Raw genomic sequence first — 72089 nt, 5'->3', positions numbered from 1 at the left:
GAAGGTTTTCTGCTGCATGATGATGAAACTTTTGTGTGCCGATTGAAGAAAGCACTGTATGGTTTAAAGAAGGCTCCAAGAGCATGGTATTCAAGGTTGGATAAGTATCTTAAGGAGCAATATTTTAGAAAGGGAAGTGCAGATAGTAATTTTTACATCAAAGCTAATGGAAATCGCTTGATTATTGTTGTTGTATACATGTGGATGATATAATATTTGGAGGCAACAATGATACCTTATGTAAAGAGTTTGCTAATCAGATGCAATCAAAGTTTGAGATGTCAATGCTTGGAGTGCTATCATATTTACATGGTTTGTAGATTTCATAGCAAGATAAAGGAATATTTATCTCTCAAATCAAGTATGTCAGAGATATGTTGAAGAAGTTTCAGATGGAAGACAACAAATCGGTAAGTACCCCCATGGTGACCAGGTGCAAGTTGAGCAAGTTGATGAGTCACCAGAAGTGGATCAGACCTTGTATAGATCCATGATTGGTAGTCTGTTATACCTTACTGCCTCAAGACCAGATATAGTGCAGGCAGTATGTATGGTGGCAAGATTTCAAGTTGCACCTAAAAAGTCACATGTGAATGGAGTTAGAAGGATCTTCAAGTACCTACAAGGAACACTTAATTATGGCTTATGGTATCTGAAGCAAGGAGATTTTACTCTATAGGCCTACATTGATGTCGATTGGGTAGGCTACAACGATGACTAGAAAAGCACAAGTGGTGGAGCATTATTTTTAGGCAACCGATTAGTTTCATGGCACAACAAGAAGCAGGATTCAGAATCCCTATCTACTACTGAGGTAGAGTATATTGTTGTTGCCACATGTTGTTCTCAGGTGTTATGGATGAAGCAAACCCCCAAGGACATTCAAGTAGAAATATTTGACCCTACTCCTATTTGATGTGATAACTCAAGTGCAATCAACATTTCAAAGAATTCGGTTATGAACTCAAGGGAAAAGCACATTGCCATAAAATATCATTTTCTCATGGAGAAGGTTGCAGAGAAAGAGGTAAAGGTAGAATATGTCCCTACAAGTGAACAAGTTGTTGATATCTTCACAAAACCTCTACTGGAAAACACATTTGAGTATCTAAGACACAAGTTAGGAGTAGTCCTACCAACTTTCTATACTTAAATATGTATGGAGGTCTATGGTTCCAGGGGAGTTCACAACCATACATTTTTTACTCTTGGACCATATGTTGAACATAGGGGGAGATCAGGTGTTTGTGTTACAGTTCTAGCAGGTTTGAGACTTTGGGAAGTTGTCTATTCAATTTTTCTATCTACAAAAGTCACAATTGGCCTACCTGGAGAAAGACTACAGTGGTCTGACCTACAGATGTCTAAGCTCTTTGTCATTGTTGTCAAAGGGAGAGAAAGAGCCCAAATTGTGAAGAAAATGTGTGTTGACATCAATGCCAAAGAGGGAGATTGTTGGCATTGTGTTGTCATTGATGTCAACCAGTATGGGATGGCAAGCGGTATGGGATGTCAACTAGTATGCAAGTTGACATTACCAGTATGCAGATTGTTGGCATGTTGATGTCAACTGGTAAGTATGTCAACCACTAAGCAAGAAAAGAGAAAATGTTGAAGACTACCACTGGTAAATGATGAAGACTGTGGTTCATGGTTTGGCAAGTGTGGTCCAGGATAGCATGTCCCAACCAGCAGAACAGAGAAGTGCACAATATGAATGCTAACCGGTTAGTGTATACCGATAGCATATTCGCTCAGTGACTTAGTTTGAACCGATGCAATCAAGTGAGTTGGATGCTGATAGAGATGTCACATGGACTCTAGGTGGCGAACATCTAGTGGTAGGTGAATGGTGTGTCAGCAAGGTAGTTGCTGACTAGGTCAGTATTAAATGAAGACTACAAAAATCATGGATTGATTACAAAGGATTACGGCTCAAAGAAGATCAAAAGGAATAGATTTTATTCTTTCATATTATGATTGAAGGAGGACATGTGATCGTCTTGTTGATCTAGAGAAGGAAACAACTAGATCATTTATTGTGATCGACAAAATCAAGACTGATAAACAGGGTCCAGTTTGCTAAATATAGTAAACATTTATAGGAAGAATACAAAAGGACATAGATTTTTGTTGAACTATTCCAGGTTGTCAATTCAAGAAGATGAGATCTTATTTGATATGGATTGTGGTTGCTGAAGAAAACCCTACGCGCATAAAGTTTGAGTTTTTGTTTTTGGCGAGAAAGCATGTGTATAAATATACAAATCAAAGACCTAATCTAAAATAGGATTTTGGATGAGTGATGAGAAAGTGTGATTCTGCTAGGTGAGAGTTGATCAGTCTGAGTGTTGATAGAAAAAATATTGAATTGACTGAGTGTTAGAAGAAGAACCTATAAGAAGGGTTTAACCAGAAAGGCTTAAGGTAATCAGTAAACTGTTACAGAACATAACAGTCTATGAAACCGATAGAGACTGAACTAGTAAAGTAGCAGCAGAGAATGAAGGAGAGTAGAGAAAGTATGAGAGGAGATCCAGCAAGGAAGAAACTAAGTTGTAGAAGATTCAGACAGAAAGAACAAAGGACTATTAGAGAAGAAGTAGTTTGATAGAAAAGAGTTCAACTGACAAAGAGAATTGTTTGCAGTGGTTAAAAACTCATTTGTAACAAGGTGTTTATCATTGTATTGATTAGTGCAAGGGTTGGTTCTCCTTAAGTTGGTGCTCAAAACAGATTGGGGGTTGGTGATCGTTTGGGTAGGTGCCCATAAATTGCTAGGGTTGGTGCCCTAAACATTGTAAAACTATTATTTCATTGTGAGGCTGGATTGGAGTAGTAGATCTCCAATAGCATTTCTCACCAAGGTTTTTTCCCACATTGGGTTTTCCTCGTATATCCTATGTTATGTGATGTTCTCTTGTGTGTGGTTGCTTGTTAGTATTTTCATTATCGAATCGGTTGCACACTTTGTTTTAAATTATTTATAATCATTGATTCACCCCCCCTCTTAGTGATATCTTGTGTTCTACAAGGTGATACCGGTAAGAATTTTTCTGAGTTTTGGTTTGGTCATGTTCCTACTGTGAAATATTTTAAAAACTTTGGTAGAAAATGCTATATCAAAAGAGATGAGTATATTGGGAAATTTGATGCTAGAAGTGATGAAGGTATCTTCTTGGGATATTCTACAAATAGAAAATCCTACTGGTGTTATAACAAGAGACTGAGAAATATAGTAGAGAGTGCAAGTGTGAAGGTAGATGAAAACCTTGGCAAAGAGATCAAGGCTTATGATGAAGGTCAAAATGTTGTTGTAGCTCCTATTTAGCCTAAAGAGCCTAAGCAGAATGATCTGGTAGAGATAGAGACTATTGTTGCTGCCGATGAGGATGTTCATGAGCTTGAGTCTAAAAATTAGAGCAATCAGAAGACTCCGAGGTATGTAAGATTGAATCATTGTGAGAATTAGATTATTGGTGATAAGAATAAAGGAGTAATGAATAGAAGAAGGTTAGTTGTAGAAGAGATATGTTTGATTTCTAAAGTTTAACCTAAAGATGTTGTTGAAGCTGGTAAAGATAATAATTGAATTAGAGCCATGGAAGAAGAGTTAGATCAGATTGAAAAGAACAATACTTGGAAACTTCTGCCTAGACCTAAGGATAAAAATGTTATTGGTACTAAATGGGTTTTTAGGAACAAATTGAATGAAGTAGGTGAAGTAGTCAAAAATAAAGCCAGATTGGTCTGCAAACGATATTCACAACAAGAAGGGATTGATTATGAAGAAAAATTTTCTCCAGTTGCCAGAATTGAAGTTGTTTGACTGTTACTAGCTTATGTTGCTTATAAAGATTTCAAAGTATACTAAATGGATGTCAAATATGGATTTTTAAATGGTGATCTAGAAGAAGAAGTCTACATTCAACAACCTAATGGATTTTCACTGTCAGATGATGCAGACATGGTGGTGCAGGTGCACCAAGGCAAACAAATTCAATATTGAAGACCTTTGAGACCAAGGAGGAGTGTCCAAAAACAAATTCAATAAAATCAATTATGATATCCTAAAGCCAATAATGGCTTTTGAAACTAAAAAAATGCAAAAAGTTGTCAAATTGTCTTGAAAGTTGTAAAATGTTGTCAAATGTTGGATATTGGGTCAAAACACCCAAAAATGGATTTAGGAGGGTTTAGTTTCATTTGAAATGCAATAAGGGATGAAAATCCTTTTGTTTTTAATGTTTTTGTCAAAGTTGTAATGCATTTTCCAAAGTGCAAATTCAAAATTTCAAAAAGGCAACGGCTAGGAAGAATTAGGTGGGAAACTAGTTTTAAGTGTTTTTGTGTTAAATAAACAATGTAACCAACCATAAGTTGGTTGAACAGTCATATAGGAAGGTTTATAAAGTCATTTTAATGCATTTTATGAAATGGTGAAGGCCTGGTGTACGGACAACATCTGGAAGAGTAATAAAACTAAGATTTTGAAGCCATTTCCTGATTTTTTATGAACTTGTGAGGGTTTTATTTGGTATAATTCATATGATACATTTGTAGTACATTTATTTCAACATTGAATACCTCTATGAATGCTTTGAAGTCACTAGTAGATTATAAAATTGGTTTATTGCTGACTGTCCCAGAATTTTGTCACTTTTTCCTTAACAGTTTTGACAAATTTTAATATTATGGTCATTCCATGAATGATATGACTCTGATTCTCATGGAGTGGCTATAAAATGACATGTAAAATATTTCCTAACAAATAAATGTGAGATAACAGGGTTTAAGAGAGGTGATCACCATTGTTTGCTTGGAAAGCCTAGTGAAGAGGCTAGGTAGGGTGAGGGTTGGAGAGATCTACCCATTGGAGGGGCATATTTTATGATTTGTATAGTTTTATGTTGGCTATGTAAAGGTGAAACAACAGCCAATCGATTCCAGAAGTGTGTGGAAGGGTGAGATTAGAGAAACCCTTGATTTTAGGGCTTTTTGATGAAAATTTGGGGCTTTGGGCGTTAGAGGTCTCACAAACTGAAATTGATTGTGGATTACTTCATTATTTATCATTTACTAGGACTGTTTTGAGGTTATAAGTACCCAGTAGTAATATTTATTGTAGTTGCTTTGTTAATCCACCATTCTAGTTGCTTGAAAACGAAGGACAATCTAAAAACAACATATACGTTCCAAAACAACTTGCTAAATTCTTTGAGTATGTTATAGAAAAGCCAAAAGGGTATCCAAATATCCATTTTATTTGTCTCTTGTTTTGGAAGTGTTTGGAGTTATCATTAAATTTCTCTCGCTGTTGCACTAGTTGGGACTCTAGGCCTAGAAGGAGCAATTTTGGAGTTTGAGTATTTGGGTATTGAATAGAAGGCTAAAACTAGTTGAATCCTTTTATATTAGACCTAATAACATGTTATAAGTCATAATTTTCCTTAGGTAAAGTCTTGATCCATATTTGGTCCATTTGAGCCATTTAGGGTGTTTGTAGGCTTAAGGGGATCTATCATTTCCTACCTTGTATTTCCCTTTTATTTTACAAAGTCATATATACCTGTTTGGGCATTTTCTTATATCACCATACCTCTTCCAAGTCTACATCACATGGTATGTAAGTTGAAGAAAGCACTTTATGGTTTGAAACAAGCCCCTAGAGATTGGTATGCTAGATTAGATAAATACTTGCTAAAATTGGGATTTGTCAAAGGTGATGTTGATAGTAATTTATACTTTAAAATTGAAAATAACAACATTTTCATTGTTGAAGTCTTTTTTGATGAGATTATTTTTGGTGGTGATGATGATATGAGTATGAAATCTGTCGGTGACATGTAAAAAGAATTTGAGATGTCTATGATTGGTGAGATGAAATTTTTCTTAGGTTTGCAAATTGCATAGACAGGAAAAGGTATCTTTATATCTCAAACTAAGTATGTGAAGGAATCACTGAAGAAGTCTGGATTAGATAATTCCAAACCAGTTGGAACTCCTATGGTGACTAGTTGTAAATTGTCTAAAATGATGAATCTCCTAAAGCTAATCAGAGTTTATATAGATCTATGGTTGGTGGACTATTATATCTTACTCAAACTAGGCCCGACATTATGCATGCTATGTGTATGGTAGCTAGATATTAAGATAATTCAAAAGAGAGTCATGTTATTGTTGTTAAAAGAATATTCAAATATCTAAAAGGAACTGAAGATTATGGTTTATGGTATCCAAAGAATGATGATTTCATGTTATGTGCTTACACTGATGCAAATTGGGCAGGTGATGTTGATGACCAGAAGAGTACTACCAATGGATAATTCTTTTTATGTAAGAATTTGGTTTCATGGGCCAACAAGAAACAAGATTCAATATCTTTATCTATTGTCGAAGCTGAGTACATTGTTGCTGCTAGTAATTGAACTCAAATAGTTTGGATGAAGCAAATGTTGAAAGATATCAAAGTTATTTATGATGAGCCTATTGTTATATACTGTGATAATTCCAGTGCTATAAATATGTCCAAAAATCTAGTGCAACATTCAAATACTAATCATATATCAATCAAGTACAATTACTTGAGAGAGCAAGTCGATGAACAAAAGGTGAAGCTAAAATATGTATCTACAAAGGAATAAATTACTGATATTTTTACTATGCCTTTGCCTACAGATACATTTGTCTATCTAAGAGAGAAATTAGGGGTCTCCACTCCTCTTGATGAGAACTAGATGCATTAAGTTGCGTCGATCCTGTGGAATTCAGAGCCTTACTCTTTTATTCGAATTGATGAGTTGGTGTTGCTCCTCTGCTGGAGTAGTCTGTTGATTTATTTCTATGTTTTGGGGAGAGAGATTTGTGTTTAATTTTCTATTTTATGTAATCTTTGGCATTGTTGTCAAAGGGGGAGAAAGGTCATGTAAAAAACTACTTTATCTATCTTGATCTTAGGGGGAGTTTGCTCGTGATATCTTCTTTCTTTGCATTGACTATTTTTCACATTCATATTGTGCCATCAATGCCAAAGGGGGAGATTGTTGGATTTGGTTGTTCATTTCTACTGCTAGGATATGTTGTTGTGATTGATGTCAACATATTCCTGTGAATTATTCCGGTGAGTTTGGGAAGATTTTCTGATCCGTTTTGCAAGTATTTGTTTACTGGTTTTTGCCGGTATTCCCTCCGGTATATTCCAGTGTGATCAAATCCTGTGCTGATATTTTTTATTATTGTTTGGGATGATATTGTGTATCTTCCTTTCAGATGGTTCATGATTTGGTGCTCCGCAAGTTATCTTTCTTTGTGATAGTTTTTGATTGGTTGTGTTCTTGAATTTTGAGACGTTGACCGATGAAGATTTGAAAAGAGATAATGGTGCAACTATTTTGGATGATTCTAACGTGCTTGATGGTGTTTCCTAGTCATGTCATATTTGTTTTGGTGATCTGCATTGATCATTGAGTGAGTTTCTGGTGATTTCTTTGAACCGGTGATAATTTGTGTGTTATGTAGTATTTCCAGTGGTGTAGCGTATTGTGGTTAATCTTGGCAGGATTTTCGGTGGATGTAATTGTTTGGAAATTTGAATTAGGTCCATGCTATGTAATTTAAATCATAATAATAGTTCGGTGGTCGATCTTTGTATCATGTAATGTATCTTTTGTAATTATGAGTTGAGGGTTGAGGATTTAGCCGACCTTGATATCAAGGTTGATGATTTGTATATATAGGTGATATACTTATGTAATTTTGGTGTCACTATTGTATCTGCATTATCAGAGAGAGATAAATGTGCGAACAAGGATATATCACTCACCGATGTGTTGTGATGAGTTTGGTGTTGCAGGGCAGACAACTGTGCTTAACCGAAAATATCATCAGACATTTGTAGATGCTATTATTGCAGTTCATTCCTTCTAGATTGTAGTCTGAATCATTTTGTAAGTTAGTGATACTTCCCTAAGGTTTGTAGCCTTCCAGGAATATATATTTTGAGTAATGAGCTCTAGGCAGTGTGCCTGAATGCATGTGCATTCCCCATTGTAATATTTTTATAGACTACTGCATAGTATTATCTTATTGTGGGTAGGTTCCCACCGTGTTTTTTCCATTAACAGGGTTTTCCATGTCAAAATCTTGGTGTTGTGTGTTGTGCTTATTATTTTTCTTATCTATTATTGTTGTGGTTTATCGGTTTATGTTTTGGAAGTTTAATTTGTTGTGCATCCAGTGAAGTTTAATTCACCCCCCTCCCTCTCAGTCTTCCCTCTTGATTGCTTCTAATAGGAGTTTTCTTCCTTAACAGGTTAGTATCATGGTACAACAAGAAGCAATAATCCATTTCATTATCAATAGCTAAAGTAGAGTATATTGCAGCTACCACATGTTGCTCCCAAGTATTATGGATGAAGCAGACACTTAAAGATATTCAGGTAGAATATTAAGACCCTATTCCTATTATGTGTGGAAACTCAAGTGCCATAAATATCTCAAAAAATCCGATTATGCATTCAAGGACAAAGTAGATAGCCATAAAGTATAATTTTCTGAGGGAAAAGGTAGCTTAAAAAAGAGGTTAGAATTGAATATGTGTGTACAAGAGAGCGGGATACAAATATATTTACTAAGCCATCGCCCAAAGATACATTTGAATATGTCACACTTAAATTGGGCATTGTCCCACCTTCCTTCAACACTTAAGAATCTTATTAGGATTGTGGTTTAGGGGGAGCACATAGTTTTATTATTTTCATCCTTGAACCTCATGCTTCTTCATAGGGGGAGATTTGAATTTTTTTGAAGCAGTATTGGCACTTTGTTTTGTATTGTAATAATGGTCCTTCCTACTCAGCTCTATAGTATCACAAGTGGAGAATGTTGGTATTATGGATTATTTCGTCATGTGTTGCATTGGTTTTGTCATTGATTTCAACACTTGTCTTCTTGGAGGTTTACATTATCTTCACTGGTATGGTTAGTGGCTTATGCACAGTCACCGATATGTGTTCACCAGCAGGTTATATGGCTCACCGACAACGATGATAACTTGAAGATCATTTGGTTATGTCAAAGAAATGGATTGAAAGTTTGGTTTTGGTATTTTTATTATTGTTCTAATCGGTTTGATAGATTTGCCTTTACCAACAGATAGGTCTAGGTTATGGACCCGTACTCCAAATCAGCATGGCACGTTATGGAGATTGTGGTAAATGTATTGAGCCGACATGTTGTATCACATCAAGACTTATTTGTAATTGATTTAAATGTAATATCTATAGTGATCCGACCTATTCATTTAGTCTTAGGTTTTGTATAAATGATTGTAAGATCTTGTTGAAGATTGGGGTATGGCTATGGTATGAGTGTGTTCGAATATTGAATAGAGAAAATAAGAAAATCCTTGTGTGAATCACGTAGACATTATTTGAAGGTTGAAGAAAGGTTATGAAGGTGTTTTGACACTCATGTTCAAATCTTAAGCGGTACTGAATCCAACATTGGAGATGCTATTTTGAGCAGTACATTATCATTAGATTTAACCATCCAATTGTGTAGTTAGTGTGACTCATAATTTGTGATTGAGAAGTGAACTCTAGGCAGTTGGCCTTTTTGCATGTACAAACACCATTTTTATACACACACTATCTATAGTAGTATCATAGTGTTTCTCTTTATGTTTTATCATAGGTTTTCACGTCAAAATCTTCATGTTATGTGTTGTGGATATTGTTTCTCTTTATGTTTTATGCATTAAGTTAAACTGATACTGCTATAACTGTTAATCTGTTTTACTGGCACTTAAGTTTGGTTTACCGACATTTAAGTTTAAATTGGAATAACTTGCATTTGGATTATAATTTATTGACAACTGGTTCACAACTGATTCACCCCCCCCCCCTCTCTTAGTTGTCCTTCTCAGGACCTAACAGAGAATGCACATTTCCAGTAGAATATCAGTCTATTTTCTTCTTTGATGGAGTGAAATCAATATATTATCATAGGGGGGGAGAGAAATCAAGCCCTTTTCCATTGTTGTCAAAGTGGGAGAAATGGTCTAAGTGTGTTGAGATCAATGCCAAAGGAGGAGATTGTTGGGAAATAATGATATTAATGTCAATTGTCTCTTGTAGGTTGTAGATGAATGAGTTACAAAGGTCATTATATGTGAAATACATGTGATAAAGGGTTGGATGGATTCTCTAAATATGTTTCATTGATTGTTTGTTCCATTGGGTCAAGTTCATGCAGTTTGCAGATTGAGAAAATGTGAAAATCCTTTTGTTGGTAAGTTTTCATTAAGACAAGTTTTTGTCTCATTAACATATGCTTTTGTTAATGAGACCTGGTCTTTTGTGAAGACCCCTTCTGTCTCATATCGGGCTTTGATTTTATACCGATATTCCATTTTTTGGTATGACTGAGTTTTGATCTCAACAACATGAAATTCTTTTGGTGAGACTATGTTGTCCGATAAGACTATTTTCAGCCCATGAAGATCCTATGTGTCTTGGCGACATTCTTTTTTGGCATGAAATTTGGCCATCTTGTCGACAAATTATCTATCATTTAAATGCATGTGCTTTGGTTGACTTGTCAGGTCCACTTCATGTTTTCCACATTGTAGAAATTCATTGTCTTGTTTGGGTTGAGTTGGTTGCATGTGGGTTCGTTTATTCTATATGCTCAAAATGTATACACCATTTCATGATAAAAAGTTTGTTTCACTTTTGAACCTCTACAAAATAGAAAAAAGGGTTATGTCTGTGGGACTTTTCACCATTTTGCCAAGATATAAATGTTGAAAAATCAAGTGTTGGCGAAACTGTGAAAGTGTAATGGTTTTCGCCATTTTGTGAGGTGCTATGACATAGAAGGTTAACCACTCGCGAAACTGCAAAAAGAGAAATGTGACCATAGAGTAAACAAAAGATGTTGCGGTGAGGGTTAAATGTCAATTTTTGCCATTTTTTGATGGTGACCACCAAAGATAGTAAATCACCTATGAGAAATAAAGATGAATTCTATGTGTTTTTGCTAGGTCACGAGTCAAACCTTCCAATTGACCTGACCCATTGTGAAACTATGAAAGGCTTAAGGCTTTCACCAATTCATGGAGATGACGGCCAGAATGATTTTGTCGCTAGAGATTCAGCGAAGGGTTTTAGGTCAGTATGACCCTTAAATCTCTTAGGAATAAAACCCTACTTGTAGGTTTTGACTATTTGAGGTGATTTTGATGCCACGTTTGCATGTTGATAGACACAGAGGTCCATGTGGTTGTTGACCAAGTTTGACTAGGTGATTTGGATGTTGAATATGAAGACATGTGGCTACTAGGTGGTCTAAAAGAAATTTGATATGGAGAAGTGGGTGGTTGCAAAGAAGTTGGTGGATCTTAAATGTGGTTGTTGTTGATCAAATCATTGCAGGTCTAGACAGAATGAAGAGAGTAGTTGGTGGCTCTTAAATGTTGTTGTTATTGATCAAATCATTGCAGGTCTAGATAGAATGAAGAGAGTATTAATGATGACCATGTTACAAACTTGTGAGTGGTTCAAGATGATCTACAAAAAGGATATAAGATCATATGAGAAAATCAAGATTACTAAAATCAGTAATCCAAAAATAGGAAATTATCAAAAGATAGGAAGGATGCATTTAATGAGTGTGGCCAATATAAAATAGAGAATCAAATCTTCTACTATTGTGATCCCTTAGAAGTTACAAGAATTATTTTTGAATTCTTTTTTGGAGGAAAAATCTTATGCATATAGAGATGACCAAATGAAGGGGTGGTTCATGAGATTTGACAGTGTTAGATGAGGTAGCTAAGTTGGTAGAGGCAAACAAGTGGATGGTGATAAAAAAATAGAGGGCATTCAGATGAAAGTAGTTGTAAAATGATAGAGATAGGAGAGTGTGCAAATTTAGATAGTGAGATAGAGAGCAATGAAAAGAGACATGGTAATCAACTAAGTGAAGAAGAGAGGAGACAAGTGTCATCAACATTTATTGAAGAAAATAAGAGGAAGAATACTTGAAGGTAGATTATATACTTCAGAAGGGTAGCTTCTTAGAAGTGCAATAAGTTCATAAGGGTTACAAAACTCATTTGTAACAAGGAATTAGATTGTATTGTAAAAACAATTAACTCATTGTATTTCTTTGATTGGGTTCTCAGAGAAGGGGTAGGTGCTCCTTGAGTAGGTGCTCTAAATACATGGCTTGGTGCTCCTTTATGTTGGTGCCCATAAAACTATTATAATCAGTGATTTCATTATGAGACTGGATTGGAGTAGCAGACTCCAACAACTATTCTCACTGATATTTTTTTCCCACTTTGGGTTTTCCTCATAAATCCATGTGTTATGTGGTTTTTTCTTTTGTGTGTGTCTTCTCTTAATTTATTTGTATTATCATTTGTGTTTACATACTTTTTTTTGAAAGTTTAGAATATCATGGATTCACCCACCCTCTCAATGGTCACTTGTGTTCTTCAAATTCTTTTCTTTTGTCATCTTAACATTCTCTAACAATAATGCTCTCAACAATTCACACAAGTCAAATGATTTGTTTTCCATCACAAGCATATTTTCTATATATAATACAATTGCCAAGGTGGCACCTTCCATATTCCTGAAATAGATTTTGTAAGAAATGTCATAGACTACATACCGCACCACAAGGTTGATGATAGTGTTAATGATTAATGTTCATTGATCACCCTTCATGTTACATAGGGCTTCCACTTCTCTATTCAAGATTGACTTCTTTACAAAAACTTCTCCACTGTCGCACAAAAAAGTTATCATAGAGATAACCTCCTTCAAGATGGGGTAGGGTTTTGTTGGAATCCAAGAATACTGAGAGGGAGGGTGAATCAGTGTTCTACCGGTTAAGTAAAATTTAATTACTTTAGATACTTTACCAATTAACAATCGGTGTGCATATAAACAAAATATAACAAAGAATAAAGCAACCACAAATATCAACACCATAACACCATATATTTATACATGGAAAACCTCAAAGAGGAAAAACCATTGTGGGATTTGTGACCCACAACATCTATCCACTAGCCAGTTGAATAAATATTACATGAGATGGGGGTCTACACATGCAAGAAGGCATACTTCCTAGAGCACACTGCTCATTGTTGGCTTGATGATGATTGTAATGATTTCATCATATGTTGTCATTGATGAAACACATACACACACATATGCTTATATTATCTATTGGTATAACTTCAAGTTGTTTATACTACAACCAGTATGCTAGAGATTATACTAAGAGGTTTATCTCTAACTGGTACTTTGTGACAACCGATATATGTTTAGAAGAAAACAAGTGGATACACATTAATCAACATCAACATGAAGATCAAGTGGAGATTATATTAGGAGATTCAAGGATAATGGTTGATATATTTAACTCTAATCAGTATTGATTGTTCTGACCGGTATTCATTGATTATGTGATGAGTTATCACAAATCATGATGAGTTATGATCACTTGACTAGATACACTGAACCTTGGAAATTGTGTTATGATTTCTTTGGGCTGATATGAAATCTAAATGTCTATATATTGACATCATAATGAATTATTTCATATGAGTGAAAGTGATATGTTGTGTGTGAAAGACAAAAGAGTTATGTTGCAGAGCATGCAGAAGAGAAGTGTTGAAAATGTTTAGAAGGATCCGATCAAGCAAGTATTGTGCTACTCAGATAGATCAAACTAATCTTGTTGATTTCTAACAATCACAGTAGAATTAAAAACCCCTAACCGGGTAAGCTCTAACAAGATTCTTTGTACAAATCCTCTAAAAGGGTGATCCATTAGTTTTATATTCAGAAATCCTCCACCAAGGTTACTCCTAACTGGGTACTACCTTTCATAGTGTAGAAGATTCTAATCAAGCTTTGGGATCTCTAACAATATTCACTCCTAACAGAGAACTTTGTAGACCCTAACTGATCAGTTATTTATTACTGTAGATAGTTAACTTGTGAGTTCCACCATCTCACCGTTGTTTTTACCTATTTGGGTTTTCCACATACAAACACTTGTGTTATGGTGGATGTTTTACTTATTGTGGATGTTCTTATATCATTTTGGATTACATGCATTGTGTTTAAAAGTTTTGTTAAGTTCATCTATCGATTAGAGTTTGAAGTACTTTTATTTTTGGTGTCATTGATTCACTCCCCCCCCCTCTCAGTGCTTTTCAAGTCCATCAATTGGTATTAGAGCCTAACTTATTTGAAGCCTAATCTCTTAGAAGGGATCCTTGAAACCAACATGGGGGACATGAGCTACTTTGAGATGGCTAGAGAGTTAGAAGCTAGCAGAAATGAGCTTGAAACCCTTAGGGTCAAACTGAAAGTTTCACAAGTCAAAAGGAGAGAGATAACTGAACAACTATTAGAGATATCTGATAATAGTTCTTCAGATGAGGCCAATATTGATGCTTTAGCCAAGGAAGTTGAAAAGTTAAATGCTGAAAAGCTAAATCTGAGGAGAGAGCTAGAAGGTCTTACTATTCGCATGAGTTAGGAACCGCAGGCCAGAAGAGTTGTTGAAGATCTTATCAAGGAAAGAGATAATGAGATTGTCAAGATCAAGCGAGAAAATTCTACCTTGCATGAACATTTGAATGCTGAAAGAGAAGAAAAGGAGAACTTATAGCTAGATCTTGAACTAGCATCATCTCTGAGAGACAACCTGTCAAAGCATAATGAAAATATCACCAAACAACTTATCGAAGCTAATGAGAAACTAGAAAAGTTCAACAAGAGTTCTACCTTGCTTGAAGAACAAATTCAATCACAAAGAATGAAAGGTGATACCTCTGGACTTGGTTTTCACACATTTGAGAAAGGTGAATCCTCTGGTACCAAGAGAAACACTCTTAAGAACACATCTACTCCCAAGATCAAGAAGCCTACCAGTAAGAAGGTCTTTAAACCTGTTTGTTTTGTTTTCCATAAACCTGGTCACACTGCAAATGTTTGTAAAGACAAACCTAATAGAAATGCAAGCTACAATACTAATGTTAGGTATGTGTCCAAGAAATTTGAAGGTCATTGCTTCACATGCAGAATGTATGGATATAGATATGTTAAGTGCACATAAAGAGAAAATAATTATGTACCACATATACATCCAAGACCGAATGGCAACTGGATGAGGAATTTTGACAACCGGGTCAACATGAACTAGCAAAGACCCTACGGCAATCGGTTTAGTCCATTTGAGATGGAAAAGGTAACAAATGTCATTTGCACCATCTATAATAAATTTGGTCATGTGCCTATGAACTACATAAGAAGAACTAGGAGAGGAAATGCAGGACCTTGGAAATCATCTGGTATGGCTTTCTATCACTGTAACAAACTGGGGCATTTAGCAAAATTATTTAAATCTAGAAATATAAAACCGGTCAATTCTTCTAAGGATCAAAAAGGAAAGTAGAAAGTTAATGTTGAAGAAACTTGAGAGGAAATGAATCGGATTTAGATGAAGAAAAGTGATGACTCACTTGGAGAAGAAACTATTCCTTCACCCACCGAAGAGAACCCTGCATCGGTGAATTAAGCCTTTTAATATGGCTAAGGGGAGCTTAATGGTAAATCCACCTCCGGACCCCTTGAGATGAATGAGTGGTAAGAGAATTTTGAAGCATGAAATTTTGATAACTTTTTGTCAATATGTTATCAACCGGTTTTCTCCTTGAGTGGTGAAATTAGGGTTTGTAACCCTAACAAGTGAGCATTTAATGCAGTAGGTAAAAAGGATAAAAGAGAGTTTTTTACTTTGTTATTTTTACCCTAACGTATTAGAGAAATAAATTTGGAGCGCCTGCTGAGCTAAGAAAGATTTTTGGCTGATAATTTTCAAAGTTGCATTGTGATTTGTAATCAAGCTGATTTGAAGGTTGTAGAAGATCGAACTGGTATGCACTTGGGCATCCAACCGGTAAATGAGGTATTTCTTTGAAAATCCTACTTTGGATCTTGTTCATCTAAAATGGCATCATCTTCAAAGTCTGTAGAAAGGTTAATGATTACATCTGAGCCAATGGAAGTTGTAGAGGCATAACAAATTGTGTTTTATAATGCATTATCACAAGTTCCTAGTGGATTTTTAGTTAAAGGAGATTTGTTGAGCTATATTGATTGTAAGATTGAGGATATAGGATCACTGTATATTTACACTCAGCTAAAATCCCTCTATTATGAGAATGGAAAGATTCAAACACAGTATGCTAGGGTTTTCGACAAAGGTTTTCACAACACCGCTTATTTTCTAGAAGATTTTGAGGGAGAGCATATTAGAATCATTTTGAGTCAGGTTCATGGTGAGAACATATACTTAGAGAGAACTCACACAATTACCAAGGAAGCCATTCAAGCTGTAACTGGTTATTTCTCAACCAGTGAAGTACCTAAACTGAGATGAATTTCAAAAGAGATGGTATACTCTCTAACTGGTTCAACATCTGACAAACGTTCTTTTTCTATTAACAATATCAGTGACCCAGTAGTGAAACTAGTAGCTATGGTTATAGGCTACCAGGTATTGTACTCCAGAAGACATAATAGTGTTCCATCAACAACAATACACACAACTTACAGGATGATAGCTGAAAATGCATATTATGATCTTTGTGAGGCTATTAGGAGACAATTGTTTCTAAATATGCAATCTATCAAGAAGGAAAAAAGTCTAAAGTTTAAGTATGGATAGGTATTGGTTGGGTTATTCTTTTATTTTCAAAATTTTCTACCAGGAATAGGTGATATTAAATGGTCAAAGGACCTACCGGTATCCGCACAAATCAAGAACAACATCAAGGTTGTAAAGAATAATTTTCCCATTGCTATGAATAAGTATTTCAATGAGTTTTAGAAGAAGATGAGCATGAGAATGAGATTGCCTGAAGATGTGGCAAGACATTTTGCAAAAGACATTGTTTTCACAGTTATGACTGATTTTTGTTTGATGCAAGCAATTGAGTCGAGAAAAGAAGAAATGGAAGATATGAGTTATGAGATGAACCATGACTTATTGGTTGGTTATGCTAATAACCTATTAGCATCTCCTAAAGATAAAAAGAAAGTAAAAATGGATATTGTGGTAGTCTAGGATGATCAAGACAAAACCAGTATTGCTCCTACACAAGTGGGAAAGGAAAGCAAAAGAAAATTGATGAAGCACCTCCAATGATGAAGAATACAAGGGTAACTCAGAGTATCCAAACCAAAAAGAATCAACACCTAAAGTCTATAGAAAGAAGGATAATGTATCAAAAAAGAGAGGTCAAAAACTTATTCTCCAAAAAGAATCTGAGGGTACTGATACTGAAGAAGAACCTAAGAAGATGAAAGCTATTGGTAGACTAGCAAAGTCAGTAAAGGAAGTGCCAAAGACAACTTTGCCTATTGATATATCAACTTTCAAGCCCAATACCCATTTTGAAAGAACAATGAAGACATTAGGGAGGAATAAATTTGACAATGTCAAAGAACATTTTTATTCCTTCACTGAAGATGAGAAGAAGCAAATCATTGAACAGGTAATCACTCATTTGTGTCATTACAGTAGATATCCACATGATCTTGAAAAGGATATCTCAAATTCTTTGTACACTATTTTGTTAAATAAATGGGAGGAAGCTATAAAATTGGAAAAAGAAATTATTGATGAGATATTTGTACAATATTTTCCAAATTTGTCTAAGGATGAAATAAGTGCTTTAGTTGATCAGTACAAAATTCAATTTGCTTTCAAAGAAAGGAGATTGAAGCTAATTAGTGGAAAGAGGGAAATTATTGAGACTGAGACGCATCAAATAGCCTATGAAATCAAACAAATGGAAGAGCTCATGCAATCCTCTAATAATGAGGAAGATGTTGTTAATCAACCAGAAATGAATGAAGAAGAGATTGTACAAGCTGATGAGGTCTATCCTGTCAAGAAGAAGGATGACACCATTATTCATGTTGTTGATGATGTTTAGGATACAGTTGATCTATCTAGAGACAACACTGCACCAGATATGGAACCTCCTGAAATCATTGATATACAGGTTAGTTTAGTTGAGCAACCAACAACTCAACCGAAAGTGGACAATCCACCAGAAATAGAACAATCAGAGAAACCCCAATCCTCACCAGTCTTACAAGATACTCAGAAGGATTCTATGGAAAATGTTGTCACACAGACTTCTTAACAGGAAGCAGAGAAAAATCTAGAGAAAGCAATCATTAAGGTTACATCCACTGAACCAGAAAATCCATTAGTCACTCCACAGACTGATGAAGATGATGATGATTCATTAGGCATTTCAGGGCCTATCAATGTTGACAACATGAGCACATCTTAAATGATGAAGATTACAAGTGTTATGCAATCTAGAGTGTATAAGAAGAGACTTAAAGAGCAAAGGGTTGAAGTTGAAACAATTCAGAACGCAGTAGATATTATATCTATTCTACTACTGGAAACTTCTATAGCACATCTGACATCTCCTATTAGTAAACTTGGTGAGTTGGTTACTGATGCATTTGATCAAATCAAGTCACTTGAAGAAGCAACACAAACCTATCCTGAGAAAAGTCACAAGAAAAAGTATGGGGAGAAACTTGCAAAGGACATTGATACTGGCAAAATGGCTCTGTCACATAATAAAGTTTTATTGGGAAAAGATATTGAAACAAGAGGAAATTATCTTGCTTCTACCTCTAATGTTTCATTATGTTATTCTGATATCATAAAAAGACAAACTGAAATAGAGCAAGAGCTAGAAAGGATATGCAATGCACATGTCCAACTTCAGGACTCTATATTTTCTTTTAGCAATTTTATAAATGATTTACACAATAGGTTAGATACTTATGATCATGAGAAGGAAAAGAGACTCTGATCTCTAAAGGAACTCAAGAGTCTACTCACATCACAAGTGGACATACTACAAATAGGCTAGTCAAATGCAAAAGCTATCTTAGCAACTCCAGAAACCTGTACACTAGATTCGATGCAAGAATTACATACACAGCTTATGTCTACACTAGAGTACACTAAGAATGTGCTAGCAACATGGACAAATTCCATATCACAATTGAAGAAAAACTTAAATGTTATTTTCATGAGACTGGTGAATGCATGAACTTTGATTTCATTTTTCAAGTTATTGTTGTATATGTTGAACACTTTGATACAAATTTTCTATATATATATATATATATATATATATATATATATATATATATTTCTTTTTCAATTTGGCATTGTTGTCAAACGGGGAGTATAAATATGTATGTGTGTTTTTGAAAATTTTGTATAATGTATGTATTAAGGGGGAGCATGTGTATATGTGTAAATTTTTTTTTGCATGCACACTTAGCGGTATTACTATAAAATTTTCTAAGTGTTGTCATCAATGCCAAAGGGGGAGATTGTTGGCTTGATGATGATTGTAATGAATTCATCATATGTTGTCATTGATGAAACACATACACACACATATGTTTACATTGTCTACCGGTATAACTTCAAGTTGTTTATACTACAACTGGTATGCTAGAGGTTAAGAGGTTTATACCTAACCAGTACTTTGTGACAACCGATATATGTTTAGAAGACAACTAGTGGATACACATTAATCAACATCAACATGAAGATCAAGCAGAGATTATATCAGGAGATTCAAGGATAATAGTTCATATATTTAACTCTAATCGGTATTGATTGTTCCAACTGATATTCATTGATTGTGTGATGAGTTATCCCACTGACAAATTTTGGTAGTATTTTTGTGGTGGGTTGTGATCACTTGACCAGTTACACTGCACCTAAGAAATTATGTTATGATTTATTTGGGCTGACATGAAATCTAAATGTCTATATATTGACATCACAATGAATTATTTCATATGAGTGAAAGTGATATGTTGTGTATGAAAGAAAAAAGAGTTAAGTTGCAGAGTATGCAGAAGAGAAGTGTTGAATATGTTTAGAAGGATCTGATCAAGCAAGTATTGTGCTACTCAGATAGATCAAACCAATCCTATTGTTTTCTAACAATCACAATAGAATTCAAATCCCCTAACCGGGTAATCTCTAACAAGCTTCTTTGTACAAATCCTCTAATAGGGTGATCCATTAGTTTGGATTCAGAAATCCTCCACCGAGGTTACTCATAATAGGGTACTACCTTTCAAAGGGTATAAGCTTCTAATCAAGCTTCGGGATCTCTAACAAGATTCACTCCTAGCAGACCACTTTGTAGACCCTAACCGGTCAGTTATCTATTATTGCAGATAGTTAACTTGTGAGTTCCATCTTACCATGGTTTTTACCTATTTGGGTTTTCCACATACAAACACTTGTGTTATGGTGGATGTTTTACTTATTGTGGATGTTCTTATATCATTTTGGATTACATGCATTGTGTTTAAAAGTTTTGTTAAGTTCATTTACCAATTAGTGTTTGAAGTAGTTTTATTTTTGGTGTCACTGATTCACCCCCACCCTCTCAGTGCTTTTCAAGTGCATCACTCATCACAAAGGAGCCTCACTGACTACAGATGTAAAGTACTTAATTACAAACAAAATTATGATCTCTAAGTGTACATCAAATATGCTGGATGAATTTTGGTTTAAGTACAAACTGTATCGATTAACATTGTCTCCTTCCTTACCGGTAACCATGTTTTCTTCCCAATCCTTTCCATAAATAACCAAGGTTGACAACAGATCATTACATTCACATTTGGCCTATCAAGATCTTTCTTGCATAATATCACATAACCTATTGCATCTATATCACAAGATGACGTAGCTGGACTGACTTATATACCCTTTACATACATAAACATGAATGCCTTATGTTGGCTTACAATCATATTACAAAAGATAAATACATGTCAACCTAGACAAAAATATAAACATTAATCTTCATGACCAATGCCACTAAAACCTTTGCCACATCAATCTTCTATGTCGGCTTCCAAATACCGGTTCCTAGTTTGCCGGTTTCCCTTGCTTGTTGGTTGCCTTGAATGCTGAATGTTAAAACTTGAATACTGGAGGATGCTAGATAAGTATCCAACCCAAAATGATGTGTGTTTCCATCAATGACAACACCACAAGCCCAGATTATTGTCAATTACCAACAATCTCCCCCTTTGGCATTGATGGCAACACTCATGTGAAAAAAGGATCAATGAAGTGTTGTTTCGGTTCTTGTCCACAAGCTTCCCAAAACTGATCTGAGAAAGTTGCTCCCCCTGAGCTATACATTACTTCTTATATCCCTTAACATCTTTTCACATCCAACCTCTCCCCCTTTGACAACAATACCAAATCTAGGGCAAATAAATGAAAGAATCAAAATTGTGTTTACTAGATCTAAATGTACTTGAATATATCTGAGTAAGCACCCTTCAAATATGCAAAATAAGTGTCCCAACCAAATTTCAAAGTTCCCAATATTGATACAAACCTATTCAAAATGTAAGCATGCAATTCTTCTTTTGTTAATGTTGTTGGTGTGGGCATATTCATTTGTTCTATACTTTCCCACTTATGAAGTAACAAAGTATTAAGTCAGGGACTTACTAAGCCTCTCAATTCTCTGGCCCACCGGATTAACTTGTCCTTGTCCTTCTCCAAGGCTGAAATTTCTAACTCTAAAAGCAAAATTTGACCATCAACAGTGCTAGTCGATGACTCAGTACCATAAAAGCTGACTACAAGTTATTCTATCTTGTCCTTATCCTCAACTTTACTATCCATGTTTGTTGTTAGTTTTTCTATGTTAGTGCAAGACTGGTATATATGACTACATTGGTGAAGTGCTTCATCAATCCTTGTTATTTCTTCTAACAGCTTAGCTTTGTCTGATGTGATCATATTATCACAAGTGACCTTCCTAGATGCATTTACCTCTCCACCAACTACCAGTTTGACACTTGTTGAAGAGTTTTGTACTCTTTTGCAATGTGCTCAGTCAAACCTTTAAGCTTATCAGAGGTACTAGCTGCCTGATTAACCTTGTGTTCTGGTGCAAGCTGTTGTAGGACTAGAATGGCTTTCTCAATCACCTACTTGTACTCAGATCCTTCCTTCATTAACTTTTGAGCTGCAACAAACATTAACTAAAAACTACTTAAATTCTATATGTTCTTCTCTCCAAAATTCTTAAAATCTACTTGACTGGATGTATCAAGTGCCAACAATGAGGGACCAACAAGCGGTGAGGGTGTCGGTACCTTGACTTCAATCTATTCTTGTCCTTTTTGCTTCTCATCTACCTTTTGATCCTCTTTATCTTGTACCTTCTCCTTAGCACCGGTGGCTTTGCCACTTGGTGCAAGTACTTCTTCTACCATTACATCAATAACCAGAGGAGAATTGTCCTCAATATCTACTGGTTTATTTTCCTCTATATCCAGTACATCTATGACTGCCGAAGGAATATCCTCAGTTTTTTTCCTATCTAAAACTAGTGGATATTCACCTAATATTCCTTTTCCTCTAGCATCAACTAGGATGTCTGGAATATCAAACTTAGGAAGGACTTCTGGTGATGTAAAGAATCCTGGATTATCAACAAAGAATTTTACCCATGCCTCATGAGTCTCTTTAACTATTTCATTCACTCTTCCTACCATTAAGCTGATATGACCGTGCTTACTCCATAAAATTGTTTTATTTGCAAATTCAAGACATTGTTGTATCTCTTCTTCATTTATAGCACCACAAATAGTTAACAGTTCCTGAATCTTTATATGCTTATCTTCCTCAAGTGCAGATAGTCTCCTAGCATCTAATTTATTATACAACTCTGCTAGAATTTTCTTTTCTATCTCAAGTAAGGCCTTGTTATATATATCTAAGTATAAAAAAAATTCTTCCTCAATTTCCTTTTTCTCAACATCATCCATATTTTTATAGTAATATTGTATGTTACTCAAAATTCCATCCTTAGTAATTTGTTCAACCAGATCATCTATAGATAAAGGATGGATAACTTTAACACTTTTACTATATTGAAGAGACATATCCAATTCATATTTCTTCTTCTTACCCAGAGTGGGGGTTGTCTCTTTTACTGGTTTCCTCTTCTTTGTAGGCTTCCTCTCCTTCAACGATTGTTGGAGAGCTACTAGAGGAGTGAACTTGATTTTATGTTTCTTTTGTTCCTCAAGCTTCTTCCTCTTAATTCTCATGTACATTTTGGGTATCTTAAGAGGTTCATCTTTAGTCTCAGATCTAGAAGTAATAGGAGCAATAATGGATTCTTGTTTCTTCCTTTTCATCACACCTTTACCGGTTGCTGCTACTGGTGAGGCTTGAACTATTGTTGGAGAGGATGACTTTGCTAGTCCAATAATTTATTTGATCTTAGTAGACATCTTCTCAACAACTTGTCTTTGTATTGAATGCTTCGGGTACTATGCCTAATCCTATTGTCCAAAATCTCTTCAATCTGATCTAGTTCCTACTAGGGTAATTGTCTCTCAAGGCCTGCAACACTTTTCTCACTGAATTCTGGGTCATGGTACTCATGAAGATCTGTAATGTTTAATATAGGTGAAATACTTAGATTATCCGGTAGCTCTATTTCATATGCATTTCTAGAATTGAACTTCCTCAAGATCTTACAGGGTCTAAACTTCTTCATCTACAACTTATTATAAGTTCCAACCAGAAATCTTTCTTTTCTCAAATATACCATCACTTCATTGCCAACTTCAAATTCCTTATGTCTCCTCTTCTCATCTGCCTTCTCCTTATATTTTCTATTCATGTCTTCCAAATGTTGTCTAACCTGAATATGCAATGCTGCCATGTGATCTGCAAATTCTTCTGCTTCTGAACTATTCTGGTCTTCACTGCTAATGTCTCTCAATTTTTCTATTCCTCTAGGATGCACTCCGATAACAATATCAAAAGGTGTTTTTCCAGTACTTCTATTCATTGAATTGTTATAGGCAAACACTTCTTGTGCAAGGATCAAATCCTAACTTCCGGTTTTATCTCCCACTCAACATCTCAACAAGTTTCCCAAAACTTTGGTTAACTACTTATGTTTGTCCATCAGTCTATGGATGAAAAGTAGAACTGAACTTCAAATCTGACTTCATCTTCTTCTAAAGTGTTTTCCAAAAATAGCCAACAAACTTAGTGTCTTTGTCTGAAACTATGCTCTTAGGTAATCCATGCAATATTACCACTTCCTTGAAAAATAAGTCTTCTACATGAAATACATCTGATGTCTTCTTACAAGGTATGAAATGAACCATCTTTGAAAATCTATCCACTACCACAAATATAGAATCATTCCCTCTTGGTGTCTTAGGTAATCCAAGTACAAAATCTGTGCTTATACTCCCAAGGTCTTACCAATACTGTCAAAGGTTTATACAATCCCACATTTTGACTACTACCTTTGGCAACTTGACAAACTCTACAACTCTTCAGATATCTCTTAACATCCTTATGGATCTGGGGCCAAAAGTACTACTCACTCACCAATGCAATTGTTTTATCAATGCCAAAATGTCCAGCTAAACCTCCACTATGCTTCTATTTTATCGGGTTCTCTCTCATGGAACTCTTAGGTATGCATAAATGAACTCCCTTGAATAACATCCCATCCAGAATGGAATAATCCAACCATTTTCTCCTATCAACCATAATCGATTCTCTACATGCTTTCCAAGGTTCTACAAAATCCAGGTGTTCATCATACAAGGTCTTCAAATCTTTAAAACCTAATACTACCACTCTCATCTCTGTCAGTAAATTCCTTCTCCTACTCAATGCATCAACAACTTTGTTAGATTTCCTACTTCTATGCTTCAACACAAAGGTGTAACTATGCAAGAACTCTACCCATCTCATATGTCTCTAATTCAACTTACTCTAGCTGTTCAAATACTACAAAGCTTGATGATCTATATACAACACAAACTCCTTAGGAAACAAGTAATGTCTCCATTTCTTTAAGGCTTGAACTATGGCATAAAATTCTTGATCATACACTGAGTATCTCTTCCAGGCATCATTTAATTTCTGATTGAAATATGCTATTGCTCTCCCTTCTTGACTCAAAACTGCTCCTATTGATGTTCCATTTGTATCACAATCTGCTTGAAATACCTTATTGAAATCTAGTAAAGCCAATAGGGGTTGTTCAGTCACTTTTTGTTTCAACAATTCAAAACTTTTGTTTTCTCTGAGGGTCCACTTGAATTCCTTCCGATCTCCCCTCATGGTCTTAGTCATAGGGTTACAATATGAACTAAAATTTCTAATAAACTTCCTGTAAAAACTAGCTAATCCATGAAATGATCTTTCCTCTCCAATTCTTCCTGGTGTAGGCCTCTCAACAATGGCTTTCACTTTCTCAGGGTCCATCTTCAAACCATCCTTAGATATCACAAATCCTAAATAGACTAACTCATCCTTCATGAAAGTGCACTTCTTGATATTGATCAACAACTTCTCTTCTCTCAACCTCTGTAAAACTTGTTTTAACTGCAACAAATTCTCCTCTTTTATCTTACTGAAAAATCAGAATGTCATCCAAATACACAATAACAAACTTATGCAAGAATTTCTTCAATACCTCATTCATCAGCCTCATGAAAGTACTCGATGCATTAGTCAATCCAAAAGGCATCACCAACCATTCATATAATCCTTCATTTGTCTTAAATGTTGCCTTCCACTCATCATCATCTCTGATCTTGATATGATGATATCCACTCTTCCAATCTATATTTGTAAAGTATTTTTCTCCACTCAAGCAGTCCATTATGTCATCCATCCTAGGAAAAGGAAACCGGTATTTCACTGTGATCTTGTTTACTGTTATTGAATCGGTACACATCCTCTATTCTTCTTAGGTGCTAATACTGCTAGTACTGCACAAGGGCTCAAACTTTCCCTGATCAAAACTTTCTCTAATAGCTCTTGCACTTATCTATTCAGTTCTTTATTGTCTATCGGTGTCAACCAATGTGCAACTTTGTTAGGCAAACTAGCTTTGAGAACTAGGTCCATGCAATGACTAATACTTCTAATAGGTGGCTATCCATCAAGTACATTATTTGAAATAATGTCCTCATACTCTGTCAGCAAATATCTTATCTCTTTTGGGTATTCTCCTTCTGGTTCCGGTCTCTTAGTCCATCCATGAACTTCCTTCAATCTACTAGACAGATTCTGGTATATGTACAGACTTCATTCTTCAAAGGTTCCTCCAAAGGCAACAAGGTTTGCTTCATCCCATCAGCCATAATAGTGTATGTATTCTTCCTCCCATCATGTATTGCCTGTCTATCAAACTACCAAGGTCTTCCCAACAAAATATGACAAATATCCATAGGCATAATATCACACAAAACTTCGTCATGATAATTCCCAATTTTCAATTTTACTAAACACCATTCACTTACTAACAACTTATGTTCATCCTAAATCCATGCTATCTGATAAGGCTTAGGGTGTTTCAATCTATCCAATTTCAAATTATTCACCATCTCTTTTGAAACAAGATTATCTGAATTACCACTATCAATAACAACTTTACAACACTTACCGGATACCTTATATTTGGTCTTGAACAGGTTCTTCCTCTGCAAGGGTTCTTCATCTCCTCCGGTATAACACAAAGCTCTCCTCATCATCAATAGTTCTCCATCTTCCTATTTATTTTTTGATCTGGTGGGGTTCTCTTCCACCACTGGTGCTCTTCTAGTAGCCTCTGTCTTCTTACATTCAAATGCATGGTGTCCTTCTCCTCCACATTTAAAGAAGGTTCCTCTAAATGTCCTTTTGTCTTGTCTTCCAAAGTTTCCATTCCAGTAACCATTTGGATCTCTCCTCCAGTAGAAATTTCTATCATCCTTTCGATATTAATTACCTTCCTTGCTCACTTCCTTGTCCTTGTTATGATCTATAATGGTTCATCTTCCTCTAGTAAACCTTCCACCTCTACCTCTTTGTCTCTGCTCATGCCTTTTGTTCAATTTCTCTTTAGCCTTTATTGCATATTGGTAAGCCTCTTCAACACTCTCCAATTTTATTATATTAAGTTCATCTTTTATAGACATCCACAATCTGTTCAAATATCTTGCAATTTGTTCAATTCATCATCAACATGTCCGGATCTGATGTTCAAATTGTAAAATCCTTCAGCGTACTCCTTCATACTAGATTCCTTCTATCTCAGATTCTGCAACTTTTGGAACAAATCTACTTGATAATTCGTCAAGACAAACTTTGATTTTTACTTAGCAATCATCCTATCCTATGTCTTAATCTTTTCCTTACCTCTTCTTTGCCTATCAACTTGCAAATGCTCCCACCAAAGAGATGCATGACCTTTCAACCGGGTATAGGCATATTTCTCCTTCCTCTCTTCTGCAATATTTTCAAAATCAAAATACTTCTCCATCTCCAAGACCCAATCCATCAATTCATCTGAATCTAACTTCCCATCATATTTTGGTGGGGTAAAATGAGGTTTAGTGTTCACCCTACTCACAACCCTTAAAAACCTTTCCTCCGTCGGTAGGTTCACTTGTTCTGCCAAGGCTTCTTCTCCTTCCTCTTTTCTCACATCCTCAATATGTTGGCCTCTTCTCTGGACTATCTCCATGGCTTCTAACCGGACTGCTATTCCTCACAACATCTCCATTACAACATGGTATGCATTCCCACACACTCCACCATTCCTAGTTCCTCTTCGCACCACTAATCGATGCTAGTCCTCCACAATTGTAGGTTGGATCCATAATCCACCACCCTACAACAAAATTCAGGACATTCAACCTCTAGAATGAAACTTCCCTTTGATACCACTTTAAGAAGTCACCGACGAGGAGGGACCTCAAGGAGATCAGTCCCAACCAGTCAGCAAGAGTAAACACAATAGAAACACATAGCTATGATGGAGGCAATGCAGAACATATAGTTTTATTGCATGAAATTTGATTACATCCAACTGGTAACAACTAGATTACAACATAACGACACCCAGGCCTAGTAGAATAGGTCACACTAGGACCTTGAATCGAAATATCTATCTTCTAGGCATAGTCTAGCTATTTAATACTTCTTAATTTTCTTGTTGATTACATTCTAAAATATCATTAAAAATATATATATTGATCTAAAGGGTCAAGTTAGCCTAAAAAAGGATCAAAACCTGAAGAACAAGACCTAACTTGCAAAATTAACAAGGTCGGCCTCCGTCAAGAGATTCCTTCAAAAAATCCAAATTGTGAAACGTATAAGGTCAACCACATGCCAAGAAACATCAAGATCAATGTCCAAGGCTATGCAAGCTTCAGAATGGGTTCCAGTAGATCACCAGATAGGTCTCAAGTAACTGGTAACAAGAAACTATCAAGGAAACTAGTAGCGATATCTTGCCGAAAAGTGATCCAAATGAGATGTGGTTTGAAAGAAAGAAAGATGGTAAAGTCTTCAAGTAGAATCCAACTCCATAGGATCCGGTGATCCAAAATTGGGACACATAGAAAGGAAAACTGAAACTACAAACAGAAAAGAAAATAGAAAAAAAAAAAAATTTGTTTTGTTGATGCAAGATTGTTGTGAATCGGTGATGCTCTTGCATTACCAACTCTCTGCAACACCGAAGCACAAGAAAATAGGAATATGTTGAAATCAATGACACCAACACATTCCAACAACTCTAATATCCAACAATCTCTCCCTTTGGAATTGATGGCAACATATGAATGTGAAAAACAATCAATGCAAAGAAAGAAATCAACTCCAACAATCTCCCCCTGAGATCATGCACACATAGCTCTCTACCTTAGATAGATAAGACATTTTATCACATGCTTCTCTCCCCCTTTGACATCAATGCAAAAGGCTCTCAAAACTGAATAACTCTACCTCACACAATCACAAACTAAACCACATACTTATTACTCCCTCTAAGTAGCAACACCCACTCATCAATCCAGATATCAAGATAAGACTATGAAGTCCATCGAATTGATGCATCTCAATGCATCTAGTTCACATTAGGAGGGGCAATCACCCCTAACTTATCTCTTAGATATATAAATGTATCTATAGGCAAAGGCTTCTTAAAGATATCTACAATCCGGTCCTTTGTAGATACATACTCCAATCTAACTTCTTTCTCATTCACCTTCTCTCTCAAGAAATGAAACTTGATTGATATGTGTTTTGTCTTGAAATGCAACACTGAATTCTTAGAAATATTGATATCACTTGAATTGTCAATATATAATAGTAGGCTCATTGTAAACAACTCTAATATCCTTGAGCATTTCTCCATCCAAATTACCTAAGTATAATTGCTAGTAGCAACAATGTATTGATCTTTTGCAGTAGATAAAGAAATAGAATTCTTCTTCTTACTTGCCCAAGAAACCAACTTCTTTCCCAAAAAGAATTTACCACCTGTAGTGCTCTTCCAGTCATCCACATCACCTACCCAATCAACATGTGTATAAGAAAATAAAATAAAATCATCATTCTTCGGATACCACAAACCTTATAAACTCTTCCCTTCAAAGATCTAAATATCCTTTTCACAACAGTAAGATGACTTTCTTTAGGATTATCCTAGAATCTTGCAACAAGACATACAACATTCATAATGTCTGGTCTAGTCTGAGTCAAATATAGTAGTCCACCAATCATAGATCTGTACAAAGTCTGATTAGCCTTTGGATATTCATCATCCATTGTCATCTTGCATTTGGTTACCATAGCAGTTCCAACAAGTTTGAAATCACCTAATGCAAACTTCTTCAGCAATTCCTTCACATACTTTGATTGAGATATGAAATGCCTTTATCATTTTGTGTAATTCGCAATCCCAAAAATAATTTCATCTCACCTATTATAGATATCTCAAACTCTTTTTTCATATCATCAACAAACTTCTTACTCAAATCATCTTCTCCTCAAAAAATGATGTCATCAACAAAAACTTTAATAATCAAAATGTTATCATTAGCAATCTTGAAGTATAAATTACTATCAACAATGCCTTTATAGAATCTCAACTTCATCAAATACATGTCCAATCAAGCATACCAAGCTCTAGGGGCTTGTTTAAGTCCATACAATGTTTTCTTCAATTTGCATACCAGGTCTCCATTTGTCAATGAAAATCCATCTGATTGTTCAATGTAGACTTTGTTACAAACTAGGGTTGTCATTGCACCAAAAAATCAACCTTTCAATGCCCGATACAACCACTAGACTTATAGAATCAATAGGAGGCTATTAAACCATGTCGTGAATCCCCGTGAGGGATGCTAGCCCACTGCCAACAATCCTCCTCCTAGCGTCACTCATCGTGGCATGCATGATATGAAATTGTGACCAAGCTCTGATACCACTTGTTAGAAGCTAGGGTTATCGTTGCACCAAAAGATCAACCTTTCAATTCCTAATACAACCACTAGACTTATAGAATCCACAGGAGGTTGTTAAACCATGTCATGAATCCCCACGAGGAACGTTGGCCCACTGCCAACAAACTTCTTCCAATTCACCATTCAAAAAGGTTGACTTCACATCCATCTAATATACCTTGAGATTCTTATAAGCAGCTATTGTATGCTTAAAATCATCATTTCTTAACTAGAAATAATAAGGAAATCACGAATCCCTATTCTAGCTAAATAATTCAAACAACATCAATATAATAACACAATCAAAGAAATAAGGATGTAAAATATCAATTAAGACTCCCTATCCCATGACTGCATATGGCTTCCATTATTCTTCTCTTCTTCATGGTATGATGGTTCTCAGATATTACGCTGGCAACCTGCAATTGACACCAAGATTCGAAGTTCGTGATTCTCGTGAAGTTTGAAAATGGAGAATTGAATGCTGAATTTATAGATTTTTGGGTGAGATTGATTGAGAGGTGGAACAAAATGATTAAGAGATGGAACTTAGGTGAGCTCACATGTTGATTGATAGTTGAACTGCTGATTTGGAGATGGAACTCAATAGATTGAATAGATAAATGAGTTAAGTGGTTGAGAAAAAAACTGATTGAAATATTAAAAAGAATGATTGGAAGATAATTAAAGACTGATGCAATTAATCAATTAAAATAGATTTAATAGTTAACTGATTGAAAGCTTTTTGGAAGAAAGCAAAGTGGAAGATAGAAATAGGAATTGAAAGGATAATGATTTAATTAATTAATTTAACATGTGCTTGCACTTTGACTTTGATTTTCAATTTAGTCTTTGCATGAGATTTAATTCAAATATTGAAATTATTTTAAATTCAATTTGTTATTTGAATATATTTAGAACTTGACTTTGATTTTCAATTTGATTTTTTAAATCATGCACATGTATTTGAAATTAGATGAAATTAGAAGACTATGAATTTGAATTTGAATTTGAGAATTAATGAAATCAAATGAAATTAGAAGAATTAATGAAATTAAATGAAATTAGACGAAATTAGAATTTAAGAGTTTGGAATTGGAATTAGAAAAATAAATTAGTTAATTAAATAATTTAAAGAAACTATTTAATTATTTAGAAATTTAATTTAATTAAATAATAAAGATTATTTAAATTAAAGGATTAAAATCACAATTGATATTTAATTAATATTAAGAAAGGGGTTAAATTTTTAATTGATTATAGAAATAGAAATTGAAATAATTAGTAAGATGATGATGAAATATGAATTTAGAAGAATAAGATTAATTAGATTGATTAAATAATTAAAGAATTATTTAATCAATTAGAGGAATAATTAGTATATGATCAATGAGACATTTTTTAGGTGTCTACATTTGTCCCTCTTTGAAAGAATGTTGGAACAACTTTTTTTCAAAGAAAATAAAAAAATTATGCCCTAGTATGCCCTAGCGACGCTTAGGGTGTAAATATGCCCCCTCGAAAATAGTGGTCGAAAAATTATGGAACTGAGACCATTTTTTCAATATCATGGTACTGAGCAATTGTGTGAAGTTTCGTGCAATTCTGTGTCCATTTGACTGGCCTACAAGTGTTTTGAAATTCAGGGGAACCACAACCATCGGAGTGAGAAAACCCTAATTTTGAGCTATAAATAGTGATTTTGACCTTTTATTTGCTCATTTGCCTTATTTTGAGTTCTTGAAGTTCATTGTGAGTTTAGTGCTTTATTGCGAGTGTTTAATCATCATGGTTGGCATTAGGGCACAACAACACTTGTCCGAGTGAGTACGTTTGTATCAGAGACCACCTGGGACAGGCGACATGGTATGTATCCAATTTTTATTTTTATTTTTGCCTGCTTTTATCAATTTTTCCATTTTTTTTGAGAATCCTGATCTTTTTAGCTTTACGCATACGTATGTTGATTTTTATGCAATCTTGTTAAGTGTAACACATTAGTCATAAATGTTATGCAATAGTGTAAGTGTACCACAAGCATATTAAGTGTTATGTAAAAGATTGTTGTTTTATGCATTGTTTCATGTCTTCACACATTCCTTGTAATTGTTATGCAATCACTATAAATGTAAAACATTAGTACTAAATGTAACGCATGCACTATAAATGTCACACATTCATTATAAGGTGGTGTTTTCTTGTCATGCATATAATGAATTTTTATCACGTCGTATGGTATCTGACATTTTCATCATTTTTATTGTGTATGAGAATATTGGAGTTCTATATTGCCGATAGAGTAGACCTAGTGGTCTCGATCTTCGAGATCAGCTACTTGATGAGGAGGTTTCTCACATCCGACATCTGGGTTTGTATCATGTATTACATTTGCCAGAGATTATGGGTAGGTGGTGTACTTATCCCTCATAGGAGAGGTCATGGATTCCTAGTTGGATGGGGTAGAGTCCTTCATGATATGATTGTTCATTGTCATGTGTATGCTTGGGGTCCTTGTCTTTTAGCGATGATTTATTACCAGATGCACAACATTGTTTACTTGAGATACAAATCTATCAGTTGTGGTGTTACATTGCTGCAGACATGGGCTTGAGAGAACATTTCTATCTCGACGCCAGTTATTCATGTTGACTTGCAGCCTGAGGAGCCAAATGCTTATAGATATACACCCAAGATTAGACATAGGGGCTTGGGTAACACATTGTATTGACAACATCATCTTGACATCTCGCAGCATTTCATTTGGAGACCTTACTTGGATTGCCCCGATTGGGCAGATGATGCTCAACATTTACCATTCTGTAGACAACAAAGATATCTCATTGGGAGGACTGTGGAGACACAAAGGATCATTGAAATGTTGTTGGAATCAAAGAACACTGAGAGGGGGGGTGAATCAATGTTCTCTCGGAAAGATTAATTTTAACCTTATTATCACAACAACTTAGCAACCAGTATACATAAAAGTAAATAATAAGAAGTAATAATGCAACCACAAAGATGAACACCATAATACCACATATATATACATGGAAAAACTTAAAAAGTAAAAAACATGGTGGGATTGGAGACCCACAATATCTATCCACTAATCAGATGAATAAATATTACATATGAGGGGCCTACACATGCAGGAAGGCCAATAGCCTAGAGCGCACTCCTCATCACAAAAGGAGTCTCACTGACTGCAAGAAATCTTCGGACTATAATCTAGAAATAAGAATGAACTGCAAGAATAACATCTCCTATGCCTGAGTGTAGTTCTAGTTAAGCTCAATACCAGAGGTCTTAAACCTCTTACTCAAACCCAATTCGATCACCTATGATCGACCAAAACCTCTACATATGATTACAACTTTATTCACACACAGATAATCCCATAGCCCATGACCAATGATCTACAAAGAGATCTTACATCATATTTATACCAACTTGGGACCTAAACAATTAGGTCGGCCACCTAAAAGATAATACAATAAATCCATTACATAAACCCACAAACCAATGATAATCCAAGTCGGCCTAAGACCGAAACAACATTAACCAAACAATAAATCCAACCGGTAACACATCGGGAACATCCACCAACACATTATATAAACCAATCCATAACCTAACAAAATAACACCGGACCTAAAATAGGTCACCATAAGCCAAATGCAACACCACCAATCAACTAGAATGCGAACATGATAACCATCATCATCTTGAGAACTATCTCGAAGCCGCACCAACACCACTTATCAAATCTATCAAAAGATCTTCAATAAAGCTCTACTAGTAAAACCCTTTTCGATAACCAAAAGGCTTACTAGAACATAAGATAGCTTCCGGATCACCAAATCCCAAACCAACTGAATTTGACATGCATTTGAATGACATGAATGACTGAACCAAACCAATTCCACCAAACAGAACGTATCAGAGAATATCGGAGATAGTCTCCAGATCAACATCACAATCCAACCACTCTACCGGAACTCAGTAGACTGCCAAACAAGCTAGTGCTAATGTCAATGACAAACATTAATGCAACACATAATCAATTCCTCCAAATTGCCAATAGATGTACCTACTAGGATGGGTACTTAGGCAGTTTGGAGAGGTATAGGGAGTACCTACTATCACATCTTATTTTGCTTGTGTTTCTTGTTGGCATTTTGTTGTCATTGATGTCAAGCATGTTACTAGTAAGCAAGAAAGGTTGAGCTAATAGAGAAAGTGTAGGCAACCGGTATGTATTTAGATGTCATATAGAAGGATTCTTATCAGATGAAGATGTTGTCACCAGATGAAGAGAAGATTGGAAGATAGTAAGGTAGACAAAAGGGATGTCTACTGGGTTATGAGTTTTGATTGAAGATGTATCTACTCAAACAAGGAAGTCCACATTGGTGCAACACTAGAAGCAAAATGAGTAGGTGACAAGCATCCACTCCCATTGGGTGTTGTCAGGTTAAGTGCTTCAGTAAATCTACTCCCATACGTAAGTGATAATACTTAGCTTATCTCCCAACATGCATGGAATGCATTATAACTCTCTAGGATAGGTTAGTCAAGAAATATAAGGCATGATGAGATACCAGGACAAAAGAGGAAGAATAAGAAGTGATGACTTTGCCTCTTTGGAAAATAGGTTGAGATGATGTCCAGGAAAATGAAGGAGAAGGAAGGTTTGGCATTTGTAGAGATGGACTCACTCCGAGATGCTGGTGTCAACCAAAATGTAGATGCAAATTGATGCAATGACAGTTGAAGACTGCTGGCATGATGTTACCATTATGAAGGTAGGAGTAGTGTCAACCAGTAAACAGAGCTACTGATGTGCAAGGAAGTGCAGAAGTGAAAAGCTCCCATCAGATGAAGATGAGCATGATGTGGATTGGCAAGTTTATGACCAAGGTGATGTGATCCCACCAACAAAATAGGTGACTGCATGGTTTGAGGATTAAACGGTTAGTGCATCACTGATAAGGTAAGATGGATTGGTAGTATAAAGGGAATATAGGTTATGTGTTGTGGTCAGTGGCTAAGCCTAAACCGACATAGTGGCCTAAGCTGAGGTGGATGCCAATGATGATGACACGTAGGACACATGTGGCGTATGTGCACTGGAGGATAAATGGTGCGTTAGTGAGATAGTTGGTGAGTAGGTCAACATTAATGTCGACTACATAAATCACAAGTCGAGTGCAGGAGTTTGCGGCTTGAGGTAGACTGAAAGGTAGAGGTTTGTGTTGTGATGATCGATGCAGGTTGTGTAGATATAGATCTGACTTGGAGTATCAAATAGTGAGATAATTTAATTTGATTCACAAATGTAGGTCGATGATCAATTTGTTGTGTTTGCTAAATATAGAAAATATGTATTGGAAGAAGCAAGATTGGTAGTGATCTATTGTAGGTTGACAATCTTAGAGAAGAGATTCGATGTAATCTGATACAGATTGAGTCGGTGAAGCAAACCGTTGCACGCCAAGATTTGGTTCTTTGTTTTGGTGGGAAAGCATGGCTATAAATATGTAGACCAAAGATCATAGATGATTGGTGCTACCAGATGGTGTGGTTCCAGATATTGAAGAATAGAGTGTGAGTGTGAGTGTGAGTGTGCAAGAGAGAGTTAATCAGTCGGAGAATTCAACAAAGATCATTGAAGTGATTGAGTGCTTGATAGAATTGGTAAGAGGATTTAACCAGTGAGGTGTCATAGAAACTAATAGATCATTCAACTAATTGTGTCCAACTAGTAAGAAGGCATAAGTGAGTGAAGTAGTGAAGAGTGAGTGTCAAATAAAATCTGACAAGGAAAAATTTGAGCAGAGGTAGAGTGACAGAAAGAGATTCAACCGATAAGGGTTGAAGTAACTAGTTAAGTAGTTGCAAAGTTTGTTATTTCTCCTAACCGGAAGTGTCTGAACTAGTAGGAATGAAGCAAAGAAGCAGTGAAGAGTTAAAACTAGTAGAGAGAGGATTCTATCGGTAAGTCTGAGGGAGAGTGAAGGGAGATCCGACAGAGCTGATGCAAAGAACATAGAGCATTAGACAGAGATAAGTGTGAGAATTACAAATCTCATTTGTATCAAGGTTATTACTATTTTATTGATTTATTTCATTGTAATCACTGAGTTGGAGCTCAGTGCAAGGGTTGGTGCCCTAAATCAAGGGTCGGTGCTCCTTGGGTTGGTGTCCTAAACTTTGTAATGCAGTGTTTATTGTGAGGCTAGATTAGAGCAGTAGACTCCAACAATGTTTCTCACCAAGGCTTTTCCCACATTGGGTTTTCCTCATACATCCAGTGTTATGTGATGTGTATTTGTGTTTGCTTGCATCTTGATGTATTATCCTACCTCACCGGTATATTTAGTTTGTATTTGAACTGCTAACTAGTACACACTTTTAGGATTAAAAGGTTAAGGTTTTTGATAACCACTGATTCACCCCCCCCTCTCAGTGGCATCTTGTGTTCTACAATTGGTATCTGAGCTTAGGTTCTTGGTTTGATAAGCTTTCTCTAGCTTGGGTAGAGTCTGGTCTGAGAATACAATGGTCAGTTTTGAGTCAATCCCCACATTGGTGTTTAATGTGTCAAACTATTTTATTTGGAGTTGTAGAATGGAAGTCTTCCTGTCCTCTTTAGGCTATGACATATGGATGTCAGTTGTTAATGGTCTCTCTAGTCCGATTAGTCCTCCCACCAATCCTAGTGTAAAAAGAAGATATGAATGCAATGATGAAGCAATGAAGGCTATACTATGTGCGCTTTCTGATGATGTATCTTCAAAGGTGGACAGATGCAAATCTGCAAAGAGTTTGTGGGACAAATTGAAGAATCTGTATGGAAATGAGCCTACCCCTATAGAGCCATATTGTGGAAGCAAGAAGAACAATAGAGAAAACCCATATGTAGATGATGAAAATAGATCAGCCAGCTGCCACAAAAATGATGAAGAAGAAACCCATCTCTTCATGGCACAAGAGACACAAAGTGAGATTCACACAACAAAAGGTGATAATGCAAATAAACTCCATCGGCAATATGTGTTTGGCAGTGATGGTGAAGAGGAAGAAGAAGTTGAGGCTGAAGTTGATTTTGAAGGGGAGCTGGTAAGTGCCCTAGATGAGCTAAAAAATGTTAGGAATGAATATAAGAATTACAAAATTTCAATTCATGAAGAATGCAGTCAGTTGAGAACATGCCTTGAAGAGTCAAATATAAATATCTGCATATTGACAACTCAACTTGAAGAGGCCAAAGGTATGACTGGTGAATTGAAATCATTATTTGATGCTAAGGAGAGTAAATGTGAGGAGTTGGATCTAGAAGTGGAGACAAAGGATAAAGAATATCATAGGATAAAAGGAGAAATGGAGAATTTTCAAAAAGACCTTGAGAATGTAGGAAATTTGGAGGAATTGATTATGTGTTGCATTTATGTTTGTCATTTATGTCAACACTAGTTCTTTTGTTGTCTACCGACTTCTGGTAGAGCAGTTGGTCTTTGATGTTGATTTGGAGATTTGTCTTTGGTTTTGGTCTGGTTATTGGAATTGGTTTGGATTGGTTATTCATGTGTTCCTGATGTGTATGATATTCAGTTGGTTCAAGATTTGGTGATCCGGATGCTATCATATGTTCTAGTGATTACCGGTAAGGGTTTTACCGACAGTGCTTTGATGAAGATCTTTTGAATGAATCCAATAAGTGGTGTTGGTGTGGCTTCTAGAATGTTATCAGGATGCTGATGGTTATCATGTTTGTGTCCCAATTTTTCGTGGTGTTTCATTTGGCTTATGGTGACCTATTTTGGGTTCGGTGGTTATTCTATTAGGTTATGGACCGGTTTATGGAACATGTTGGTTGATGCTCCCGATGCATCACCGATTGGATTTATTGTTTGGTTTATGTTGTTTCGGTCTTAGGCCAACATGGTTTATCATTGGTTTATAGGATTATGTAATGGATCTATTGTATTATCTTTTAGGTGGTTGACCTAATTGTCTAGGTCCCGAGTTGGTATAAGTATAATGTAAGATCTCTTTTCTAGATCATATATATGTGGTAGGAAAAGGTTATGGGATTATCTGTGTGCAAATAAATTTGTAATCATGTGCAGAGGATTTGGTCGATCATAGGTGATCGAATTGGATTTGTAAAAGAGGTTTAAGACCTCAAGTATTGAGCTTAACTGAAACTGTACTTAGATATAGGAGATTTTATTCTTCCAGTTCATTCATCTTTCTGGATTGTAGTCTTGATTTATTTTGTAGTCAGTGAGGCTCCTTTTGTGACAATTAGTGCACTCTAGGTTGTTGTCCTTCTTGCATGTGCAGACCCCTCTTATTGTATTCACATACTTGCTGCAAAAGTATTATCTAACTATGGGTAGGCTTCCCACTGTGGTTTTTCCCTTTACTGGGTTTTCCACATACAAATCATGGTGTTATATGTTATGGATGGTTGGTAATTTTTCTATGATTTATGTTTATGCTTAATTGTTATATCTGTTATTTTGGTAAAATATTTGTGTGCTTACAGTTGTATAATCTATTGACAACTGATTCACCCCCCCCCCCCCCCCTCTCATTTTTCCATTGGTTATCCTAATAGATAAGTGCCAAGATGAGCTCAAGGTGAGGATACGGTTTGGTGGTAGCACTGATGCCTTGGACAAAATGTTGAATAAACAAAATCACTCCAAGGATACCTATGAGTGATCCACAAGCAAGGCTTCCTACAATAAATACTTTTAGTTTGTCTCCAAAACTAGAAATGACAAAAGTCAGACCTTCATAGTCAAGAATGATCCAAGGAAGAAGGTTGACCTAACTACAACTGGTGAGGACATGAAGCTAAAGATGACTACTACAGGGAGGAATAATTTTGATTCAAAAGGAAAAGGATGTATGCATTCTGGTGCATTTTATATGACCAGTGAATGATATGGTTGTCATTGTTGGCAACATCGTCTTCCAAGTCTTCTCAGTCTATCGGCAGTAAGTAGACTGATATATAGAAGTTAACCGGTTAAGAAATGTGTAGACAGGGCAAGTAGTGAGTTGACTGGCACATGGGAGGTCAACTGACAAGTAGTGACTAGATTGACACATAGGAGGTCAATTGACAATCAGTGAGTGGACCGACACACAAGAGGTCAACCATTTAAGTAGTGAACAGATTGGCATACAATAGGTGATCATCTAAGTAGATTTTGATCGGTACACCGACAAAGTCTATAACCAATAGAATTGGTAATGTTCAATTAACATCCAGTTAAATCAATAGTATTCTCTAGTCAACCAATGGACTTATCGGCATGGAAGATTGTCATGACAAAGATTCTTGGAAAGATTTCTAGAGAGTGATTTTGATGGGGAGGGGTACTCAAAGAGAGTCAATCCTTTCTCAATAGGAATTTGAGTGGTGTATTAGTGGTCTCCCTTCACTCTATACTATTCTTTCAATGAATCAAGACATTTAAACTCTCTAGGAGTTCTCCCAATCAAATTTTTCTCCATGACTGCTCAGGCAAGGTTGATATTCACAAGAGTAAATCCAACCTCAATCTAGTAATCTTCTAACAAATTCTTTTAGGGGTTGTTGCAGGTGTCCTTAAGGTTTTTAAGTCCAATCAATTGGTTTTGTACTTGGGTTTCATCCATTTCTCCATCGCTCCCTCTTTCTCCTATTTTCTAGGCCTAGTAGCCCTAGAGCCCTAATTAGCCCTACCTAACCGGTTTTTATGGAATTTCTCAAAATTGCCTCAAAGAACCAGGAAAACTATTTTATGATACGAGTACCCTTTTGGATGAAATTTTAGATTCATTAGGTGAGAAAGCCAGGTCTATCGACACATGTAAGGAACCCAAAAATGACATATTTGAAGGGTTTTTGGGTCTTTTTGGTCTTCTTCTAGGGGTTTAATGTCTTCCCTGGTCTACCGCACCTCAAAAATTCCACAAAGGCTCTGCCACACCCCACTTACTCATGAAAAACACTAGGCATCTTCAAACCTGATCATCCTTGCAAGCACTTGCAAAATTTCAATCATTTCCTAACCAGACTATGACTGAGCTCGCTTAGGAAATGATGTCCAATGGCCTTTCAATGACCTCCAAACCAAAAAAAATCTTATATACACTATAAAAATGTTCCATGGCTCAATTCCCAAGGGTTACTGAACAAAACTCAAAAGACTTCAAGATGGAACCATGTTTGGGCCTCTAAAACCCTTGCTCAGGCTGAGAGCACTATAAAATCAAATACTTAATTCAAAACTTCACTAAAAAAAAACTCAAATGCCTCCTGAGCACTAAAAATACATGTATAAATCAATCATGAAGTAATAGTAAAGAAATCAATCCATGAAGTACAGACTGTTGCTCACAATTTGAGAAAAATGCAAGTTAAAACTGGAAAAAGGTCTTCAAAATGTATTACAATTTTCTCAAGGTGTTCACCAACTTGATTACATTAATTCTTAGAAAATTTATATACCAAGTAGATTCTAACCAACTCTCCATCAGTTTCCTAACCACCGATATGCTCAAACTTTCAAAAAGTTGCTCAAAAGTTGTAAAATGTTGTCGAGCAACATTGACAACTTTTCCCAAAAAGTGCATTTTTACATTTTATGCTTTGTCACTCATCCTAAACCACCTAGAATGACTTAAAACCACTAACATGACATGTCTCAATGCCAAATGAGGCTTTCCAATATGTTTGACACCAAAATGGATGTTTATGCCATTTTAGGCTTACAAGGGCTCATAAGCCAAAATTGGGTAAATACATGATCCCATTGACATTCATCCTCCAAATGCATATCAAGAACACATGTGGACCTATGAGTAGTCCATTATTCACAATCCAAAACCAAACTAAAGACTAACACACCAAAATGTAGAAAATGCACTCGAAACTAGGTGCTCCTGCACCATACTCCTCCAATGAGAAAGAAGTCAAGTGACTCCTTTAAGCAACAAAGAAAGGAGAAATACAAGCTTAGAAAGTCTGCCTTAGGTACCCAAGTAGCCTCAAATTATGGAAGGTGGTGCCATTTGATCAATTGCTCCATATAGATGGTATGCCTTGTTTGTTTGAGAACTTTGGAGTCTAACACCTTCTCAACTTGTGGAATGGGCGTAGGTGGTAAGGGAAAGTTTGAAAGTGCTTGAGAGACCTCTGAGACTCTACTACCTTATTTTTGAAGTGTGCCCTTATACTATACCAAATCTACAACATTAAAAATGGGAGATAAAGCCATATCATCGGGTAGGTCTAACTTGTAAGCATTGTTGCCATACTTGGACAAGATTTTGCAAGGACCAATCCTCCCCATCTGAAGCTTACTAGGGACACCTTTCTGAAGCCTTTATGTGTTCAAGTGAACCATGACCATGTTCCCAACTGCAAATTGTACATCTTTTCTTTTCTCATTTGCTTTTTATTTGATTCTTTGGGAGGTGTCTAGTAGGGTTGTCCTAACCTGCTCATGAACCTCTTGCATCGATTTAGCCATGTCCAAAGCATGTCCACTCTGTTGTCCCATCTTTCCAACATCTCTAAGCTCCAAAATACCTCCAGGATGAAGGCCATACACAATCTCAAAAGGGCTTTTACCGGTGGACCTATTCATAGTCTCATTATAGGCAAACTCAACTTGATGGATGATCTGATCCCAAGCTTGTCCATACTCCTTTGTTAAGAATCTAAGAAGGTTTCCAAGTGTTGTATTGACCACCTCTATTTGGCCATCTATTTGGGGATGATAGGCTAAACTAAAAGACAAGTTAGTACCCAATCTCTACCACAGTCTTCCAAAAATGACCAATAAACTTTGCATCTCTACCTAATACAATGCTGATAGGTAAACCATGATTCCTAATAACCTCCTTGAAAAAAAAATGAGCAATGTGACTAGCATCATGAGTGACCTTACATAGAATAAAATAGGACATCTTGCTAAACCTATCTACCACAACATAGATGCTATCAAAACTTGATTTGGTTTTAGGCAAACCAACAACAAATTCCATACTTACACACTCCCATGGCCAGTTTGGGATAGGTAAAGGCTGATAAAGACCAGCATTGGAAGAGGTACACTTAGATCTTTGGAAAACCACACATTGTTCCACATATTTCCTGATATCTCTTTTCATCTTAGGCCAATAGTAGAATCTTTGGACAAGTTCCAAAGTCTTGTTAAACCAAAATGTCCACTTAGGAATGCATTGTGCTTCTCTTGCATCAAATTTTCTCTCATAGATCCTTTAGGTACACATAGTTGTCCTCCCTTAAACAAAAGTCACTCTTGTAAGGTGTAATCTTCATATCCACTATGAGTTTCCAAACTATTGGCAAACCTTGTAGGCAGCAACAAAGTCTTTATCATCTTCATACAAATCCTTGAAACTATCCACTCCAACACCTTTGATCTGCACTTCTTGCACTATTAGAAACCTTCTACTTAATGCATCAACTACTTTATTACATTTTCCTTTCTTGTGTTTAATGGTAAAGGTATATGACTACAAATACTCTACCCATTTAATATGCCTATGGTTCAACTTTTCTTGAGAATTGAGAAAGATAAGAGCCTGATTATCAGTATAAACCACAAATTCTTTAGGAAGAAAATAATGCCTCCATTTCCTAAGTGATTGAACAAGTGCAGACAACTCCAAATCATAAGAGGAATACCTTTTCTTTGCATCAATTATATTCTCACTAAAAAATGCAACCAGTTTATTGTCTTGGCTTAAAACTACTCCAACCACTATGTTGCTTGAATCACATTCAATGGTCAAGAGCTTGTCAGAGCTTAGAAGAATGAGTATTGGTTGAGTAGCAACCTTTGTCTTCAAGAGATAAAATCCTCTTTGTGCTTCCTTTGTCCATTGAAACTTGGTTTTGATACCTCCCTTGATTGTCTCAAGCATGGGTGCACATATCTCACTAAATCCTCTGATGAACTTTTTATAGAATTGAGCCAAGCCATGAAAACTTCTTACTTCACTTGTTGTCTTAGCTGTAGGACAACTAGTTATAGCTTCCACCGTAGAGGTATCCATCTTCAAATCACCTCTTTAGATTACAAACCCAAGATATACCAACTCATGTTTAATAAACTCACATTTCTCAGAATTGATGGTTAGTTGCTCATCACATAGTTTCCTCAATACAATCTCTAGATGCTTAAGACGTTCATCTTTAAACTTGCTAGAAATTAAGACGTCATCTAAGTAAACAACAACAAATTTACCAATATAGTCCTTGAGTACTTCATTCATGAGTCTCATGAATGTGCTAGGAGCATTTGTGAGTCCAAATGGCATAACAAGCCATTCATAAAGTCCTTCTATGGTCTTGAAGGCTATCTTCCATTCATCACCCTCCTTGATTCTAATTTGGTGGTAACCACTCTTGAGGTCTATCTTGGTGAAGTATTCAGCACCTCCTAAACAATTCATCAAGTATTCAATTCTTGGAATGGGAAATCTATACCTGATGGTAATCTGATTTATGGCTCTAGAATCAGTGCAAAGTCTCCAAGTACCTCCCTTCTTTGGGGACAAAATGGTGGGTACTGCACATGGGCCGATGCTCTTTCTTATTAGTCCATTGTCTAAGAGTTCTTGTATTTGCTTGGATATCTCCTTGTTTTTATAAGCTTCCTTATTGGGCAATGAAGCTTTGGGTATGAAATCAATTTGGTGACTTATGGCACATTGAGGAGGCAATGTTGCTGGTGTTCCATCATTGATAATGTCCTTAAACCGATTTAGGACCTGCTGCACTTCTTTAGGAATGCATACTTTCTTCTCTTTGTTGTCTTATTTTGGTTTTACAACAATGGAAAACCCCACTCCTTTTCCTTCCTTGAGTGTGTTAATGAACTCCTTCTCACCAACTAGTAGCACATTAGAACCTTTTGATCTTCCCTCTACTTGGTCTCCTATGGACTGAATTTTATAGGTGATTCCATCCTTTTGAAAACTATAGGCATTCTTCTCTCCATGGTGTATTGCTTTTTTGTCAAACTGCCATGGCCTACCTAGGAGTAGGTGGCAAGCATCCATGGGCAAGATGTCACACAAGATTCTGTCCTTGTAGACTCCTATAGTGAACTCCACCCAAGTTTGTTCATTCACAAGAACATGTTGCCCCTTGTTGAGCCAAGTAACCCTATAAGGATCACTATGTGGCATTCTTGGTAAATTGAGCTTACTCACTGCTTCCTCTGACACTATGTTATCTGTGGATCCTAAATCCACCACCACTCTACATACCTTTCCTATAATCTTGCATTGTATCCTAAACAAGGATCTCCTTTGGTTAGGTTCCTCAACCAGTTCTTTAATCAAGACTATTCTTATCATAATATTATCTCCAACCTCTGAATCTAAACTTACTTCAGATGCCTTCATGTTTTCTCTATCTTCTTGAGCATAATTTACTCTCCTCTCACCTCCTTGGGATGAAGAAGACTTCTCAGGGGATCTATAGGTTGGGTGTCCAAGTTGATGTCAATTATAACGCTTCATTGTGGTGAAATAGGACCCTCTTCTTGATCCACTAGACCTTCCTCTACTAGAGTTTCTAGATCCCCTTCCTCTATAGCTACTCTTGCTATTGGAATCCCCACTTTGCTCCACCAACTTGGATTCCCTTGGGGATCTCTAGTCTACACTTCTTCCGCCAAAGCTACCTCTCTAACCTCTGCAATCTCTCCCCCTACCTCTGCCTCTATTGCTTTGCTCTTGTTTCTTTTTTTCTCTTTTCTTCCACCTTGAGTTCCAATTGATAACACTTATGAATGGTAATAGGACATAACAAACTCAATTCTTCCTGAATATTCCATCTTAAGCCATTCAAGTATCTGGCTACCTTGATGCTTTCATCTTCTACCATCTTGGATCTCAGACACAATTTCTGAAATTCCTTATTGTAGCTGCTCACATCTAAGTCTCTTTGTCTCAATTTTTGTCTCCTCTTGTGCAATTGGATCTCATAATCTCTAGGGATATATGCTTCTTTCACCTTGGCTAGCATTCCTTTCCAAGTGGCTATTGGGTTCTTACCCTCATTTTTCCTCTCTTCCTGGATGAATTTCCACCAAGTCAAGGCTTCTCCTCTCAATCTAGATTTGGCTACCTTCACCTTTTGTGCCTCAATAATCCCATGACATTCAAAGTGATTCTCCAATCCTTTAATCCATTACATGACTACTTCTAGTTCCATTTTTCCACCAAAAAGTGGCACTCCTTCCAAGGATTTTCCTCCTAAGGCTTTGATGGCTCTAAGGAAAGGTTCTTTAGGTAGAATAGGATTTGGTTCAGGTGTGCTATCCTCTTCTACAACTTCTTTACCCTTCCCTTCATTGACCTTGATTGTCACTTTCTCATTCTTGTCTTCAACTGTGTCTAGTTTTCTCTCCAATTGTAGTAATTTTTCCCTCAGGAGTCTATTCTCTTCCTCTTGATCTTCTACCTTCTTGGCTCACTCTTCATTGGTCACCATTCTTAGACTATTTTCTCCTACTGATTCAGTGTCTGTCATGTATTGGCTTCTTCCCAAATCCTGGTTGCTCTGATACCACTATGATGGGGAGGGGTACTCAAAGAGAGTCAATCCTTTCTCAATAGGAAGTTGAGTGATGTGTTAGTGGGATCCCTTCACTCTATACTAGTCTTTCAACAAATCAAATATTTAAACTCTCTAGGAGTGCTCCCAATCAAATTTTCCTCCATGACTACTTAGACAAGGTTGATATTCACAAGAGTTAATCCAACCTCAATCTAGTAATTTTCTAACAAATGCTTGCAAGGCTTGTAGCAGGTGTCCTTAAAGTTTTTCAAGGCCAATGAACTGGTTTTGTACCTAGGTTTCATCCATTTCTCCATCGTTCCCTCTTTCTCCTATTTTCTAGGCCTAGTAGCCCTAGAGCCCCAATTAGCCCTAGAGCCCCAATTAGCCCTACCTAATCAGTTTTTATGGAATTTCTCAAAATCGCCTCAAAGAACCAGGCAAACTCTTTTATGATCTGAGTACCCTTTTGGATAAATTTTTAGATTCATTAGGTGAGGAAACCAGGTCTATCTGTACAGGTACAAAACCTGAAAATGGCATATTTGAAGGGTTTTTGGGTCTTTTTGGTCAAACACTAGGCATCTTCAAACCTGATCATCCCTGCAAGCACTTGCAAAATTTCAATCATTTCCTAACTAGGATATGACTAAGCTTGCCTAGGAAATGATTTCCAATGGCCTTTCAATGACCTCCAAACCAAAAAAAATCTTATATACACTATACAAAGGTTTCATGGCTCGAGTCCCAAGGGTTATTGAACAAAACTCAAAAGACTTGAAGCTGGAACCATGTTTGGGCCTCTAAAACCCTTGCTCAAGCTGAGAGCACTATAAAATCAAATACTTAATTCAAACCTGCACTAAAAACAAACTCAAATGCTTCCTGAGAACTATAAAGACATGTATAAATCAATCATGAAGTATGGACTATTGCTCACATTGAGAAAAATGCAAGTTAAAACTGGAAAAAGGTCTTCAAAATGTATTACAATTTTATCAAGGCGTTCACCAACCTGATTACATTCATTCTCAAAGAATTTATATGCCAAGATTCTAAGAAACTCTCCATCAGTTTCGTAACCACCGATATGCTCAAACTTTCAAAAAGTTGCTCAAAAGTTGTAAAATGTTGTCAAGCAACATTGACAACTTTTGCCAAAAAGTGTATTTTTGCATTTTATGCTTTGTCACTCATCCTAAACCACCTAGAATGAATTAAACCACTAACATGACATGCATCAATTCCAAATTAGGATTTTTGAGATGTTTGACACCAAAATGCACATTTATGCCATTTTAGGCTTACAAGGGCTCATAAGCCAAAATTGAGTAAATACATGATCCCATTGACAATCCTCCAAATGCATATCAAGAACACATGTGGACCTATGAGTAGTCCATTATTCACAATCCAAAACCAAACTAAAGACTAACACACTAAAATGCAGAAAATGCACTCAAAACTAGGTGCTCCTGCACAAAATTTATGGCACGGTCACATAATTTTGAATAGAATGTTTTTGGAGGGAAAGTTGGTGAAAGATCCTAAGGGTAATAAATTCACATAATTAGTTTTGATGAGGTTGTTATTCATGTGAAAAGAGATATGTGAAATTGAACACATGCGAAACATAATAGAGTGCAGAGTTGAGGGTCAGAGGACTGGCAGAGTGAAGAGCCAAGGATCAGTAAATGAACAGAGTACAGGGCCGAAAATATATTCAAAAAACTGGTGTTGTGTAGAGTAGACACAATCGGTGTGGATAGAGTATGATTTTTAGTGTGATCTGATCAAGCTATCAGTGGCTACTCTAGCAGATCATCCTTTTGTTGCTTTCTAACCATTGCAACTAAAATCCCTTAATAGGGTGGACTTTAACAGGTCCCATTGTAAAAATCCCTTAATCGAGTGTCATCTTAATTGATGATCCTAAGAATTTTAACAAGGATACCTTTGATAGGGTAAAGGCACTGATAGGCCTTAATCAAAATCCCTTAACCAGGTAGCACTTAATAGTGTCTTTGTAATCTCCTAATAGGGACGGCTCCTCACCGAGCATACTCCCGAAGAGTACAAATTTTGTGAGTTCCTACTCACACCGTGGTTTTCTCCCATTTGGGTTTCTGCGAGATAAATATTGGTGTCACTTTGTATCTTTTCATGCATGCATATTCTTCTGCAATCATTATTTATATTGATGAATGTTAAGTTAGTGAAAACTTAAGTTAAAAGTTTTAATTGAGAAAAATCGATGAAGTGTTGATTCACCCCTCCCCTCTTAGTACCGGTTGGGACTAACAAAGTAAAGCTAAGAGAAGATGACTTTATCAACAATAAGAATAAGATCAGATAGTCTAGAAGATCTTCTATCGATAGAGGACAAATAAATGTTGATGCCCACAAGACAAGTCCCTGGAGAAGTAGAAATGGACAAGCCAAACCGGCAAGCTTACCACATGTTTGGTAGAATAAATTTGTAAATAATAAGCCCTCCTTCTCCTATTACTACTTTGCATGCAAAGGATATGGACATAGAGTAGATGAATGTAAAATGAGGTCTAGGAATAGACAAAATGTTTTTCCTATAAATAACAATTTAGTCTATCAAAGATGTAATGGACTTGGCCATAGAAGTCATGAATGTAGAAAGAAGAACATTTAGTCATATGGTGGTCGGTATAACAGTCATACTTCATATGAAAATGGTTATAGAGAATATGAAAATCAATGAGCTACATGGATCAAAAAGAGAAGTCTCCCTACAATATCAAGAAATCCACCAGTTCTAATAGCTGGTTACAACAACATGATCAAGAGAAGAAGATCAAACTAGTTTGATAGAAGGTCCTCCAATCATTTGGCTATCATGAACATAGTCTACTACTACAACAAAAATTTTGGAGAAAGAACCAATCAACAAAAGGAAATCAATACTGCTCCCAAGACTGCAAATGAGAAACAGAGGGATACCAAGAAGGTATGAAGGAAGAAGAAAGAGAGTAGAACCCTGGACCAACACTATGCATCCAATGCACAGGTGATATCTCCTAAGGATTAAAGGAGATTTATGACTTAGGGGGAGTTACATATTGATAATATAATTCACCCCCAAATTAGAAAAAGACAAAGGAAATGGTTGTTTCATACCGGTATAAGGGAGAAGATGAAATGATAGTATGTGTAGTTAGTGCCTTGGCTACACATCTACATATGTGAGATGGATTGATTCTACAAGTGTCAATGGATGACTCAAATTGCAAATTGGCATTAGAGGTATTTGACTCTAGAAGACAAAAGTTAGAGGAAAGTGTTCTGGTAGAAATATTGGACCAGTATAGGGTCACTCAGTATTGCACATTGTGTGAGTCAATGTGTTTCGATAAGAGATGTTGATCCGGTATAGTAAACTGGTATGCATAGTATGCTACTGGTATTGCAGATTATAATCTGTGTAGTAACTCCTGTGGATTAAAGTGAATAAATTATGTCTCAGGTAATATTGGAGAAGTCCTGAATGACATTGTGTTGATCCGGTAGTCGACCTTATATGTATGCATCATTTTTAGGTCAATCAATTTAATTGTTGACATGATGGTGATGAGGTTTGGCATCATGGTCATGTAGGATCATGTCACAAGTTGTGATGGATATCATGGAAGTGGAAGACTATCTGCAGATCATATATGCTCAACTCTACTAGTATAAGGTGAATATTGGAATCTTGATTTAGGACCTGTCAGGCAATGAAGACCTGAGATCTGTGGTTCAAGGGGAGTTCACAACCATATCATCTAATTGGTATCAAATATACTGTACACAAGGGGAGATCAAGTGTCTATGGTTTTACCAGTTTGTTTGAGACTTTGGGATGTGCTCATCGGTCCTTGTTTGTGAGGTATTTCAATGTCTATTCAATTTGTATTTAATTGAAATTAAAATTGGACCATTGGGAGAGTTACCTGCACAAGGGGAGAATATTCATGTGACATCAGATTGGTATTAGTGTCAGCATCAATAATTGGCATCAAAAAATTGGTGTTAGAATAACTTTTTGCATATCAAAGGGGAGAAGATGCACTCTGACCGACAGGTAAGTGACATTCACTGACACACTTTTCTACAATTGGTATCAGACTAGTATATACAATTGGTGTCATTTGGTGTTTGAGCCCACTATCCCAAGTGTTGTTGGTTGAGAGGATGCAAAGTAAAATGGCCAAAGGGGGAGAAGCAACTAGTAGAAAGCTCTGTCAGTTCCCTTTTCCATTATTGTCAAAGGGGGAGAGAAAAATTGTAGTATATCAGATACTATATGTGTTGACATCAATGCCAAAGGAGGATATTGTTGGCATTGTGTTGTCATTGATGTCAATTAGTATTGCTATCATTGATGTCAACTGATATAGCATGTTACCGATATAGCTTGTCACCGGTAAGAAGAGGATTTCAGCTGACATTGTGGTCATTGGAGTCACCGGTACACAAGTTAGTGTTGGAGACATAAGTTGGGATGTTGACCGGTCAATAGGCATTGGAGATGGCTGGCATTATGGAAATGCCAACCAGTGAGTGATGTGTTCACAATATATGGTTGCCAACTGCTAATAATGTGAGTGGTAAGCAAGCAAGGTTGAGCTAATAGAGAAAGTGCATGAAACCGGTATGCAATTAGATGTCATACAATAGGACTCCCACCAGATGAAGATGTTGTCACCAAATGAAGAGAAGATTGGTAGATAGTAAGGTAGAAAAAAAGGATGTCTACCAGGTTATGAGTCTTGCTTGAAGATGTATCTACCAAATAAGGAATTCACATTAGTGCAACACTAGAAGAAAAATGAGCAAGTGACAAGGATCTACTCCCATCGAGTGTTGGCAGGTTAAGTGCTTTAGTCCATCTACTCCCACCGATAAGTGATAATACTGAACTTATCTCCCAACATACATGGAATTAATTATAACTCTCTAGGATAGCTCAGTCAATAAATATAAGGCATGATGAAATACTGGGACATAAGAGGAAGAATAAGAAGTGACTAGTTTGTCTCTTTGGCAAACCGGTTGATATGATGTCCGAGCAAATGAAGGAGAAGGAAGTTTTAGCATTTGTAGACATGGACTCACTCTGAGATGTTGGTTGAAACTGGAATGCAGATGCAAATTGATGCAATGACAGTTAAAGATTGATGGTGGTATTGGAGCACCTCATCAAACCCTTCAAGATGACAAGTCAGGCTCTAATAAGGGAGGATAAGGCATTAACAATGTCTTTAGGATGTTTTATATAGGTTTTTAATCATGCATTATATGTTTGTAATAATGAACCCCATCTTGTGCGATGTTGGGACTCATTAAATTTGAGTCAAGGTTAGAGGCCCATTTCAAAATTTTGCTCTGCATTTCCAAATGATCATAAAATGAGTCAGTTTGAATGGCCTAGTTAGAGAGAGGGTAAAATGGAGCCAGTTGATTTTCAAAGGGTAAGGCTTGGGAAATGTGTCCTATACCTTTCGTTTGGCCTATTAAGTGATTTGAAACTTTCAAATTTCATTTTGGATCAGTTGATCGGGTACCCATTTCAAGGGGTGAGCTGAAAGTGCATTTTAAGTGCATCTGCAGATTTTATTAAGTGGCCTACATTAAGCACCTATATATTTTTCCCTATTGATAGTCATGTTGAAATTAAAAATGGATTGAATTATATGCATAAAACTATGCCCTCGTACAAAATTTCAAGTTTTTATGAATCCACTTTCTCAGTTTAGCAGGCTCAATCTGTTTGTAGTTTGTGTTGTTTGACAAGTCCCTGTTTCAGCAGCTAGTTGGAGCCTTGTTTTGCACAAGTGTAAAAGTTGCCTTAGTGAATGTCATGTCAAAATTCTTTTTCTGGGCTATTGTTGGTATAAATGAAAAGCTATGTTTCTAGTTTCAAGCTCCTGCCAATCAGTTTGATCGGTTTTAAAAAGGGTTTCTTGAGCCATCTTTTTCAGTGTTTCATACTTGCATTGCTATATCAGTTAAAGTTGCTATTTTCATGAGCACACCATTTGCACATAGACAACCTTTTGGTCGAACTAAGCATTCTAAGTTTTGATATGTACTTCAAGGTACTTATGCCTCATATTTGAGGTTTTGTGGAGATTGTTTGATATTTATAAGAAAGGCATCATGTGTTCCCTGTGCATTAACTTCATCAGGTCCGTAGTGTCGACAAAGCCAGCTGGTCACCTTTGACCATTAATATTTCTTCACTTGGGATTCATCTTCAGAAACCACTTGTCAGAGTTCATGTTTGTATATCAGAGTACACGCATGTCAGTTTGCAAGGTCCAAAAAGGTATTTTGACTAGTTTGAAAATTATGTCTTTGCGATTAAATGCAAAAGTGTGTTGCAGGCACCTAAAAGTTGCAAAACTCAATTTGATGATATGAAAATGGTGCAGATCATTTCCATAGGTATTTTTAACGTTCATGAGGCATTTAGAAGGTTAGTTACATGAAAACAAAATTTTGTTTAACCAGACGCACTTTGGGGCCCCACCTGGCTTGCCACTTCATGCACCTTTTTCAGGCAAAATTTAAATTGTTAGTTTAAATCATATGTTATATGATTTAAGAATAAAGGAAGAAGATGTCAAAAAGCGTTTAAGAACTGTCGAGTCAAAACTTGAATAGGGGAGAAACTCAAATCTATTTGACCATATATTGGTTAATGATGACTTGGATACATGCTATGACAATCTCAAGGAAATTCTTGGCCTCAGTAATGTGTCCTTTCCATTGGGAGCAGCCAATGGTCTTCTTGATCCATCACTGGTAGATGTTGAATTCCCTTATAGTCATTCAACATCATTAGTGAATCAAATAGTAATAGTTTATGGTGGTATTGCAGCAGATGGAAGAGCAGCAAAAAATAATGCATGTCCTTGATGTGTCTTCTCTTGAAGGTGGTGTTCCAAGAATAACTCGAGGTGTAAAAACTCTGGCAGTGGATGGAATCAGTAATCCGTCCATCTAGCTCAAATAAAGTCCTCCACCTTGAGAACAAGCAAAGAAGTTTCCAATTCGTGAGTATCTTCCCTGCATAGTGGCTATTGGGAAGCCACGTTAAGCATGAAGCAAGTGCTATTGGCAATTTAATACAAGTCAAACATTCCTCTCACAATGCCTCCCTCTTCTCCCTCTATGTGGTCCTGTTGAAGAGGCATAGAAATTATTAAAACAAATACAATTTGCAGCAATCTTCCCCCTCCTGTGAGCCAGAAGAGATGTAAGGAATATAACCATTATTGTTCATGTTGATCATGGAAAGACAACCTTAGTTGATGCAATGCTCAAGCAAGCAAAGGTGTTTCATGAAAATTAGTTTGTACAAGAAAGAATCATGGATTCTAATGATCTAGAGAGGGAGAGTGGGATAACAATACTCGGACAGAATACAACAATAATGTACAAGGATACAAAGATCAATATTATTGATACACTAGACCAGTCAGACTTTGGAGGGGAAGTGGAGCATGTGCTTAACATGATGGAAGGTGTTCTTCTTGTGGTAGATTCAGTTGAAAGGCCAATGCCGTAAACATGATTTATTTTGAAGAGGGCTCTAGAATTCGAGCATTTTGTCGTAGTTGTGGTGAATAAGATTGATAGGTCTTCAGCTCATCCTGATTATGTTGTCAATGCAACTTTTGAGTTTTTATTGAACTAAATGCTTTATGAGCAGTGTGACTTTCAAGTTGTATATGAAAGTGCTATCAAGGGCCAAGCTGGGTTGAGCCCGGACAATATTGGAAATGACCTTGATCCTCTTTTTGAAGCAATCCTTCGATGCATACCTGAACCAACTATTGATCCTAATGGTCCATTTCAAATGCTTGCAACAAATTTGGATTTTGATGAACACAAAGGATGAATAGTTATTGGGAGGGTAAATTTGGATACCGTGCATAGAGGTATGGAGATAAAGGTGTCTACATCAGATGAAAACTTTAGATTGGGTAAAGTCAGTGAACTCTTTGTATATGAGAATTTTACAAAAGTTCCAGCTGAAATGGTCGAAGTTGGAGATATTTGTGTTGTCTATGGTATAAGTGATGTCCTTATTGGTGAAACTCTGGTGGATAAATTTGATGGCTCAGCTTTGCCTAGAATTAAAATTTAAGAACCTACTGTGAAAATGGCATTTTCAATTAATACTTCAACATTTGTGGGGCATGAGGGGATGTTGGTATTTTGGTATGGTTTTGTCATTGATGTCAACACCTATTGAAAACAAGCACTTTGGAGATCCAGCAACATTCATCGGCAAGCAAGTAACTATTGCAACAGTTACTGGTATATGGCTCACCAGCAGGATATAATGTTCACCGGTATCTGGAATGATATGGAAGACACTTGGTAATGTTGAAGACATCATGTGGACACTTTTTTTTGAAGAATTAATCATTGGTATATTCATATTTGCATATTTGCTTTTACCAGCAAATAGGTCCAGGTTATCTAGGGTTACACCAGCAAGTTTATCTTTTCCAGATCAGCATGGCATGCTATGGAGATGATTTATTATTGATGTAAATGCATTAAGCTGACATGTTTAATCGGTTATTGCATCGGATATTATATTGTTTGTAAAATGATTTTATTGTAATATCTTGTAGAGCTGACCTACTAAAATTGGTCTTAGGGTATGGTATAAATGTAAGATCTTATTTGTAAGATCAAGTGTGGAATGCGAAAAAGAATTGAGTGAAGGTATATGTGAGATTAAGCAAAGGTATACACAAAGACATCATTTAAAGGTGAAGCTAGGTTTTTGTATAAGCATATCAGCATTACACCGGTACTAAATATAGCATATGAAGATGTTATTTTGTGCAGTACATTCTTATTGGATTTAACCATCCAACTGTAGTCAGTGTGACTCCCATTTTGTGATTGAGCAGTGAGCTCTAGGCTGCTGGCCTTTCTGCATATGCAGACCCCATTTATGTACACTTACTATCTGCAGTAGTATCATCTGATTGTGGGTAAGGTTTCCCACCATGGTTTTTCCCCTTACAGGGTTTCCACGTACAAATATTGGTGTTATGTGTTGTGGATGACTTTATGTTTGTGTTTCATGCATTAATCTTTATCGGTATAGCAATTTACTGTTAACACTATCTACCGACATACTTAACTGGTTTACCAGTATTAAGCATTAAGTTGGTTACTCTAGTATCAACAGAGGATTCCACAGTAATTGAAGAACAACAACAAACTAAGACACCTCGGTATGTAAGATTGAATCATTCTGAAGATCAGATAATTGGAAACAAATTCAAAGGAGTTATGACAAGAGGAAGATTGGAAAATGAAGAGGTATGTATTATTTCTCAAATTGAACCATCATCTATCAATGAGGCATGTGAAGATAAATTTTGGATTAAAGCTATGGAAGAAGAATTAGGACAAATTGAGAAAAATAATACTTGGACATTAGTTCCCCGGCCTAAAGATAAAAATGTAATTGGAACCAAATGGGTATTTAGAAACAAACTTAATGAAGATGGTAAGGTTGTCAGAAATAAAGTAAGACTAGTGTGTAAGGGATATTCTCAGAAAGAAGGAGTTGATTACAATGAAACCTTTGCACCGGTAGCCAGAATTGAGGCAGTTAGATTATTCTTGGCTTTTGCAGCTCACAAGGATTACAAAGTTTATCAAATGGATATTAAATGTGCATTTTTGAATGGAGATCTTGAAGAAGTATATATTGAACAACCTGATGGATTTTCTTTGACAGATGACAACGATATGGTTTGCAGGTTAGGAAAAGCTCTGTATGGATTGAAACAAGCCCCAAGAGCTTGGTATGCAAGGTTGGATAAGTATCTTTTAAAGGTTGGTTTTACTAAAGGAAATGTAGATAGCAATTTATATTACAAAATAACTAATGATGACATCTTTATTATTGAAGTATTTGTTGATGATATAATCTTTGGAGGAGAAGATGGATTATGTAAGGAATTTTCTCTTAAAATGCAGCAAGAATTTGAAATGTCTATGATTAAAGAAATAAAATTCTTTTTAGGTTTGTAGATTTCACAGACTGATAAAGGTATATTTTTGAGTCAATCCAAGTACTTGAGAGAATTGCTAAAGAAATTTGGGATGGAGAACTCTAAACCGGTAAGCACACCTATGACTACAAATGACAAATTATCTCAAAGGGATGAATCAACACCTGTTAATCCAACTAGATACAAATCTATGATAGGAGGTTTACTGTATTTGACACAAACTAGGCCTAATATTATGAATGCAGTATGTATTGTTTCTAGATTTCAAAGTAATCCTAGGGAAAATCATGAATCAACAGTGGAAAGGATTTTCTGGTACTTACAAGGCACAACAAATCTTGGATTATGGTATCCTAAAGATGAAAATTTTGACCTATGTGCATACACAGATGCAAAATGGGCAAGAGATGTGGATGATAGAAAGAGCACCACTGGAGGAGCATTCTTTCTTGGAAAAAGATTAGTTTCTTGGTTGAGTAAGAAACAGAGTTGTACATCTTTATCAATAGCAGAATCAAAATATGTTGCAGCAGCAACTAACTGTACACAGGTATTATGGCTTAAGAAAATGTTGAAAGACATAAAGGTAAAATGCAAGGAACCCATTACTATATATTGTGATAACACTACAGAAATTGATATATCTAAGAATCCAGTATTACATTCTAAAACAAAACATGTTTCTATCAAACTGAATTTTCTAAGGGAAAAAGTTGAAGAAAAGAAGATAAAACTAGTTTATGTGAATACTAAAGAACAACTTACAGATATTTTCACAAAACCTTTGCCTAAGGAGACTTTTGAATATCTCAAAGATCAGCTTGGAGTCATACCACAACTGGTAGAGACTTAGACAGTTGATGATTGTCATCAACCGATAGAATTAAAAAGACAAATCTTTATTCCGGTATTTGATGAGGAAGCTACTTCTCAGGGGGAGTAGTTGGTATTTTGTATGGAGTTGAATTTTGTAGCTTTGGCATTTGATGTCAAAGGGGGAGAGATATCTATGGAAAAACACATTATCTTTTGAGGAAAGATTGGTATTGAAAATAAATCTTTGGATAAACACATGTTGCTCCAAGGGGGAGAAATGGAGATTGTTGGTTTTTGGTATTTGGCATTTCTGTTTTGGCACTTTGATGGTTTTTCCATCTTGTGTTGCCATCAATGCCAAAGGGGGAGATTGTTGGTATTTTGGTATGGTTTTGTCATTGATGTCAACACCTACTGAAAACAAGCACTTTGGAGATCTAGCAACATTCACCGGCAAGCAAGTAACTATTGCAACAGTTACTGGTATATGGTTCATCAGCAAGATATAATGTTCACCGGTATCCGGAATGATATGGAAGACACTTGGTAATGTCGAAGACATCGCGTGGACACTTTGTTTTGAATAATTAATCATTGGTATATTCATATTTGCATATTTGCTTTTACCGACAAATAGGTCCAGGTTATCTAGGGTTACACCTACAGGTTTATCTTTTCCAGATCAGCATGGCATGCTATGGAAATGATTTATTATTGATGTAAATGCATTAAGCCAACATGTTTAATTGGTTAGTGCATCGGATATTATATTGTTTGTAAAATGATTTTATTATAATATCTTGTAGAGCTGACCTACTAAAATTGGTCTTAGGGTATGGTATAAATGTTAGATCTTATTTGTAAGATCAAGTGTGGAATGCGAAAAAGAATTGAGTGAAGGTATATGTGAGATTAAGCAGAGGTATACATGAAGACATCATTTGAAGGTGAAGCTAGGTTTTTGTATAAGCATATCAGCATTACACCGATACTGAATCCAGCATATGAAGATGCTATTTTGTGTAGTACATTCTTATTGGATTTAACCATCCAACTGTAGTCAGTGTGACTCCCATTTTGTGATTGAGCAGTGAGCTCTAGGCTGTTGGCCTTTCTGCATGTGCAAACCCCATTTATGTACACTTACTATCTGCAGTAGTATCATCTGATTGTGGGTAAGGTTTCCCACCATGGTTTTTCCCCTTACAAGGTTTCCATGTACAAATATTGGTGTTATGTGTTGTGGATGACTTTATGTTTGTGTTTCATGCATTAATCTTTACCGGTATAGCAATTTACTATTAACACTGTCTACCGGCATACTTAACTGGTTTACTGGCATTAAGCCTTAAGTTGGTTAATTGGTTTTTGGTTTGAATTTATTAGACAACTGATTCACCCCCCCCCTCTCAGTTGTCTCCGGGACCTAACAGGGGAAACATGTGACAAGCAGAATTATTAGGGAATGTTTTTATTGTGAACTTGAGAGGAATTTGGCAATGAAAGTTGAAGATGGAAGGCGATGAAGCCCCTTCAAGAAAATGCAGTGGCTAAGTGTATTTCCAGTTTCTCCATTAGCAGCCACTAAGAAAAACTTTCAAGTTCCAGGCTAAATGCATTATCCTACATTGGCTGGACGGGCAAACTCTTTTGTATTTAAAACTAAAACTCCACCCATTCATCATGTCAAAGCCTTAAGGGATTTTGACACAAGGTGCTGGCTGGGTGACCAGGTGGAACACACACATGCGGGCACATTTCCCAAGGTGATCAAGGAGGTCGATTGGTGACTACGTGGACCCCACGCAGGCACAAATCTCGAGGTAGGCAAATTTTGCAGAGAAAGGGAAACTTAACTAGTTAGTAGGTTGCAGGACATTCGATGAAGCACATTGATTTGTGAAGGGAAGATGTGCGAAACTTACCTTCTCAAAATGGAAAAAAGCACATGCGGAAAAGTGGATGTTAAAGATCACGCAGGTTGCAGGAGATCCGACGGTGCACACGGTTTTGCGAGGCAAAGATGCACGCATGTTACCCTTCACAAAATGGTGAAAGGTGACGTGGTAGGTCCAAGTGGCAAGTGAGCTCGCAAGTCCAGATGATGTGGCGATGAGGTGGTGATAAGTGACAATCCAATGGTAGTCCAGTGGTGGTGACGAGGCAGACAAGTGGCAAAAGGTGAGGTGTCATCCCAGGTGGTGCCCAGTGGACCCTCCTGACGAATCACAAGCTACCACATGGTAGGGCATCAGGAGTTAAAAGGGTGAAAAATCAAATTTAAATATATAGTTTCAACTATATAAGAAAATCCAAAAATTCAAATGACGGTGCACATATTCAAAATTAATTTGCCTAGAAGCTAATTTTTGGTCAAATAGGCAAGTATTTTATATCACCGGAAAGCTCTCAGAATGAGGAATCCATTCATGAAGTTTGTTTCAAAAAATATGGGATATTTCGAGAGAGGTTTCCATGGGAAGGGAAAAGGAAAATATTCAGTTGGAGAAAGGGGACACTTAGCAGTGTGTTATGCAAATCTGATCTTTTTCCCTTCTCTTCTTATTCCCATTTCTTCTCAATTATAAGGGTTCCATAATTTTGGAGGAAGTGCTCCTGATTTCATGTCTTCCAATTTTTGAATTTCTTGACCCAAGTTTGTAAAAGCTCTTTGGTTTGTTTCAGGGTATAGAGATTACATTATAGTCTTGGAGATGTTTTCTAGTTGCAGGTCTTACTTGTGTCAAGCATGAGTAAATTCCCCACAATATTGTCTCTAGCCATGTATTTCATTGTTATAAATTGAATCCTCAAGGAGGATGGAATTTGTCAGTTTCAAGGAGGTTGTGTGATTGTTTGTAGGTATCCTTCAATGAAGGTTTTAAATTCTGTAATCAGTCATGAATAAATGGAATATGTGTCCCAAATCTGATAATTTTGTGAATGAATCAAGTAATGCATTGGTATAAGGTATTGATGCAGGAATATTGTTTAAGGAAAACAAATTTGTAGCTAGGATACACATTTACTGTTCTGTGTGTGACTCAGTTGCCCAATGAACAAGGCACTGGTCTTTGAAAGATTTGGGGATAGTTTCAGATTTATACATTTAAAGAAAATCTATTTCCCTTTGTGTGTAGGGGTTGTGTTCCATTCATTCCAAGCCTTGTTTCATCTATTGTTTATATAGATTTAGCTAATCTGTGGTGTGTTTCTAATTGGGTGGGTTTGTGGAATGATCTATCTACTTATTGTTTGATGCTGCCATATGTCTGTAACTGTTGTATTTAATGCATCAAAAGGGTGTCCCCCCTAGGTCTAGCAGAACCTGAAGTGCAAGAGGATCAATTAGGGTCCTATGTTATGTTGTCCAAGTCCTGATATGTTCTATAGAGTGAAATTGGTCATTTCATAGAAGGATTGCAGGTGAACTTGGGTTAATCAGTTTTGATGAACAACAAAAATGGCGACTCTGCTGGGGAGTAAATGGATTTAAATGTTTGATTGACAAGGTTATAATTTGAATGTATTCCTCATCCTGTCAATTTCATATCCGGTTAGTCTATCCATTGTGTATGCATAGAGTTGAAAGTGATTTTATGGTGAAGAAAATGTTCCTTGTTTTGGATTTGTAGAATGATGTGTTATTTCATGTCATATTTTATGAAGGAGTAACAATAAATTCATGTTGCTGAGTTGTGAGCAAGTTCTTGCAGTTGTATGCAAACTTTTCCCCAATTCTTTATTTGAGTGGTGATTCCATGGTTTATACCAGTGCCGAGTGTCTATGCAATTAGTATTGCATAAGGTTTTATATTTCTATATATAGTGCAGAAATATGAGCTATCACTGCTAATGTAGATTTACACAAATTCATCATAAAAGCTTGATAAGAAAGTGCAGTAGCAAGATACATATAGATTTGGTATTATTTTCCCAAATCCATATGTTAGTGGCCTGGAGTGAATTGGTTGCAGCGAGATTGAAGGAGGAAATAGAGAATTAAATTTGTGTTGAATGGCTTTCTGCTGTTCAAAATGTCCTTTATGCAAGAGGTGGCGACTCTGAGGTAAAAGACCGTGCTGAAAGTGGAAGTTAATCTTCATATCTACAAGAGTTTATGGCTGCAAATTATCCAGGTAGAGTAAGATATTTCAATACATTAAATGTATTTTGGGGTATCTGAAAAGAGAAAAATAGTTTCCCTATCTAGTGTTTTCCACTTTGTTGAAAGGGAAGAAGATAAAAAAATATTTGCATGTTCAAAGTGTTGTTAAGTTTCAAAATCTTATATGTTTTCCTATGATATGCAAGTATCTATGGGTTTTATGTCAAAAAGTGAAGAAGATAAATCTGTAGCTTGACATATTTGTAAGTTGTTGAATTTTTGGTGGGGTTGTGTATGATGTTTGAGAAGTCATAATGTGCAGTCAATTATTTCAGCCCCAATCTTATTCACATATGACCATGTCTAGTAAACTAGAACAACCATGTAATAGGAAAAGTTTTAGTATGAAGTATTATGCTGCTCTAAATTTTGGAGATATCCTGGGTTACCCAAATCCCATACCCATGGAAATTAGAAAGTATTTGCCAATATTCAATGGGAAGAAATCAGAATCGGCATGTCAACATGTGAAAATATTTTCAAATTTGATGGGAGAGTTTGAAATTTGTCAAGAAGATGTGTGCATGAAGTTATTTGTCCAGTCATTGAAGGAGGATGCAAGGGATTGGTTCTCTTTTTTGCAAGCGGATTGTATTTCCTCATGGGAAGAATTAATTTCAGACTTCATAGACCAATTTGTGAAAAGGTGAGTGATTATGATTTGCTGAAAGAATTCACGTACATACAAATCAGGGAAGATGAATTGGTACCAACATTTAATATCAGGTTTTCACAAACATTGTCCGAAATTTCCTGTAAGTATAAGTTTGATGATAAAGTATGTTTGGATATTTATATGAGTGCTTTTGGCAAGAAGATGGGTTTTTTATAGAGAAACAAAGAACCCAAAACTTTGTATGAAGCCTTTAACACAGCTAGGGACATTGAAAATAATTTGAAATTTGGGATCTCAAAGAGATTTGTGTCTATTGTTGTTTCTTGCCAAAACACCTTCAATTGTGAAAGTAAATGTGAAGCTGAGCAAAACATTCCTTGTCCAAATATGTCAAGCTCTGCTATTCCAAATGGTTTTGCTGATATATGTGATTCAAATTTAAATGAGAGTCAAGAATCTCTTCTGTTAATGTCGGTTGTCTCTCACAGTAATGATGGAATGATTAGTGGGAATTTATGTGATAATGTTGATACAAAGATAGATATATATAAAGGATATGTACCATTTGATTTGTATGCCAGTTATGCTGATTATGTGGCTGCAAATTATGAAGTTAATCATGCATCTCCCAAGGTTAATAATAATGAAATTATTGATGATGATGACCATCGATCTTTACATGTTGCTGATGTATTTGATGTTGAAGTACCAAATACTGAGGGATCACTAAGTGTTGTTGATTATGCAAGTGAGTATGTGCAATATGATGTAAATCAGAATTTGATTAAGTTTGATAAAACTGAAAATGAAATTGTGGATGATGTTGATAGTGTTTTCAATGCCAATATACCCAATGATGAATGTGTTTCAGAATGGAGTGGTGCTGCTGATTATGAGGACACTGAGTTTCATTTTCAGCACCTTGAAGGTATACAAATGAAGAATGAAGATCAATTTTAGAATGAGAGTGATCTTGGCACAAGTTTTTCATCTGCTTATGATTAGCAAATGAATACCAGTTATGTAGCTGAGGATGCCTATGAGAGTTCTTATTATTCATCTTGTGAAGATGATATAAGAGGAGACCAAGTTATATATCTCAATCATGAATCTGAAAATGAAATTATTTTTGAAGATAAAAATATATGTGACAGTGCGGATAATGCTTTATTTTCAGATTTAAATGAACCTATATTTGAATGCTTTCAAAATTTGAAGTACCATGAAGAGAATGTGAATGTTGATGGTATGCTTGAACTGGATATGGAGTTCTTTGCTTTTGATATAAATGTTCATAGTGTTGACCTCATTGATGAAAATACTGAAGTTTCCCCTTGGGTTGAACAAATTTTTAATGTTGATGAAGTTCCAAATAGGAGTAGCATGTGTTGTAAAAATTTACTTCATGGTGAAGGTAAGAGGCATGGGTTGTGTGATGATTACTTTAGACCACAAATGGAAGTTTTTCAGGTGGATTTAAGTCTAAATGAGAAAGACTTAGCTGAGGATTTTCTTTAGACAAAGGTATGCATTCTTTTCCGTGATTGGGATATTGAGGATGTGGATGTATTGAGTTAGATGAACAAGGATAGTATAGATTGTGATCAACATAGTGAAGTACCACATCTGGATCAAAAATTTTATGTTCCTTTTTTGCATCAATTGGTTGTTAATGTCCTTCATTCTATGAATGTAAATGATAACAAGGTGAGTGCTGATGAGAAATACAATGTTGAGAATGAATGCTTTATTTTTGAAATTCAGCATGATGATGCCCTTGCAAAGGATAGAATTGATTGGGATAGTGAAATGTATGGCAGCTTGTGGGAAGGCCTTTGCAGTGATTTGTCTCATAATTTTACTTTTGTCGAAGTAGTGTGTGACCATAAAGTTCGAAATCAGACAAGAGGTGTGTACACTAGTTGTTACAGCAATGAGACAAAAGGGGTTGATTATAAGGATTATGCTTAGTTGTTATTGAAAGGTTCCTTTGTTTGGATCATGATATCAGGTGATGAGAATCAAATTTTTGATAGAGGTAAATGCTAAGATTGTTTGGGGCAGTTTATAATTAGTCATAAGTATTTTTCTATATTTTGTATAGTTGCTTTGCTTAAGTTGTGTGGTTTTCAATAAAGTGCCCTACTATTTGGGTAGAATAGGGAGCCCTTTGTTTTTGAGAAGAGAAGAGAAGTGATGCATTTTTGGGTGGTTTGCTTAACCATAGATTATGAATTCTTGTGTTGATCTTGCAATCAACCATCCCCAGTCAGAGCCACTATTGGGACACATTAAATTTGAGTCAAGTTTAGAGGCCCATTTCAAAAAAATTCTCTGCATTTCCAAATGATCATAAAATGAGTCAGTTTGAATGGCCTAGTTAGAGAGAGGGTAAAATGGAGCCCAATGATAACTTTAAGAAACCCCCCCCTCAAAGAAAGATATAAAATATTGGCGAATTTTTATTTATTTTGGATAAAAATAATAATTTTTACTAGCGAATCTTTCATTTTTTAAAAGAAAAATATTAATTTTATTAGCAAATTTTTTTACATCAAATTTTTTTGGTTGAAAATCTTGGTGAATCTTAGAAAATAACACTAGTATGCATTAATTACTATTACAAATAATTTCATTTAAAAAAATAAATTCTTATAGAAAAGTAGATGCTTAAGGTGGAAATCATTAATGAGTTTAAAGGGTAAACACTACTTTATTTAGTTACAAGCATTAATTTGAATTAATCTAATAGCCCTCTTTGTATTTTTTCAGAGAAAATGTACTTCAAATTTGTAATACTCATGGGTCTCAAAATTATTTTTATACCATTGATTTCCATCGAGGCCAACAATTGAAAATAAACTCAACTCTCATGAGCATTACAACTTGTAGGTACAATTTACCTCATGGAATGCAATGATGGTTATTAGATTATATTTTGAATCAGTGGTGGCAATTCAAGATTGGTGGAAGAACCCTAAAGTAACTAATAATTATGACGCATTATTGGCAAATTAATTTAATTTTTTACAATAAATAATAAAATTTTGGTGAATTTGATCCAACCATGTATCGAATATTTTGGCGAACCTTTGAGCTAAAAAATTTAATAAAATAAATTCTTTGGTGATTTAAATAAGACTGAAATAAAATTTTGTAAAAATGTGGTGATTTAGGTTACCTTAAAACTTGAACTATTAGCCAAATTTTGATTTCCAAATTTTAGAAAATAGCCAATTGGCGAATATTAGCCACTAAAAAAATCATTGATGGAGCTAGTTGATTATCAAAGGGTAAGGCTTGGGAAATGTGTCATAGACCTTTCGTTTGGCCTATGAAGTGATTTTCAACTTTCAGATTTCAGTTTGGATCATTTGATCGGGTACCCATTTCAAGGGGTGAGCTGAAAGTGCATTTTAAGTGCATATGCGGATTTTATTAAGTGGCCTACTTTGAGTGCCTATATCTTTTGCCCTTTTGATTGTCATGTTAAAATTCAAAATGGATTGAATTCTATGCATAAAAGTGTGCCCCCATGCAAAATGTCAAGTCTTAATGAATCCACTTTCTCAGTTTAGCAGGCTCAATCCGTTTGCACTTTGTGTTGTTTGACAAGTCCTTGTTTCAGCAGCTCGTTGGAGCCCTGTTTTGCATAAGTGTAAAAGTTGCCTCAGTGAATGTCATGTCAGAATTGTTTTTCCGAGCTATTTTTGGTATAAATGACAAGCTATGTTTCCATTTTCAAGCTCCTATGAATCCGTTTGATTGGTTTTCAAAAGGGTTTCTTGAGCCATCTTTTTCAATGTTTCGTACTTTTATTGCTATATCAGTTAAAGTTGCTATTTTCATGAGTGCACCATTTGCACCCAATCAGCCTTTTGGTTGAACTGAGCATTATAAGTTTTGATATGGACTTCAAGGTACCTATGACTTAGATTTGAGGGTCTGTGGAGATCGTTTGATATTTTTAAGAAAGGCATCATGTGTTCCCTGTGCAATGCCTTCATCAGGTCCGTAGTGTCGACAAAGCCAGTTGGTCATCTTTGACCATTAATATTTCTTCACTCGGGACTCATCTTGAGAAATCACTTGGAAGAGTTCATGTTTGTATATCAGAGTACACGCCTGTCAGTTTGCAAGGTCCAGAAAGGTGTTTTGACCAGTTTGAAAATTACGTCTTTGCGATTAAATGCGAAAGTGTGGCGCAGGGGCCTGAAAGTTGCAAAACTCAGTTTGATGATCTGAAAAATGGTGCCGATCATTTCCAGAGGTATGTTTAAGGTTCATGAGGCATTTTGAAGGTCAGTTACATGAAAACAAATTTTTTTTTAGCCCGACCTTGCTTGCCACTTCATGCACCTTTTCAGGCAAAATTTAAATTGCTATTTTAAATCATATGTTATATGATTTAAGAATAAATAAGGAATATGTCCAAAAGCATTTAAGAACTGTCGAGTCAGAACTTGAACAGGGGAGAAACTCAAATCTATTTGTCCATATATTGGTTAATGATGACTTGGATACATGCTATGACAATCTCAAGGAAATTCTTGGCCTCAGTAATGTGTCCTTTCCATTGGGAGCAGCCAATGGTCTTCTTGATCCATCACTGGTAGATGTTGAATTCCCTTATAGTCATTCAACATCATTAGTGAATTGAAAAGTAATAGTTTATGGTGGTATTGCAGCAGATGGAAGAGGAGCAAAAAACAATGCATGTCCTTGATGTGTCTTCTCTTGAAGGTGGTGTTCCAAGAATAACTCGAGGTGTAAAAACTCTGGCAGTGGATGGAATCAGTAATCCGTCCATCTGGCTCAAATAAAGTCCTCCACCTTGAGAACAAGCAAAGAAGTTTCCAATTCGTGAGTATCTTCCCTACATAGTGGCTATTGGGAAGCCACGTTAAGCATGAAGCAAGTGCTATTGGCAATTTAATACAAGTCAAACATTCCTCTCACAATGCCTCCCTCTTCTCCCTCTATGTGGTCCTGTTGAAGAGGCATACAAATTCTTAAAACAAATACAATTTGCAGCAATCTTCTCCCTGATGTGAGCCAGAAGAGATATAAGGAATATAGCCATTATTGCTCATGTTGATCATGAAAAGACAACCTTAGTTGATGTAATGCTCAAGAAAGCAAAGGTGTTTCATGAAAATCAGTCTGTACAAGAAAGAATCATGGATTCTAATGATCTAGAGAGGGAGAGTGGGATAACAATACTCAACAAGAATACAACAATAATGTACAAGGATACAAAGATCAATATTATTGATACACCAGACCATTTAGACTTTGGAGGGGAAGTGGAGTGTGTGCTTAACATGGTGGAAGGTGTTCTTCTTGTGGTAGATTCAGTTGAAAGGCCAATGCCACAAACACAATTTGTTTTGAAGAAAGCTCTAGAATTCAGGCATTCTGTCGTAGTTGTGGTGAATAAGATTGATAGGTCTTCAGCTCATCCTGATTATGTTGTCAATGCAACTTTTGAGCTTTTTATTGAACTAAATGCTTTATGAGTAGTGTGACTTTCATGTTGTATATGCAAGTGCTATCAAGGGCCAAGCTGGGTTGAGCTCGGACAATATTGGAAACAACCTTGGTCCTCTTTTTGAAGCAATCCTTCGATGCATACCTGAACCAGCTATTGATCCTAATGGTCCATTTCAAATGCTTGCAACAAATTTGGATTTTGATGAACACAAAGGAGGAATAGTTATTGGGAGGGTAAATTTGGGTACTATGCATAGAGGTATGGAGATAAAGGTGTGTACATCAGATGAAAAATTTAGATTGGGTAAAGTCAGTGAACTCTTTGTATATGAGAATTTTACAAAAGTTCTAGCTGAAATGGTCGAAGCTGGAGATATTTGTGTTGTCTATGGTATAAGTGATGTCCTTATTGGTGAAACTCTTGCAGATAAATTTGATGGCTCATCTTTTCCTAGAATTAAAATTGAAGATCGTACTATGAAAATGGCATTTTCAATTAATACTGACCATTTGTGGGGCGTGAGGGGAAACATGTGACAAGCAAAAAAATTAGGGAACGTCTTTATCGTGAACTTGAGAGGAATTTGGCAATGAAAGTTGAAGATGGAAGGCGATGAAGCCCCTTCAAGCAAATGGAGTGGCTAAGTGTATTGCTAGTTCCTCCATTAGCAACCACTCAGAAAAACTTTCAAGTTCCAAGTTAAATGCATTATCCCACATTGGCTGGGTGGGCAAACTCTTTTGTATTTAAAACAAAAACTCCACCCATTCATAGTGTCAAAGCCTTAAGGGCTTTTGATAGAAGGTGCTGGTTGGGCGACCAGGCAGATTCCATGCATGTGGGCACGTTTCTTGAGGTGACCAAGGAGGCCGAGTGGCGACTAGGTGGACCCCACGCAGGCACGAATCCTGAGGTAGGTGAGTTTTGCAGAGAAAGGGGGACTTAACTGGTGAGCAGGTTGCAGGAGATCCGACGACGCGCATTGATTCGTGAAGGGAAGATGTGCGGAACTTACCCTTTGTGAAAAGATGAAAAGGACATGCGGAAAAGCGGATGTTAAAGATTGTGCAGGTTGCAGGAGATCCGACGGTGTGCATGGTTTCATGAGCCAAAGATGCACGCACGTTACCCTTCACAAAATGGTGAAAGGTGACATGGTAGGTCCAAGTAGCAAGTGAGCTCGTAGGTCCCGATGATGTGGCGACAAGTGGCAGTCCAACGGTAGTCTAGTGGCGGTGACGAGGCTGACAAGTGGCAAAAGGTGAGGTGTCATCCCAGGTGGCACCCAGTGGACCCTCTTGACAAATCACAAGCTTGCATGTGGTAGGGTGTCAGGAGTTAAAAGGGTGAAAAATCAAATTTAAATATACAGTTTCAACTATATAAGAAAATCCAAAAATTTAAATGATGGTGCACATATTCAAAATTAATTCGCCTAGAAGCTATTTTTTCATCAAATAGGCAAGTATTTTATATCACCGGAAAGCTCTCGGAATGAGGAATCCAGTCATGAAATTTGTTTCAACAAATATGAGATATTTCGAGAGCAGTTTCCATGGGAAGGGAAAAGGAAAATATTCAGTTGGAGAAAGGGGACACTTGGCAGTGTGTTATGCAGATCTGATCTTTTTCTCTCCTCTTCTTATTCCCATTTCTTCTAGATTGTAAGGGTTCCATAATTTTGGAGGAAGTGCTTCAGATTTCATGGCTTCCAATTTTTGAATTTCTTGACCCAAGTTTGTTTCAGGTTATAGAGATTACATTGCAATCTTGGAGATGTTTTCTAGTTGCAGGTCTTACTTGTGTCAGGCATGAGTAAATTCCACACAATATTGTCTCTAGGCATGTATTTCATTGTTATAAATTTAATCCTCAAGGAGGATGAAATTTGTCAATTTCAAGGAGGTTGTGTGATTGTTTGTAGGTATCCTTCAATGAAGGTTTTAAATTTTGTAATCAGTCGTGAATAAATGGAATATGTGTCCTAGATCTGATAATTTTGTGAATGAATCAAGTAATGCATTGGTATAAGGTATTGATGCAGGAATATTGTTTAAGGAAAACAAATTTGTAGCTAGGATACACATTTACTATTCTGTGTGTGACTCTGTTGCCCAATGAACAAGGAACTGGTCTTTGAAAGATTTGGGGATAGTTTCAGATTTATACATTTAAAGAAAATCTATTTCCATTTGTGTTTAGGGGTTGTGTTCCATTCATTCCAAGCCTTGTTTTATCTATTGTTTATACAGATTTAGCCAATCTGTGGTGTGTTTCTAATTGGGTGGGTTTGTGGAATGATCTATTTGCTTATTGTTTGATGTTGCCATATGTCTGTAACTGTTGTATTTAATGCATCAAAAGGGTGTCCGCCCCTAGGTCTAGCAAAACCTGAAGTGCAGGAGGATCAATTAGGGTCCTATGTTATGTTGTCCAAGTATTGATGTGTTCTGTAGAGTGAAATTGGTCATTTCATAGAAGGATTGTAGGTGAACTTGGGTTAATTAGTTTTTATGAACAAGATGAGACAAACTCCTATTTTGGCATTTCTATGAGCCAACTAGGAATTTTGGACAATAGGGGATCAAATGTGTTGTTTTTAAGTGTTTTAAGATGTTTTAGGAGGGGTTGAACTTGATCCAAGGCATTAGGAGGTGAATGATGACATTTTGACAGATTTTGCAAAAGTTGTCAAAAGTTGTCATGAGCAGCTTTTATGCACTTTTTGCATTTTGAAAATTTGAAAGTCCTCCAACGGCTCTAAACTCTTTATTTTTTGGTTGAGAGAAGTTGAGGAATGGTTTGTACACCTCCTGTATCCAAGGGGGTGATGGTACGGAGAAGAGTTTTGATGCAAACAAACTAATAGAATTTTGAGTTTTTCCTGCAATTTTGGAGTTTTGGTCCATGGTACGGTTCTATACGGATTGGTGTCCATTCCCAATGATGTGAACTGGTTGGAGAGGAGAGTTAAATCAGTTTTGATTTTTATTTTAAGTCTTGATTGTGTGTTTTGCTAATGATATTCAAGTTTTGTTGTAGGTACTCGGAAAACCAGGGTTTACCTTGGTTTGTTCCTCTTTCAAGGACATATCTTGCACTTTACGAATTTGAGGCTCATGGGATTTGGTGAAAGGAAAGTATGGTCAATTTATTTAATATTTCCAAGAGTGTTTTGCAGGAGGAGAAAGGGAGAGAAGTGTTTGGAGCGACCCTAGGTAGACATCTCTATGTGGCTACCTAGACCTTGAAAAAACAAAAGTACCTTGTGTGCAAATGGCGATGCTTCCAGGTGTGTAACCCTAGAATCCCTATTGATTTATGTTTCCCAAAATTAGCGTGTCATTTTAATTTACCAATTCATTCATCTGAGCATAGTTGCTTCACGAAAGAGGCCTAACTAGCCCTTTTAGGATAGTCAACTTCCTACCGGCAGAGACCTTTATTTTCCAGACCTTGACCCTTCCTTTTGGGGACTTGTATAACTTCCAAAAGGGTGTTTGAATCCATAATTTTTCTTCCAAGGTGTTTGGGAAAATTTGAAATTAAGGTCCCTTTACCCACTAAATAGGACTACAAGGAACTAGGCCTAATTGGGTGAGACTCTTAAGGAATGATCATGTATTCTTGCAATCGGTTCTTTGTCTGACCTTAGGGAGTCTTGTATGACCCAAAACTAGTGTGAAAATGATTTTTAACCCTTGGAGGTATCATGGAGTTTGTTGTAGCAAGATATCCCTAATTGAGTAGGCAAGAGCCTTGGAGATGGTGAGAAGATTGTACTAAAGTTGTAGAGCCTTGCCTTGATAGGATCCCATTCATGTGCTAGGGGGTTAGTGTCATACATTTTGAGGTGTTTGGAAGGTAACAAGGAGGGCTATGCATCAAGTTGTATCAGAGCTAGTAACGACTTTGGTAAGGAGAAAGAAAATTAAGAGATGTCAGAGGGATGAGAAGAAGAGGTCCCTAGAGGACCAATCACCAACATGGAATTGGCAAAGATTGTGAGAGAGAAGGCCACTACTTGCAAGGCAATGCAGAGGGATATAGAGAGGTTGAGAGGAAGAGTAGATGGGAAGGAAGATGGAGGCATTGGTAGTTGTGATGAAGGGGATGAGGATGAGATCCCTATGCCAGAGGAAGAGGCAATTCCTCCTGACCAGAGGCACTTCCTTAATGCCCTCAAATCCATGGATAGGAGAACCATGGAGCAGAAGATGATTTGCCAACTTTCACTAGGAAGATGGAACTAGATGTTGTGATGGATTAGATAAACTCCCTGTCTAGATTCTTTGAGTGTGAAGACATTCCAGGACACCAGAAGGTGAAGATTGTGAAGTCCAAGTTGAAGGGAACAACCCTAACTTGGTGGAACTTTGTCCAAGAGGAAAGAGAGAAGGAAAATAAGCCCAAGATTGCTTCTTGGAAGAGGATGGTTGCCTTAATTAAAGAGGCCTATGTACCCAAAGACTATGAAATACAACTCCATAAGAGGAGACAAAATCTCAAGCAGAAGGAGATGGATGTGAACTCATATACAAAGGAGTTCCAAAGGCTATGCATGAAGTCTAAAACAAAAGAGGAAGAGAGTGAGAAAGTTGCCCGGTACCTGAATGGATTAAGGTACAACATTCAAGAAGAATTTAACCTTCTTAGCCCAGATACCGTTGGTAGATGCCATCAACTTGCTATCAGGGTGGAAGAGAAGATCAAAAGGAGATAAGAGCATGATAATAAAGGAAGAGGAAGATAACAGAGGAGTGGAAGATCAAAAGGAGATAAGAGCATGATAGTAAAGGAAATAGCTTTGGAAATCAAAGTGAAACCAGTCAAGAAGGCACCAAAGGAGAGAGGAGTTCC

General features: G+C 36.3%; 2 pseudogenes; both read left to right on the top strand.

Annotated features, from left to right (window-relative positions):
• Window positions 1-37445: 37445 nt before the first annotated feature.
• On the top strand, window positions 37446-58477 carry LOC131027747 (putative elongation factor TypA-like SVR3, chloroplastic; annotated as a pseudogene).
• An 87-nt stretch (window positions 58478-58564) lies between these two features.
• LOC131027746 (putative elongation factor TypA-like SVR3, chloroplastic) lies at window positions 58565-67845 on the top strand (annotated as a pseudogene).
• The last annotated feature ends 4244 nt before the right edge of the window (window positions 67846-72089 follow it).

The sequence above is a fragment of the Cryptomeria japonica genome, chromosome 10 (genome assembly GCF_030272615.1).
Source record: "Cryptomeria japonica chromosome 10, Sugi_1.0, whole genome shotgun sequence".
NCBI classification, from domain to species: domain Eukaryota; kingdom Viridiplantae; phylum Streptophyta; class Pinopsida; order Cupressales; family Cupressaceae; genus Cryptomeria; species Cryptomeria japonica.
This window is presented reverse-complemented; position numbering and strand designations above follow the sequence as displayed.